Genomic DNA, 67,884 nt, shown 5'->3' with positions numbered 1-67,884 from the left:
TGTATGTTGGGCATCCCTTAGGAGATATTATTATTGATGATATCAGTGACTCTCACTTTTGTTAATGGAATCATGGAAACAATCTGCCAATGCAAACTCACTATAGTCCCAAGAAGATTTCATCAGGAAAAACAACTCACCTCTAATCACCTGTGTTCTTAAGCCATGAGTTTGAAGGTGCTTTATATCTAGCTAATATCATATCATTCACTTAAGGGAGCTTCATTTTTTTTACACTGAGGTCTGTGTTTCCATTTATACATGATATTTCTATTTTGCATAATTATTATTTTTATTTAGAGTTGGTGCATCTGCAGTCTTGGAAGAAGTTAGTGACTTTTTGCATCATTTTTTTGTAACTAAATTTACCCTTTACTTACTTGTGTGTACAGATGTTATGGCAGTAACTTCCTCAGGGGACTGGAAAGAGTTCTGCACTCCTGACCCCAGGTCCATTGTCTCTTGCACAATTTTTCCCTCCCTGCAAAAAGTCACGATGTAGCTCTCCACTTCACCAGCAGGAGTATCCAAATGCTGAGACACTGTCTTGCTGCTGACATCATAGACTGTAATCGTCACAGGAGGGCAGGGAGCTGTGGAAATAACAATAATAGTGTTGATGGTAATAATTTTACTTAATACTACATACAGACTTTAATGTCTTTCTGCTGAACAACAGATTGCATAAAAGCTGACCTTTACCACCTGCATCAGTCTGTTGACAGTCACCCTTGCCGTCAAACCATGGAGTTGATATAGTGTCCTCTACTTCCTCACAGTAAAGCTCGACAAATGAATCTTCATCACTGATTCCCTTGATAAATGAGAAAAATATACATTTGCAAATATGATGAGTCAACTCATACGCATTGTTTTCTATGACAGTATTTCCATTGTATCTTTATTTATCTTTCAGAGATGTACAAACTTGCTGTTTACCTCCATTGTGGCTTCACTCTGTCATCCCACTCCTGGTTCTGATTATTCAAACGTGTTCTCACTGAAAGTAATGAGAGACAAGTCTATAAGGCTTCATTCCCCAAGAATTATCAATACACCAGCCTATAGCCTACCTGGCTGCAGCATAGACCCCCCACCCCTCCCGCATCACATTACTGATTCTAAACACCCACATCCTGAGCTGATGAACCAGAAACAACCTAGCGCCCTTGTGGGTAACATCCCTAACTCAGCCGTTATCAAGTAGTGTGAAAGCCATCCAGAATCACAGGGGGGTAAGAAGTGAATGGTTTTACCAGGCCAATTTACTAATCACAATCAGACTTGAGTCTTTAATTCTTGGGTGTAGGCTTTGAAAATGTACAGGGTGATGCTGGGAATATTTTTCATTCATTTCTTTTTTCATTCTGCCTGAACCATAGAAACAGCTAGTATGTTGGCAGCTATAATACAGTACTGGTTTGGGGAAATACTCTGCAGATACAAAAGAAAGGTGAGATGATGTGACGTGTTACATTATTCATTTATTGCTCCCTTCTTTCAAAGGGCAGAGCTCCAACATTGTACAGCCATTGTGAGCATAAATACTTTGCTATATATTATCCTATTGTAAATGAATGTGTTCCAGCCACAATAATAACTGAAGCACAGTCATAATCATAGCTACAGTCTGTCTCAGTCAGATTGGACAACAGATGCTTGGAGCCGAATAAAACAGTGTAGAGAGCTAAGGTAAGAAGACCTGTTCTCTAGACCTGCAGCTCTGTTAGTTAGTTATGTATCTTGCTACAATGATAAAGACTTTTTAGTGCCACACTGTGTGATGTTGATGGGTGTTCCTATTATTCTGTCCACCCCATTCAAATAAATCAGGGTTAGCTAAACAACAGACACACCTGTACAATGCAGTACAGTTTAAGAGCAAATTTCAACAAACCCTCAACTCTAGATGAATCCTCCTAGTACTGCTGTATTAGATTGCATTAGCTTTAGCTAGGTGTTCCTAATGAACTGACAACTGAGTGTATATCATCATACATATCAGCCTTCCTCTGTGGTTCAGAAGAAATGCAGATGTTTTGCAAGATAACACAAAACTTATTGGAAGGGACAGCAAAAGTAGTTCATGAAAGAGAACCCACATCCTGTGAAGAAAAACGGCTGTTAAACCGAACATGAGCACTGATCAGAAACAGTAGGATGACAGCCAGTGCTCCTGTGGGAAAGTACCCTCAACTGTTAAGCACCCAAAAAAAGCTCTCCTTGCTGAGCCTGCTTCTGGTCGTATGTACTTCACAGTAATACCCAACAAAAACATAAAGCACAGAAATCATTACAATAATGATAATCATGTTTTCTTTTGCACCTCCAACAATATTATTATATCCTAAAATATGTCTTGCAGTTCTTAGGTCTAGTGGTGTGACATAAGTAAAATTGAAAATACAGTAAAATGTGTCCTTGTGGCAGGCTCAGGTGCTCAGTTGTAATAAGAGTTTCCAAAGCAGGCAATCACAGCCCTGCAGTATCACATTGCATTAGTCCAAATAGTAGCTATATTGTTCACTGACAAAACAAAAGCAAATAGAAAACCACCTTTGCAGAAAATACTCACTCACTCATTTATGCAGGATTCGAAGATGAAGAATTTGTCCTGTTGCTGTTGATCAAGCACCAGACCTCCCTGCATATGACAATGCAGTTCTGCAACGCAGTCCACTCCTTAAATACTGCTGGTGAAACCACTTTCACTTTTGATTTAATGATCATGTGGTTTCCCAGAAAACAAAATCTGATTCCAGTAAACTAACCAGTGAAACTTGATAAAAGGCACCTCAGGTGGTAGAGTGCATTAAGATGTTCTCTCTGTTGTGTTGCAGAATCAAGACAATTTAAGAAATCAATGAAGCATGGGAATCTCATAATGTTGATGACACATTTCACTATAAAAGTAAGCATCAAGGTAAACTCCAGGGTTAAATTCAAAGTTGAGTTTTCACACTGACATTTCAATTAAAGTTCATACACAAACATACATTTTACTAAGGTCAAGGCTGGTGTAAGAAAGAAGATCTGAACTCAAACAAATACTAAACAAAAGGTTAAGGTGATTTATTTAACTGGACTTCATGGACTGATTATGGGAATTTGGATTTAACTCGTGTGGACTTGAATATATGAACCAGATTTTAGAATGAGCCACCACAAATACATCCCAAGTAAACAAAATGAATTGATGAGCTTAAAACTGAAAACTGTTAAGCATACTTTCTGTTCCAAGACAACAAAAGACTGTATGTATCAGACTGTTATTCACAGTGTGTTACAGCCAAGACTGGTAGAAACTTTCACAACTTGACTCACATTAATATGCAAGGGCAATAATCTAAGATAGAAGAGTATGAGCAGCCATTTGCAGCTTTTATCACCTAGATAGCATTATCTTGTTTCTGAAAAGTTCCATTACATTGTATGTGGTCACACACTTAACCTCGTCTGTGGTTCACACGGTTGGGGCTGGACTCAGGTTTATTCTCATTTCAGCAGACCTGAAATCTGTGGTCAGTCTGTGATAAAATAAGATGACTTCATGCACGCAGTGAGGTTATCTAGATCCGTGTGAGGTCACATAATTTAACGCCCAACAATAGCAAACGTACACAAAGACAGTGACACATACTCACTCACATTAATCTTCAGCTTGGTCTCCTTTGTGAAGCTGCACCTGTTGTTTTGTTTAGACATTCTTTGCTGAATTCAAAAACTCAAAACTTGATCGCAAAATTTTACTGAAGAAATTTACTTGTGTAAAAATGTACTTGGATGTAAGTCACTTAAAATATTAAACATTAGTGTTACATTTTTAAAAGGAAGAAGAGGAGGGGTAAACATATGGTGATAACAATAACATATGATAAAACTATTGAATTAAAGAACATCTTTAGGCTACCAGGCGTATACAATAAATATAATATAATAAATTCCAGTCAGGCAATTTGCAGCCTGGGCATACAACTGATAATTACACATATACACTCTGTTTTAAGTTTATTTGGAACACCTAGCTAAAAGTAATGCAGTCTAATACAACAGGTTTTCAATTTTGATATTGTTACTTGTTGTAAAGAGTTGTTGATTCAACTGTGTGATCATTTTGGAGGATGTAGAGTGTGGAGCTGCTGTTGTATTACATTATACAGAGAGGTGTTCTTGTAATTTAGCCTACCTATATATCTATTTCAATTAAAGTTCATTGTAACACACACACAAACGTACATTTTACTAGGGTTTAAGCAGGTGCTGTAAGAAAGAAAATCTGAACTCAAACAAATACTAAACAAAGGGTTAAGCTGATTTATTTAACTGGACTTCATGGACTGATTATGGGAATTTGGATTTAACTCGTGTGGACTTGAATATATGAACCAGATTTTAGAATGAGCCACCACAAATACATCCCAAGTAAACAAAATGAATTGATGAGCTTAAAACTGAAAACTGTTAAGCATACTTTCTGTTCCAAGACAACAAAAGACTGTATGTATCAGACTGTTATTCATAGTGTGTTACAGCCGAGACTGGTAGAAACTTTCACATATGTGACTCACATTAATATGCAAGGGCAATAATCTAAGATAGAAGAGTATGAGCAGCCATTTGCAGATTTTAACACCTAGATAGCGTGAATCTTGTTTCTGAAAAGTTGGTCACACACTTAACCTCGTCTGTGGTTCGCGCGGTTGGGGCTGGAGTCAAGTTTATTCTCATTTCAGCAGACCTGAAATCTGTGGTCAGTCTGTGATAAAATAAGATGACTTCATGCACGCAGTGAGGTTATCTAGATCCGTGTGAGGTCACATAATTTAACGCCCAACAATAGCAAACGTACACAAAGACAGTGACACATACTCACTCACATTAATCTTCAGCTTGGTCTCCTTTGTGAAGCTGCACCTGTTGTTTTGTTTAGACATTCTTTGCTGAATTCAAAAACTCAAAACTTGATCGCAAAATTGTACTGAAGAAAATAAATTTTACTCAAGTAGAAGTTAATTTACTTGTGTAAAAATGTACTTGGATGTAAGTTACTTAAAATATTAAACATTACTGTGTTGCATTTTTAAAAGAAAGAAGAGGAGGGGTAAACATATGGTGATAACAAAGACATATGATAAAACTAATGAATTAAAGAACATCTTTAGGCTACCAGGCGTATACAAAAATATAGTATATATAATATGATAAATTCCAGTCAGGCAATTTGCAGCCTGTGCAAACAACTGATAATTACACATATACACTATGTTGGCAGTTTATTAGGATAACCTAGCTGAAAGTAATGCAGTCTAATACAACAGGTTTTCCATTTTGATATTGTTACTTGTTGTAAAGAGTTGTTGATTCAACTAGGGCTGTCCCAAACGATTATTCTTTAAACGATTAATCTAGCGATTATTTTTTCGATTATTCGACTAATCTAACGATTATTTTTTTCGTGCTAGAGTGATATGCCAGATGCACTTCACAGAATCTGCAGACTACCGCACTGTTGGTGTCAAGATTAAAGTATTCCCAAACTTTGGAGGACCGTGTGCGAGCCTTTTTTGCCGCGTGTTGATCCACACGCTCCGTCGTACTGCTGGTAGACGCCGCCATGTTGTTCAAATAGATTACACAGACGCAAATCATTCACGTAGTCAATGACTTCAATTACGTCACCGAGTTGTCCCAGCCCTTGCGCTGCGCTTGTATCCGGGTAAACCAAAGACGATGGATATAAACGGTCCCATTAGAAAGTTCCGGTTTTGTTCTATGAACATTTACCCTGTGTGGTTTTACACGACGCGTTGACACTAAAATTCAACGTCGAATAATTTTTATAATCGACAACGTCGATTACGTCGGATAATCGTCCCAGCCCTAGATTCAACTGTGTGATAATTTTGGAGCATGTAGAGTGTGGAGCTGCTGTTGTATTACATTATACAGACAGGTGTTCCTGTTATTTAGCCTACCTTTTATAAATGGGACAAAATTGTAGAAACACCAGGACACGGCAGGTGTCCATAGATTTTATGTAGCAATATTAAGCTACATAAATCAAACTGCTGCCGCTTCTTAAAGAATTGAAAGCAGAATAAAGCAGCAAAAAAGCAGAGATTAACAACAAACTCCACAGCAGCTGCAGCTGACAAACACAGACAAAACACTACATTGCTAGGCAACGCAGTTGTTGATGCTGTACAGTGTTACACACACCTGTCTGAACATCATTCAGCGTGTAATGCACCGCAAAGTTCTCCATTATCATCTTGAAATCTAACTTCTCTGCTAGTTCTCTTACATGGCAGGTTTGTTAGATTTGGGGCACTTGCCGTAGTACATTCTAAACAGCAGCTTCTGATTTGACTCTTTCCATTTGTGGCGTTCTCACACATTTAATCATAACTTCATCATATGGCATGTGTTTGTACTGTGCAAAGATTTCGACTTCTATTATAGCAAAGTAAAATACTTGAGTTAAGAAATACTTAAGTACAAGTAAAGTTACTGATTCTTAAAAATACTTGTATGTAATTTGTTGCTTCTACCCCTACATTCTGATCTAGGAAACATTAATGACATTCATAGCCAGACTGCTGATTTTGTTCCTTTATTGACTCAGTTAACAGAAGTAAGTAATGTATACATGTTGACAACACCAATATAGAATGAATGATATTTTAATTCCTTTGAAAGTGCAAATATTTGGCACCAGATACTTAAATGAAATAAAACCAAGAGAAGACAATCACATGCGATAAAGAAAAGACACAACATGTAAAAACACTCATGTAATGATTATATGTTAATCAGACTTAATTACATTATACAACACTGGAAATGTAAATATTTTGCATCAGATACTCCACAAAACAAACTGATCTTTTAAAATATATAAAATGATACATGTAAATATCTTAATATCTAATACGTCACTAAAAGTAAAAGCAAAAGTATCATTTAATTTGGTATGTTCCTCACATGTACATTGACTGAGAGAATCAAAAAGTGTTTAAACCTGAGCTCGTCAACATTAGAATAGTGTTAAAGCTGATTATGTTTATTTAACACATGACATCAATCTCAGATGAAGTCGAGCACTGACTGTAGTGTTTGTTTAAAATTTTGATATTCCCCCATTGAAAGTCTTACTTTTTTAATGTCTAATTAACAGGAAGATGAAAATGTCCATGAGAGAATAATATATGAATCAATGTAATGAGGAGAATGTGCACCTCTGTAAACACACAGCATGTAGTCCTCACTTGATGTAAAAAGACTCTCTGAGACTCTCCTCTGCCTGCTTATGTTTGAGATTTTTCCAAGTTTCAGGAATATCAGCAGGCTGTGCATCATATGCTTCAGCAAACTTACTGTTGAACCTTGCCAGTATGTATTTCCAGTAGTCTGATGCCTGAAGGCTTACATCTGGAAGAATTTTCCAGTCTGGGAAAATATCTGTGTATTTCTTGAAGGGGTGCCATTCATTGTTTGTAACATTACAGCGAAAATTGGCATCACTGATCACAGACGATGTGCATATGTCAGTTACAAGTTTTTTTGTCTGGTACCATCGATATCTACCAAGACCCTCTGGCCGATGCAGTGAAGCCCAGTGCTCAGCATGGGCTTTTCCTCCCGCATCACATGGAGCTTTGCAAAACGGACAGTGTTTACCACATCCAATCAGTTTGGTGAAAAGCTCATTCTGAGGCTTCACATGGAGATGCTTCAGTTTTATCTGGATGTTTGATTTTTTGAACTCTTCTTTAAGAGCTTGTCCCATCTCATTCACACACTCTGTGAACCAGTGAGCAAGCTGTTCCTGGTTTGCATTGTTCAGAATCATGAAAGCATTAAGAGCATCCTGGGAAATGACCAGTTTAGCTCCAAGTTCCTGACACACATGATGAACAAATGTCTTCAAGTTACTCTTTTTCATTTTTGCGTTGTTGATAGCATCATTTATGCTGTTGATACTTGACTGAATATGACGATCCTCAAACTCAGACATCTTAGAACCATTTGAGAAGTGAGTCACTATCTGGTCAAGTATCCACTTCTTCACATATTCCTCATATGAGCAAATGTAGCTCAAATACTTTTCAAAGTTATCCTTTGAAAGCAAATCCAGTAAAATTGAATACTGGATGGATATTCTTGTGCTGAACTGTTGTTGTGTCAGCATCTCATCAATGATATCAGGACCTAGGGAACGGTTGATGAAGTCCTCGACTGCAGGCTTCAAGCATCGGTTGGTGAATTCTTCTGCCTTCTTCTGGCACTGGTCTCGTTTATGAAACATCTTGGAAATCGGCAAAAAACTTTTCTTTGTTTTGACTCAGACATCTGTAAGGATCATTCACATGTAGGAAGTCTTCATGCATTTTCTGAAATTCTCTGGCTGCAACTCCACAGATGTGTTGTTTTAGAGAAACTTCAAACTCAATGCCTGTCTTTACATCCTGATCGTTTTGCAGCCTCTCGTCAATCATGTGTAGCATCTCCTGGATGTAAGTGTCAGAGTAATTGTTTTTCCTTTCGACTATTTCAGTCACAAACTGAATGCAACAAGCTATGATACTGTCAGCCATTTTTTGTACCATCATAATGTGATCTTGCCGGCTCATCCATTTGCTCACTCGGTGTTTAACTTGTTTGAAGAATCCCTCTTCTGTATATTTGAAAGGCATTTTGCCACAATCTTTCAGGCTTTTTTTACTCAACAATTCAGATGCATGACTCCCTTTGTGTGACAGATTTAATCTCAGGTAGTAGGATACATTGGTGAAGACATCTGTTGCCTTTTGTTCAGAAAAAGACAGTTTCTTTACTGTTTCATTCCACATCTTATTAAATTCCTTTTCCAGCTCTTGATCTCTCATCTGGACATTCTTCTTCCGACATTGATCAATCAGTGCGCACACTGCCTTTTCAATTTCTTTTGTGTGATTTTCCTTGATTATATCAAGTTCTCTCATTCCCTGTTTGATTTCTGCTGCTGCAGTGAGCTGATGAAACACAGAGTTCTCCATTTCTCGTCGAAGGCTCTTTGCACTGTTTGCAAAGTCCTCTTTGTATCCTTCTACTAAATAGATATGACCCTCTGTTTGCTTGAAGTACTTTGTCAAATTTTCGAGAAGCTCTGTCTCCCGCTTAGACAGCACTGTGGAGGCTTCACTTTTCAAACACATGACGAACTGTTTCATGTCAGCTATTTCACACTTTGCAGCAACTGTGCCGAAATTTGCAATTCTTGTTTCAGCATTTGTAACCCACTTGTACATGTCTTTTTTGAATTCCCATTCCCATTTGTTGAATTCTGTGCATAGCTTCATGTATGCATCAGCCACTAGACTGTTTCTGAAGCTGAAGATGAAGTTTTCATGCTTTACTGCAGTCCACAGGCTTGACATCCACTCTTTAATCGCCAAGATATCATTAGCAGATGAATCACATTTTCCCAGTAAATGGATGATGTTTTTCTTGAGCTCATATACAGCTTCGCTGTACCCTGCATTGACTGGTGCCATTGGTGGGTTTCCATTCCATAGTCCAGAAATGTACCAGTTCCCAGTATCTGGACTGTATTCCATCACATCCGTGAAGCTCTTGTTCTCCTCTTTCTTTTCCATTTTGGCAGCTGCCTGTGTCATCTCATTTAACTGTTGCAAGAGCAGTTTCCTGTCTCTTAAGTTATTATCATTGGCTGAAACATCTGATACATTCTGATGAACAAACTGACATTTAGGCTTTTTGCCCACCTCTTTCATCCTGAGAAAAGCGTGCACAACTATTTGCAGGATGTCCTTCATTTCTGTTGAATTCTCCATTGAAATATTAATGATGGTGATATCACTCAGCCCCACGACAAGTGTTGCAAGCTCATTGTCATGCTCATGGCTGTCATCCAGTTGTGCAAGCTCTGGTGACTTTAAGCCCTCAGTGTCAATGATCACCATGAAGTCACAGTTGAGCACTTTTTTGACATCTTCATTGATTCTGATGAGCAACATAAAAGCACCTCGAGTGCATCGACCACTGCTGACTGCAAACTGCACTCCAAACATGGTGTTAAGAAGAGTGGACTTTCCTGTGCTCTGAACTCCAAGAACTGTGACTACCAGTATCTTGTTCTTGGGAGACACCAAGTCATGGAGCTGAGAGAGCACATCACTCACCCATCTGAGAGGTATGTTGGAGGCATCTCCATCTACAAGCTCAAGGGGAAATCCATCCAGCAGCAATCCTGCACAGAGTTTGGGCAGATGCTGTAACTGTTGACGTGATGGGTCTGTTTCTGGAAGGGACACTGAAGCTTCATAGATCTGACCCATTTCACGGAAGAAGTGTTCAGTCCCCAGTGAGCTGTTGGAAAGTTCTCTGTCAATCTCTTTAAGCTCATCTTTGTTCTCAGAATTCTTGGATTTTTCTCTGTACTGTTCCCTGAGGTCCGATAGTCTTTCTCGAGACAGGTTGTCAAGATTCATTCGCATCCATTTCAGGAAATAACATCTCTCTGTCCCTGGGCTCGATATTGCATTGATGAAGCATGTTATTGCATTTGATATGTTATAAGAGTTTTGTCTGTCTCGAAGTTCTCTTTTCTGTACTTGAAGACCACTTCTGTAAGTTTCGATTGCCTCAGACCCAACTTTTCGAAGCCGAAATTCTTCCTTCTCTACACTCGTCAGTTCCTTCCATATTTGGCCTTGCAGGGGGAGCTGCTCTTGTTTGTATTTAAGGGTGTCTTGAATTTCTGCAGTGATGGCATCTGCATTTTTCTTGGCAGTCTGGCACTCTGGACAGTTTTCATCAACCAAGATTCCCAGTTCATGGGCAATGTCAGCCATCTGCTCTATGCACATCTTCATCTTTGAGTTATCAACTACATCCTTCACTGTTTTCCTCAAATTTTTGATGAAGTCTGCGTCATTTGTCTTCTTAGTCTTAATAATGATGTTCTTAGTCAAACCCTGATTGGTTGCAACTTCTTTTAAAGAATCCATACTGAAGTGCTTGCTTTGATGGTTACCCACCAAGAAGATCTGTGCCTTGTGGTGCTGGTTAGTAAGCAACTTGCAGTCAGTGTCCAAATTGTCAAAGAAGACAAAAACTGCAGCAGATGTCTGACACAAAAAAGAAAACTGTGTTTCAAATGAAGTAATGTCCCCACGAAGGTTAGCTACAGCTACTGGCTCACTGAAAATATCACTTTTTTTTCCACGAGGAAGGTACCAAGTAATTTCAGTCAGTCCATCAGATATTCTTCTTGGACTGTCGCCACACTCCATGTTACGGTGAACAAAGGTGTCATGGTACTGCTGAGAATTGCTCAGAAGCTTATTGAGAATCTCTGACTTGGACAAGGAGCATTCCCCCAGTCTCACAAAGGATATCATTGGAAGTTCAGAGAGAACAATTCTGTCTTCAATAAAACCCTTGGATTGTGAAAGTGACTGAGGTCTGTACTCTTTAACAATGTCTCTCAAGGCCCAAAGCATGAGTGTGCACTGTTGTGTGTCACAATTAGGGAGCAGCAGCGGCACAGAAAACTGACACATAGACATTTTGAGTGCCATCTCCTGCTGTACAAAAGCATCAGAACACAGAAAGAGAGCAGTGATGATGTCGAGGGGGTTTAGCATGTCACCTGAGTTTGGACTGTCAAGCAGATTATCAAAATGGAAATCTGTAATCTCTGATGCAGCATCACAGGCTGATTCACATTCTGATGTACACTTCACATTCCTGGCTGTCACATTAACCATCATTAGCTTCTTCAGAAAATACCATGGAAGATCTGATTGACACTTGGCAGTTACGTCAGTAATGGTCTTCTCATCAATCTGAAGTATTTTACTCAGGGACAGCTTCTCTGTCAAGTGCTGCACCATCCCAAGATCCTCCAAGAACCTCTCCAGGTGTGTCTCTGTGGATATGAAGATGCTTGTTACATCAGACCTTCTAAAACATGTTAGATCCATTTCATTAACACATAGTAGATTAATGCATGTATGTTCAAATTTCTGTACAATCAATTTTACATGCTTCTTTTGTATTCAAACTATAAAAAGCTACATTTGACACATTTTTAGTAACTGGACTTTTAGACATACAGCAATTTGTCATGATGAAATTCTATTATTTTGTCATTTAAATTGTTATGAATATTAAGGCCAATCATTGTCATTTATTGGGAAACATGTTTTGTTTTTTTCTTTGAACAACCCACAGAGGTATTTAATTTCCATTCTACACTGACAGAACCATTGTTTGGCTTTTTGATTGTCGATTTGGCCCAGTACATACTGCTTCTGGAGTTTTTTGGGTTTTGATAATGCCAAATATATTTGGATTATTACAGGCAGTGGCGCAGTATTTCACTATTATTTTAAGGATGCATTATCCAGAGAGTAATATGCACCTATAGGCGGGTTCACGGAGCATTTTTTGTGGTGTATTGTGTGTTGCACAATGTTAAGAGACACCCTTGATAAACAAGACTCTGCAGAGAAGTGGTCTCTCTTACTACCTGTTAAATCACCTAGATTTTTCCACAGTTCCATAATGAAACAAAGATTTATTCACAGTTCTCCGCATACAGAACCAATATAAAATATTTCTAATGTTGTGATTTGTGCTGTTACTTCTCTTACTTCGATAGTTATTTGACCCAATTCCTGTTAATGTTTCAAGTTTTAGTTGTGTTTTCTATCCCTTAGTGCTGTGTGTCTATATGTGTGTGTGTGTGTGTGTGTGTGCGCGCGCGCATGCTTTGTGTGCAAGGGAGAGAAGGGGTGGGGGGGTTCCTTTCATTTCATTTCTTCTATTCTATAAAGCACTTTGTATTACATTGTATATATGAAAAGAACTGTACAAATAAAGTCAGATTGAATGATAAAATTGCACAAAAAGGCAGGGAAAATATATGATTTGGAATTTTGTTCAAAAGATGTTTAAAAAGTAAAGATAAAGAAGATGATAATGTTTTAAAAAGATGTTTCCACACTTTGAAAACCCCTGCTCCGAATGAGCGTTGTTCATTGAACACCTTCATTTTTTGGTGAACATTGAGCTTAACGTATCTGCGTGCATCGAATGAATGTGAACATGAGTCGTTCACTTTTGCCAGAGTGAATGGTGCTTTAATGCACCAAAAAGCTGTTTTCAAACTGCCAAAAAATATCAGAATAACAACTGCTTTATGCCGGCACATGAGCATTTACATGCACTCCATTGTAGTCAGTATTCAGCGCTCGCTTCAGTTTGTCATTTGCTAAACTATAGTTTATAACATGTAAATGAAAAATTAAATATATACTTTCCTCCCAGAGGCATCCAGGATCAGATCTCTGTTCGTCCTGAATACATTCTCTTTCGTCCCTGGGACTACTGGACGACATTAGTCTCAAGCACTGGTGGTAACCTTCACTGTTTAAGTGAATGGACTGAGTATTCATATCATTGAATGTGGTGTATTATTGAGGCTTGGTTACTGTGATTATTTTGTTATTGCTAGTACAAGGAATAGTGAACGACAGTAAGGTTGAAACAAGTGTTCAGTGATAGTAATGAACATACTATTGTTTTAACATTTTTACCTAGTCATTGTGGATCCAAATAGAGAATTGAATATACATGTATAAATACAGGGTACCAGTTCATAGCTGTTCGTCTTGTGTGGTCATTGAATATTGCAAATAGCCTTTTCTTCCTCCTGTTCCAGTCTGGAATCTTCTGATTCTGGTCCAATGTAATCATAACTTCTACTATCAGACCTCACAGAACACGTTTTCGGCCTTAACTCACAATTTAACTGAAATGTCAAACCTCACTGTGACATCTTAATAGTCTGCAAAAATACCTCTGGCTATTATTCAATACTGTAATTCAGGAAGGGGAGATTGTGACCATATTTCGTGCTGGTTGGTGGAGGCATACAAAGTGGTAATTGTAATGTTTCCATGTAAAATGTGTATTTCTAGTTTGGCCTCATGATGGTGCTGTTATTTCACTGTTACTATGAATACATACAGATAATAATGAAGAGGTATGTGTATAATAAGTTTACCTGTCACAGTAACATTTTGTTGCAGCACCTGGGTTACAGGTTTTACGGCAGAGCAGCATTTTTGTTGGTGGATTGAGGGCTTTGATTACAGCAGCCGTGCAAATCAAGAGGCTACTGATGATGAGGTATTAGTTTTTGTGCCATTGATTCATCTGGTCATTTAAAACAAGAGGAGCATGAGTGTGACGAAGCTAGCTCAGAGGACGTGCACTCTGACTGGCACAATGATCAGGATACGCCCAAGCAGAGAAGTTAGGGCTAATGAGGGACTCTTACAGTAAACGCTTACAAATCCTCTTGGCTGAAAAACAAAAAGTGCACACAATCATGCTGTATTGATAAGAAGCGAGTGACTGTGTTTATATGACTGCTGTGTATTTGGGTTTTGGACTCTGAGAAGTTACAGTATGTGATGTTTAAGATAGTACAGTATAAATTTGAAATAAAACAACTTTTGTTGTTGACAATACTTCCTGGAAAGTTTAAAAGCAACATGATTTTAATCTACATTTCATAAATACTTGGTTGCTAAAGACCCAAGGTATGATTTGAAAAAAGGCCCATGCATTTGCATTTATGAGTTAAGTCTGCCACTCTTATACCCTTTTTTGTTGTCATTGCATTTGGCTAACATAACATTATAGTGCACATGATGATTTACAACACTGTATGTTGGGCATCCCTTAGGAGATATTATTATTGATGATATCAGTGACTCTCACTTTTGTTAATGGTATCATGGAAACAATCTGCCAATGCAAACTCACTATAGTCCCAAGAAGATTTCATCTGGAAAAACAACTCACCTCTAATCACCTGTGTTCTTAAGCCATGAGTTTGAAGGTGCTTTATATCTAGCTAATATCATATCATTCACTTAAGGGAGCTTCATTTTTTTTACACTGAGGTCTGTGTTTCCATTTATACATGATATTTCTATTTTGCATAATTATTATTTTTATTTAGAGTTGGTGCATCTGCAGTCTTGGAAGAAGTTAGTGACTTTTTGCATCATTTTTTTGTAACTAAATTTACCCTTTACTTACTTGTGTGTACAGATGTTATGGCAGTAACTTCCTCAGGGGACTGGAAAGAGTTCTGCACTCCTGACCCCAGGTCCATTGTCTCTTGCACAATTTTTCCCTCCCTGCAAAAAGTCACGATGTAGCTCTCCACTTCACCAGCAGGAGTATCCAAATGCTGAGACACTGTCTTGCTGCTGACATCATAGACTGTAATCGTCACAGGAGGGCAGGGAGCTGTGGAAATAACAATAATAGTGTTGATGGTAATAATTTTACTTAATACTACATACAGACTTTAATGTCTTTCTGCTGAACAACAGATTGCATAAAAGCTGACCTTTACCACCTGCATCAGAGGGCAGGGAGCTGTCGAAATAACAATAATAGTGTTGATGGTAATAATTTTACTTAATACTACATACAGACTTTAATGTCTTTCTGCTGAACAACAGATTGCATAAAAGCTGACCTTTACCACCTGCATCAGTCTGTTGACAGTCACCCTTGCCGTCAAACCATGGAGTTGATATAGTGTCCTCTACTTCCTCACAGTAAAGCTCGACAAATGAATCTTCATCACTGATTCCCTTGATAAATGAGAAAAATATACATTTGCAAATATGATGAGTCAACTCATACGCATTGTTTTCTATGACAGTATTTCCATTGTATCTTTATTTATCTTTCAGAGATGTACAAACTTGCTGTTTACCTCCATTGTGGCTTCACTCTGTCATCCCACTCCTGGTTCTGATTATTCAAACGTGTTCTCACTGAAAGTAATGAGAGACAAGTCTATAAGGCTTCATTCCCCAAGAATTATCAATACACCAGCCTATAGCCTACCTGGCTGCAGCATAGACCCCCCACCCCTCCCGCATCACATTACTGATTCTAAACACCCACATCCTGAGCTGATGAACCAGAAACAACCTAGCGCCCTTGTGGGTAACATCCCTAACTCAGCCGTTATCAAGTAGTGTGAAAGCCATCCAGAATCACAGGGGGGTAAGAAGTGAATGGTTTTACCAGGCCAATTTACTAATCACAATCAGACTTGAGTCTTTAATTCTTGGGTGTAGGCTTTGAAAATGTACAGGGTGATGCTGGGAATATTTTTCATTCATTTCTTTTTTCATTCTGCCTGAACCATAGAAACAGCTAGTATGTTGGCAGCTATAATACAGTACTGGTTTGGGGAAATACTCTGCAGATACAAAAGAAAGGTGAGATGATGTGACGTGTTACATTATTCATTTATTGCTCCCTTCTTTCAAAGGGCAGAGCTCCAACATTGTACAGCCATTGTGAGCATAAATACTTTGCTATATATTATCCTATTGTAAATGAATGTGTTCCAGCCACAATAATAACTGAAGCACAGTCATAATCATAGCTACAGTCTGTCTCAGTCAGATTGGACAACAGATGCTTGGAGCCGAATAAAACAGTGTAGAGAGCTAAGGTAAGAAGACCTGTTCTCTAGACCTGCAGCTCTGTTAGTTAGTTATGTATCTTGCTACAATGATAAAGACTTTTTAGTGCCACACTGTGTGATGTTGATGGGTGTTCCTATTATTCTGTCCACCCCATTCAAATAAATCAGGGTTAGCTAAACAACAGACACACCTGTACAATGCAGTACAGTTTAAGAGCAAATTTCAACAAACCCTCAACTCTAGATGAATCCTCCTAGTACTGCTGTATTAGATTGCATTAGCTTTAGCTAGGTGTTCCTAATGAACTGACAACTGAGTGTATATCATCATACATATCAGCCTTCCTCTGTGGTTCAGAAGAAATGCAGATGTTTTGCAAGATAACACAAAACTTATTGGAAGGGACAGCAAAAGTAGTTCATGAAAGAGAACCCACATCCTGTGAAGAAAAACGGCTGTTAAACCGAACATGAGCACTGATCAGAAACAGTAGGATGACAGCCAGTGCTCCTGTGGGAAAGTACCCTCAACTGTTAAGCACCCAAAAAAAGCTCTCCTTGCTGAGCCTGCTTCTGGTCGTATGTACTTCACAGTAATACCCAACAAAAACATAAAGCACAGAAATCATTACAATAATGATAATCATGTTTTCTTTTGCACCTCCAACAATATTATTATATCCTAAAATATGTCTTGCAGTTCTTAGGTCTAGTGGTGTGACATAAGTAAAATTGAAAATACAGTAAAATGTGTCCTTGTGGCAGGCTCAGGTGCTCAGTTGTAATAAGAGTTTCCAAAGCAGGCAATCACAGCCCTGCAGTATCACATTGCATTAGTAATCAGTTGTCCAAATAGTAGCTATATTGTTCACTGACAAAACAAAAGCAAATAGAAAACCACCTTTGCAGAAAATACTCACTCACTCATTTATGCAGGATTCGAAGATGAAGAATTTGTCCTGTTGCTGTTGATCAAGCACCAGACCTCCCTGCATATGACAATGCAGTTCTGCAACGCAGTCCACTCCTTAAATACTGCTGGTGAAACCACTTTCACTTTTGATTTAATGATCATGTGGTTTCCCAGAAAACAAAATCTGATTCCAGTAAACTAACCAGTGAAACTTGATAAAAGGCACCTCAGGTGGTAGAGTGCATTAAGATGTTCTCTCTGTTGTGTTGCAGAATCAAGACAATTTAAGAAATCAATGAAGCATGGGAATCTCATAATGTTGATGACACATTTCACTATAAAAGTAAGCATGTAAACTCCAGGGTTAAATTCAAAGTTGAGTTTTCACACTGACATTTCAATTAAAGTTCATACACAAACATACATTTTACTAAGGTCAAGGCTGGTGTAAGAAAGAAGATCTGAACTCAAACAAATACTAAACAAAAGGTTAAGGTGATTTATTTAACTGGACTTCATGGACTGATTATGGGAATTTGGATTTAACTCGTGTGGACTTGAATATATGAACCAGATTTTAGAATGAGCCACCACAAATACATCCCAAGTAAACAAAATGAATTGATGAGCTTAAAACTGAAAACTGTTAAGCATACTTTCTGTCCCAAGACAACAAAAGACTGTATGTATCAGACTGTTATTCATAGTGTGTTACAGCCGAGACTGGTAGAAACTTTCACATACTTGACTCACATCAATATGCAAGGGCAATAATCTAAGATAGAAGAGTATGAGCAGCCATTTGCAGCTTTTATCACCTAGATAGCATTATCTTGTTTCTGAAAAGTTCCATTACATTGTATGTGGTCACACACTTAACCTCGTCTGTGGTTCACACGGTTGGGGCTGGACTCAGGTTTATTCTCATTTCAGCAGACCTGAAATCTGTGGTCAGTCTGTGATAAAATAAGATGACTTCATGCACACAGTGAGGTTATGTAGATCCGTGTGAGGTCACATAATTTAACGCCCAACAATAGCAAACATACACAAAGACTGACACATACACTCACTCACATTAATCTTCAGCTTGGTCTCCTTTGTGAAGCTGCACCTGTTGTTTTGTTTTGACATTCTTTGCTGAATTCAAAAACTCAAAACTTGATCGCAAAATTTTACTGAAGAAATTTACTTGTGTAAAAATGTACTTGGATGTAAGTCACTTAAAATATTAAACATTAGTGTTACATTTTTAAAAGGAAGAAGAGGAGGGGTAAACATATGGTGATAACAATAACATATGATAAAACTATTGAATTAAAGAACATCTTTAGGCTACCAGGCGTATACAATAAATATAATATAATAAATTCCAGTCAGGCAATTTGCAGCCTGGGCATACAACTGATAATTACACATATACACTCTGTTTGAAGTTTATTTGGAACACCTAGCTAAAAGTAATGCAGTCTAATACAACAGGTTTTCAATTTTGATATTGTTACTTGTTGTAAAGAGTTGTTGATTCAACTGTGTGATCATTTTGGAGGATGTAGAGTGTGGAGCTGCTGTTGTATTACATTATACAGAGAGGTGTTCTTGTAATTTAGCCTACCTATATATCTATTTCAATTAAAGTTCATTGTAACACACACACAAACGTACATTTTACTAGGGTTTAAGCAGGTGCTGTAAGAAAGAAAATCTGAACTCAAACAAATACTAAACAAAGGGTTAAGCTGATTTATTTAACTGGACTTCATGGACTGATTATGGGAATTTGGATTTAACTCGTGTGGACTTGAATATATGAACCAGATTTTAGAATGAGCCACCACAAATACATCCCAAGTAAACANCGTACATTTTACTAGGGTTTAAGCAGGTGCTGTAAGAAAGAAAATCTGAACTCAAACAAATACTAAACAAAGGGTTAAGCTGATTTATTTAACTGGACTTCATGGACTGATTATGGGAATTTGGATTTAACTCGTGTGGACTTGAATATATGAACCAGATTTTAGAATGAGCCACCACAAATACATCCCAAGTAAACAAAATGAATTGATGAGCTTAAAACTGAAAACTGTTAAGCATACTTTCTGTTCCAAGACAACAAAAGACTGTATGTATCAGACTGTTATTCATAGTGTGTTACAGTCGAGACTGGTAGAAACTTTCACATATGTGACTCACATTAATATGCAAGGGCAATAATCTAAGATAGAAGAGTATGAGCAGCCATTTGCAGATTTTATCACCTAGATAGCGTGAATCTTGTTTCTGAAAAGTTGGTCACACACTTAACCTCGTCTGTGGTTCGCGCGGTTGGGGCTGGAGTCAAGTTTATTCTCATTTCAGCAGACCTGAAATCTGTGGTCAGTCTGTGATAAAATAAGATGACTTCATGCACGCAGTGAGGTTATCTAGATCCGTGTGAGGTCACATAATTTAACGCCCAACAATAGCAAACGTACACAAAGACAGTGACACATACTCACTCACATTAATCTTCAGCTTGGTCTCCTTTGTGAAGCTGCACCTGTTGTTTTGTTTAGACATTCTTTGCTGAATTCAAAAACTCAAAACTTGATCCCAAAATTGTACTGAAGAAAATAAATTTTACTCAAGTAGAAGTTAAATTACATGTGTAAAAATGTACTCCAATGTAAGTCACTTAAAATATTAAACATTTTACATTTTTAAAAGGAAAAAGAGGAGGGGTAAACATATGGTGATAACAATTACATACGATAAAACTATTGAATTAAAGAACATCTTTAGCCTACCAGGCGTATACAATAAACATATAATGTGCATACAACTGATAATTACACATATACACTCTGTTTGAAGTTTACTAGGGACACCTAGCTAAAACTAATGCAGTCTAACACAACAGGTTTTCAATTTTGATATTGTTAAAACAGAGATTAACAACAAACTCCACAGTGGCTGCAGCTGACAAACAGACAAAACACTACATTGCTAGGCAATGCAGTAGTTGTTGATGCTGTACAGTGTTGCACACACCTGTCTCAACGTCACTCTGCGTCTATTGGACCATAAAGGTCTCCATAATCATCTCGAAATCTTATCTAGGTCTCTTACATGGCAGGTGTGTTAGATTTGGGGCACTTGCCGTAGTGCATTCTAAACAGCAGCTTCTGATTTGAATCTTTCCATTTGTGATGTTCTCACACATTTAATCATAACTTCATCATACGGCTTCTGTTTCTACTGTGAAATGATTTCGACTTCAAATGTAGCAAAGTAAAATACTTGAGTTAAGAAATACTTAAGTACAAGTAAAGTTACTGATTCTTAAAAATACTTGTATGTAATTTGTTGCTTCTACCCCTACATTCTGATCTAGGAAACATTAATGACATTCATAGCCAGACTGCTGATTTTGTTCCTTTATTGACTCAGTTAACAGAAGTAAGTAATGTATACATGTTGACAACACCAATATAGAATGAATGATATTTTAATTCCTTTGAAAGTGCAAATATTTGGCACCAGATACTTAAATGAAATAAAAACAAGAGATTCTGAATTCAAAGTAAGACAATCACACGCTCATTAAAAGATAAAGAAAAATAATACTCAGGTAATGATTATATGTTAAAAAAAACTTAATTACATTTTACAACACTGGAAATGTAAATATTTTGCATCAGATACTCCACAAAAGTGGAAAGAAAAAGACAAAGTTTAATTTAATTTGTTAGGTTTCTTGGAATGTTTCGTACATGTCTTCCTCACATGTACATTGACTGAGAGAATCAAAAAGTGTTTAAAACTGAGCTCATTAACATTAGAATAGAGTTAAAGCTGATTATTTTTATTTAATATATGACATCAACCTTGGATGAAGGTGAGCACTGACTGCAGTGTTTCTCTTATATTTTTATATTGCCCCATCAAAAGTTTTAGTTTTTTAATGTTTAATTAACAGGAAGATGAAAATGTCCATGAGAGAATAATGAATGAATCAATGTAATGAGGAGAATGTGCACCTCTGTAAACACACAGCATGTAGTCTCTCACTTGATGTTAAATGACTCTCTGAGACTCTCCTCTGCCTGCTTACGTGTGATATTTTTCCAAGTTTTAGGAATATCAGCAGGCTGTGCATCATATGTATCTGCAAACTTACTGTTAAACCTTGCCAGTATGTATTTCCAGTAGTCTGATGCCTGAAGGCTTACATCTGGAGGAATTTTCCAGTCTGGAAAAATTTCTTTGTAATGCTTGTAAGGGTACCATTCATTGTTTGTAGCATTACATTGAAAATTGGCATCACTGATCACAAGGGAAGAGCATATGTCAATGACAAGTGTTTCTGTCTGGTACCATCGATATCTACCAAGACCCTCTGGCCGATGTAGTGAAGCCCAGTGCTCAGTATGGGCTTTTCCTCCCGCCTCACAGGGCACTGAACAGAATGGACACTGTTTACCACATCCCATCAGTCTGGTGAAAAGCTCATTCTGGGGATTCACATGAAGATGTTTTAGTATCATCTGGATATTTGTTTTTTTGAACTCTTCTTTGAGAGCTTGTCCCATCTCATTCACACACTCTGTGAACCAGTGAGCAAACTGTTCCTGGTTTGCTTTGTTCAGAATCATGAAAGCACCAAGAGCATCCTGGGAAATGACCAGCTTATCTCCAAGTTCCTGACACACATGATCAACAAATGTCTTCAAGTTGCCACTCTTTTTCATTTTTGCCTTGTTGATAGCATCATATATGCTCCTGATACTTGACTGAATATGACGAGCCTCAAACTCAGAAATCTTAGAACCATTTGAGAAGTGAGTCACTGTCTGGTCGAGTATCCACTTCTTCACATATTCCTCATATGAGCAAATGTAGCTCAAATACTTTTCAAAGTTATCCTTTGAAAGTAAATCCAGTAAAACTGAATACTGGAAGGATATTCTTGTGCTGAACTGTTGTTGTGTCAGCATCTCACCAATGATATCAGGACCTAGGGAACGGTTGATGAAGTCCTCAACTGCAGGCTTCAAGCATTGGTTGGTGAATTCTTCTGCCTTCTTCTGGCACTGGTCTCGTTTATGAAACACATCTTTAAAATCAGCACAAAACTTCCCTTTGTTTTGACTCAGACATCTGTAAGGATCATTCACATGTAGGAAATCTTCGTGCATTTTCTGAAATACTCTGGCTGCAACTCCACAGATGTGTTGTTTTAGAGAAACTTCGAACTCAATGCCTGTCTTTACATCCTGATTGTTTTGCAGCCTCTCATCAATCATGTGTAGCATCTCCTGGATGTAAGTGTCAGAGTAATTGTTTTTTCTATTGACTTTTTGAGTCAAAAACTGAAAACAAACAGCGATGATACTGTCAGCCATTTTTTGTACCATCATGATGTGATCTTGCCCGCTCATCCATTTGCTCACTTGGTGTTTAACTTGTTTGCAGAATCCCTCCTCTGTATATTTGAAAGGCATTTTGCCACAATCTCTCAGGCTTTTTTTACTCAACAACTCACATGCATGGCTCCCCTTGTGTGATAGATTTATTCTCAGATAGTGGGATACACTGGTGACGACATCTGTTGCCTTTTGTTCAGAAAAAGACAGTTTCTTCACTGTTTCATTCCACATCTTCTCAAATTCCTTGTCCAGCTCTTGATCTCTCATCTGGACATTCTTCTTCCGACATTGATCAATCAGTGCGCACACTGCCTTTTCAATTTCTTTTGTGTGATTTTCCTTGATTATATCAAGTTCTCTCATTCCCTGTTTGATTTCTGCTGCTGCAGTGAGCTGATGAAACACAGAGTTCTCCATTTCTCGTCGAAGGCTCTTTGCACTGTTTGCAAAGTCCTCTTTGTATCCTTCTACTAGATAGACATGACCCTCTTTTTGCTTGAAGTACTTCGTCAAATTTTCAAGAAGCTTTGTCTCCCACTTAGACAGCACTGTGGAGGCTTCACTTCTCAAAGACATGAGAAGATCTTTCATGTCAGCTATTTCAGACTTTGAAGCAATTGTTCTGAAATTTGAAATTCTTGTTTCAGCATTTGTAACCCACTTGTACATGTCTTTTTTGAATTCCCATTCCCATTTGTTGGATTCTGTGCATAGCCTCATGTATGCATCAGCCACTAGACTGTTTCTGAAGCTGAAGATGAAGTTTTCATGCTTTACTGCAGTCCACAGGCTTGACATCCACTCTTTAATCGCCAAGATATCATTAGCAGATGAATCACATTTTCCAAGTAGATGGATGATGTTTTTCTTGAGCTCATATACAGCTTCGCTGTACCCTGCATTGACCGGTGCCATTGGTGGGTTTCCATTCCAGAGTCCAGGAATGTACCAGTTCCCAGTATCTGGACTGTACTCCATCACATCTGTGAAGCTCTTGTTCTCCTCTTTCTTTTCCATTTTGGCGGCTGCTTGCGTCATCTCATTTAACTGTTGCAAGAGCAGTTTCCTGTCTCTTAAGTTCTTGTCATGGGCTGAAACATCTGATACATTCTGATGAACAAACTGACATTTCGGCTTTTTGCCCACCTCTTTCATCCTGAGAAAAGCGTGCACAACTATTTGCAGGATGTCCTTCATTTCTGTTGAATTCTCCATTGCAATATTAATGATGGTGATATCACTCAGCCCCACGACAAGTGTTGCAAGCTCATTGTCATGCTCATGGCTGTCATCCAGTTGTGCAAGCTCTGGTGACTTTAAGCCCTCAGTGTCAATGATCACCATGAAGTCACAGTTGAGCACTTTTTTGACATCTTCATTGATTCTGATGAGCAACATAAAAGCACCTCGAGTGCATCGACCACTGCTGACTGCAAACTGCACTCCAAACATGGTGTTAAGAAGAGTGGACTTTCCTGTGCTCTGAACTCCAAGAACTGTGACTACCAGTATCTTGTTCTTGGGAGACACCAAGTCATGGAGCTGAGAGAGAACATCACTCACCCATTTGAGAGGTATGTTGGAGGCATCTCCATCTACAAGCTCAAGGGGAAATCCATCCAGCAGCAATCCTGCACAGAGTTTGGGCAGATGTTGCAACTGTTGACGTGATGGGTCTGTTTCTGGAAGGGAAACTGAAGCTTCATACATCTGACCCATTTCACGGAAGAAGTGTTCTGTCCCCAGTGAGCTGTTGGAAAGTTCTCTGTCAATGTCTTTAATTTCAATTTTGTTCTCAGAATTCTTGCATTTCTTTTTGTACTGTTCCCTGAGGTCCGATAGTTTTTCTCGAGACAGGTTATCAAGATTTATTCGCATCCACTTCAGGAAATAACATCTCTCTTTCCCTGGGCTTGATATTGCATTGATGAAGCATGTCATTGCAATTGATATGTCATAAGAGTTCTGTTTCTTCCGAAGTTTTTGTTTCTGTACCTGAAGATCACTTTTGTACATTTCTATGTTTTCAGACCCAACTTTTCGAAGCCGAAATTCTTCCTTTTCTAAACTCGTAAGGTCCTTCCATATTTGGCCTTGCAGGGGAAGCTGCTCTTCTTTGTATTTAAGGGTGTTTTGAATATCTGCAGTGATGGCATCTGCATTTTTCTTGGCAGTCTGGCACTCTGGACAGTCTTCATCAACCAAGATTCCCAGTTCATGGGCAATGTCAGCCATCTGCTCTATGCACATCTTCATCTTTGAGTTATCAACAACATCCTTCACTGTTTTCCTCAAATTTTTGACAAAGTCTGCATCATTTGTCTGCTTAGTCTTAATAAGGATGTTGTTGTTGGTCAAGCCCAACTTAATTGCAACTTTTTTTAGAGAATTTAAATTGAAGTGCTTGCTTTGATGGTTACCCACCAAGAAGATCTGTGCCTTGTGGTGCTGGTTAGTAAGCAACTTGCAGTCAGTGTCCAAATTGTCAAAGAAGACAAAAACTGCAGCAGATGTCTGACACAAAAAAGAAAACTGTGTTTCAAATGAAGTAATGTCCCCACGAAGGTTAGCTACAGCTACTGGCTCACTGAAAATATCAATGTTTTTGTTTCCACAAGGAAGGTACCAAGTAATTTCAGTCAGTCCATCAGATATTCTTCTTGGACTGTCGCCACACTCCATATCGTGGTGAACAAAGGTGTCATGGTACTGCTGAGAATTGCTCAGAAGCTTATTGAGAATCTCTGACTTGGACAAGGAGCATTCCCCCAGTCTCACAAAGGATATCATTGGAAGTTCAGAGAGAACAATTCTGTCTTCAGTAAAACCCTTGGATTGTGAAAGTGACTGAGGTCTGTATTCTTTAACAATGTCTCTCAAGGCCCAAAGCATGAGTGTGCACTGTTGTGTGTCACAATTAGGGAGCAGCAGCGGCACAGAAAACTGACACATAGACATTTTGAGTGCCATCTCCTGCTGTACAAAAGCATCAGAACACAGAAAGAGAGCAGTAATGATGTCAAGGGGGTTCAGCATGTCACCTGAGTCTGGACTGTTGAGCAGATTATCAAAATTTAAGCTTGTATTCCCTGCCACAGCATTACTGTCAGATTCACATTCTGATGTACACTTCACATTCCTGGCTGTCACATTAACCATCATTAGCTTCTTCAGAAAATACCATGGAAGATCTGATTGACACTTGGCAGGTTCATCAGTAATGGTCTTCTCATCAATCTGAAGTATTTTGCTCAGTGATAACTTCTCTGTGTAGTGTTTCTCCAACCCCAGGTCTTCGAGTAAGCTCTCCAGGGGTGTCTCTGTGGACATGAAGATGCTTGTTATTTCAAACCAATCATAGGTGTTTTAAGGATAGCAGATCAGGTTGACAAGATATGTCAGTAGTGAGTTGATGTAAAGCGATTTTATTATCCTTCAAAAATACAATGAAATCCTGAACTCTTTTACTTTACTCATTGTAATAATTGTATAGATTCTACTTAATTATTGCTTTTGAAGTCAGTAATCAAAAATATAATTTAAAAAAATCAATGTTGTTGATTTCGTATCATTATAGCAAAAGAAAAAAATAATAAATAATTTGATGATCAAGGTATTTAAGTCGATACAAAAAACAATTACCAATGCAAATACAACTATAATGACAACATAGGCAGCTGGCTGCTTTCTAATCCACAATATCTCATAGAAAATTAGAGTGAAAATTTAAAATTTAATTTGAAAATGAGAATAAAAAGTACATTTCCAGTTAGTTGGTTAGCTGGAAAGCTGCCCCAGAAGTAATCCCTGTTCAAAATGGCAGTGTTTCTTTAAAGGATTCACATGCTGGTGTTATCGATTGTTCTCGCCTATTTATTGAAGCTTGAAGTTAGAGAAAGGTACACAGTGAATTAGCTGAGATGAACCCACATGTATTAAATATAACACTGCAAATTCTCCTCAATCACGTGTGTAACCAAGCAAACAACACTAAGAGTTAAAGGCTGTTTCCAAAACTGTTTCTATTTACCATTATGTCCAGTATTTTTACCTTTCACCATTTTTTTTCTGAATAACTACTGAATTTTTTTGTGCAAAATTTATGAATCAGTGCACTGAACAATACTACAAATGATTTAAAGAAACAGTGTACATTGGTTTATATATCTTTCTGATAGTAACCCCATAATGCAATGTGCAGCACTTTATAAATGCAAACAGTATGGTGACAAACCTTTCAGATTTTATGATTGATTAATTTAAGCTTTGATTTATTTAAGAAAATTGTGAGCTTATGACAGCAATGACTGAGCCTCTCCATTACACTGCATGCCACAGCATTGCCCAGACCAGGCACCACGAAGATAGTGGATTGAAAATGGAGGAAACTCTTTTTTTTTTGTTGGAGATTGTAACTTATTGATTGTAACAACTATGCAAATGCAAAATGAATGCATCATGCTGCTCAAGAAGAGATTTGGGGATATGTGGCTGATAAGGTGAGAAGTTAAGGGACAGATTTCAGTGGCAGTATTTGAACAAAGAGGAGGTGGCTGAGTAATTTGTGCACATCATGTCAGAAGGTCTACAGGCAGATTTGTTCAGAAAGTCAGCAGGGCAGTATTGACAGAAATGCATTTCTAGGTCTATACGATGATGTCAGGATGGCTCAGCACCCAGCTGAAATTAAGAAATTATCAGCTACATGCTAGGCATAATGAGATATAACTAATAATACTTATTTTGTAAACTGTAAGGCAATCCCTCCCTACCGTTTGTAACTGTATGGATTGACTTATGAGAAACTGGAAATACTGGCCAACATTTTTCCCCGTCTGTCCACTAGGTGTCTTCAGTGACTTGCCGTTGGATATTTGGCTGCCATGACCTTTACAAATGTGAACATTCGCCAACAGTCCTGTCCTGCATGTGCTAGTTGTTGAGTTGTTTCTCTGTTCGGCTGCAGTTATGCTGTCAGCTTTCCAAATATTTGAAGTAAAGTCTCCTGTTGGTGTCAGCTACTGCTGCATCTGCCTCCCTTCTGTCTGTACTTGGATCCTATCCACTAGTCCTGTTAGAACACTAATTATCATCACTAAGTATCATTTTACCTAAGTTTGTGTTTGATTTACCCACATTATTCCTACTTTACTTACTCTTCTTTTTTAGCCCTTCAAAGAGTGAAAATGTGTCTGCATTTGTACTCTGGGAAGAAATTGGTGACCTTATGGCTCCTTTTTCCCACAATTTGATTTGATCTGATTTGAATCGATTTTCTTTTACTTACTTGTATGGACAGACTTGTTGCTGGCATGGCAGGTTGTTATCTTCACGGTAGAGTTTGGCACTGTGTAAATAAGAAAAATGATAATGGTAACATTGTGAATGATTCAGCTTTAACTACTAACAGTGCACAGCAAACAGTGCCTTTTGTTCTGAACAATAGATTGCATGAAGCTGATCTTTACCACAGTCACCCTCGCTGTCAAGCCCTGGTGTTGATGTGTCGGCACAGTAGAGGTCAACAAATGACTCATCACTGCTTCCCTTGATAAATGAGAAAACATACATTTTCAAATATAATGAATCAACTCATTATCCCTTAGACATTATCTTGTAGGACAGTCAATCCATTGTATCTTTATTAACTGTTTACCTCCATTGTGGCTTCACTCTCAGTCATCCCACATTTGGTCCTGATTATTTAAACAACTTCTCACTGAAAGTAATGAGAGACAAGTCTATAAGGCTTCATTCCCCAAGCATTAAAAATATCCCAGCCAACAGCCTACATGACTGCAGAATGGACCAACAGGGGTGTGTGCTGATCACAGTAATAATTTATATAGACCAGTATCTAAAATGTGTGTGTTCGGTTTAAAAAATGTTTTCCTTCTAGGGTGACTATTAACAAAGACCCCCACCTCCACCCCTCCTGCATCACCTAACTGAATCAGTCATTAAACCAAACATGAGCAGAAACAACCCAGCTTGGGAAACCCCTGAACTGTTATCATGCAGTGGTCTCAACTAAGAGATATATGAAATATGTTTAGTGAATACCTAAAAATGTTGTTTTAGTTTTTCAGGTCCTCCCATCAGGCACATAATGGAAACTGACAAAACTGACAAAACAATAACATATAGCAACCTACCTTTTGCAGAGGAGATTCATCCATGGCAATACTGCATTCTTTTAGCCATTCAGTTATGCAGGATATATAGATTTTGTATTTGTCCTGTTTCTGTCAATGAAGCACCACCCTTCTCTGTGTTCGACTATACAGTGCTGCAGTGCAGACCCCTCTTTTTATTCTGCTGGTGAAGTAACTTTCACTTTTGGTTTTTGTGATCATGTGGTTTCCCGGAAAGTAACATTTCTGTTACAGTACTTCCAAGAAAGAAACTTGATGAAGGTCACCTCAGATGGTGCAGTGCAGTAAGATGTTTTTCCCTGTTGTATTGCTGAATTAAGACAGTTTAAGAAATCAATGTTGAAACCATGGGAATCATACAATGCTGATTATAAGCCTGTATTTTCACCGTAAAATTAAGCATTACTTCAAACTTCAGGTTTAATTCAAGGTTCAATATTCACACTGTTTTATGAAAAAATTGCAACCATTTGCTATAAGTAAGACAGCAGTGTTAGAAAGAAAATGTGTGCTGTGCAGCTGAACTTTCATAGGCTTATTCTGAACGATTGTGCAACAATATATCGATAGAAAATCCTAAGTGGAATTAAACATTTTTTCTTTATTACCAAAAAATGTCAACTATTAGCTGTGAAATGATGACATGCCTTTGCAAGTAACTTCAAATCATTCTTTTTGAAATGACACAGGATATTTACAAATGTATATGAATCTTAAATATTGGACTTTTTACCAGGGATGTTTCATCGTTTTAAACTGTTAACAGTTAACAGGGTTCTTACACCCATGAAAACCAAGACATATTTTGACTAAAAAAGACACAAACTGTTTGACAAGTCTGGAAAGATTACATATTGGTCTTGCTAATACAGGGACGATCCATGTGAGAGTATTTTTTAGTACTTTTCAAGATTGCTATTGTGGGATTGTATGGATGGTTGATTTTTAATTTTATAAGCCACAAGAAAATGCCCTGAAACTTGTAAACCAAATGCAAATGTTTCTAAAAAAAAATATCAGGGTCAAGCCAAAAATTGCGTGCCTTTGCTGCTGCGTTGAAATGAAGGCGGCGTCGCCATGTTTTTCTGCACCAAAACATTTGTAGAGTGATTTATTATATGTATCATAGTGTCGTTTAACTCTCGAACTAATGTAAGGCGGGGACATACGTCCGCTAACAGCTGTGGACTTTTTTCCGGTCGTGCGGATGCGCACGCCGTACAATGCCAGTAATATATTACTTCCGGAGCACGCAGAAAATAAACAGCCCGTTTGGCTAAAGCGAATGTCGTCCTTACAGACAAGCATGAACCCCAGATATTAGCAATGAGATAAGGCAGCTTTGACACTTGAATCCATCCTCCGAAGGTAAGTGAGCTCATCATAAACCCTACACCACTCAAAGTATTGACGCTTCATCGTAAAATTACACGGTTAACTAGTTAACTGAGCCACTGTTGCTGGGCTCAATAGCGTTTGCTAAGGTTTGACTAGCCTCACTTGTGATCAGCGGGGTACTCTGAGGTTTAACCATATAGCCTATCTCTGTTGATTTAAGCGCTGGTTTTCCTCCAGACAGACACTGTATCCTTCTTGTAAGGCAGGAGACATCTGTGAGATCACTAATATACATTTGAAGATGTTACAGCAGCGCTGCATCACCCAGTGGCACAAGTGAGGCTAACGTTACTGTTAGCCTAGCCCGTGTCTCTACAGCTCTGAGACATAAGGCAACAGGAGGAGCCACTGTTAGTCTGAAGCTGACACCTGCTGCTGATGCCCTTAATGTTATAAAGAAAGTAAAGAATATACATCTTAAAAATGCCATTAGTAGTGTTAGGCTTGTTATTTGCTCATACATTTGACTTCTTGAGTGATCCATTAATTGCTAGGTCTATGAAATGCTAAAAAAAAGTCAAAAATAGCCACAATTTCCTAAAGCCCAAGGTGATGTCTTCAAATGTATTGTTTTGTCCAACCATCATCCAAACTCAAAGATAGTTGGTTTTTAATGAAATAAAACAAAAGAAGTAAGTCATCACATCACAGGTGGAATTGAGGAATATTCAACATTTTAAACTCAAAATTGTTACTTTATTTCTGTTAAGTTAATTGACTTACCATTGCTGTTTTACTGTAGTAATCACAGAAGAGTTACTGCAGCATGTTTATGATGTGGAGCTCAAAGAATAGCCAGGTTATAAAAAATTAATCAGCAACCAATCTTTCACGCATAAAATGCCAAACATTGCCTAGTTTAAAGTTTCTCAGTGTTGCTTTTCCTTGTCTTATGTGATCATATACTTTGGGGTAATATTTTGGGGTTTATGTTCAGATATAGATGTTTCTTCAGATTTTGGGAAATTGTGATTTTGTTTACAATTACTTACATTTTATCGAACAAACAATTATTTAAAAAAATAAATAAAAGAAAATCAGCAAATTTACAGATCATAAAAAATATTAGTTGGAGCTCCAAATAGAATGATTGTTTACTCAAAGGTGTCATGTACTTGTTTTAAATTTCATCAGTTTCTATTTATTTTATTTCCACAGATTCATCATTTGGCCCCAGCATCAGCATCCACTGACACTCAGAAAAACATGACAGAGCTACGCAACCCAGGGATGTCCTCAATCCCTCAGACAGCCCCAGTGCACAGCGACTCGACCTCCCAGGCTGTAGAGATGGACCCAGTGGAGTATACCCTTAGGAAGCGCCTCCCCCGGAAGCTCCCAAAGAGACGGAACGACGTCTATGTCAACATGAAGACTGATTTCCGGGCTCAGCTAGCACGTTGTCAGAAGCTTTTGGAAGGTGGGGGTCACAGGGAGATCTGTGTCCACGGCCTGGGCCTTGCCATCAACAGGGCTATCAATATTGCCCTTCAGCTGCAGGCCAGCAGCCAGGGGGCGCTGCAACTGGCAGCCAACACCTCTACAGTGGAGCTGGTGGATGACCTGGAGCCTGAAGATCCCGATGAGGCCGGGGAGCCCATGACGCGTACACGTAACAACTCGGCAATTCATATTAAGGTTTTCTACCCTGACCCTCAGTGACCTGAATAGAGGTATGCTCAGTGTGTCAGACAGTCCTATTTGTTTCCTCATAAATTAGTAGATCAGAAAACATTCTCTGTTGGGACAGTTTGTGTGGGGACCTATGACGGCAGCAAAGGACTGCAGAATGGCAGACAAGTATACAGTGTGTCTGTATCAGTGAATTATGTCATAATGGACAGCTTTAGTTGACTGGATATACTGTGCTGTTACTTTTGTCATGTATTGTGTCCTGCCTTTAAGTTTGCATGTCTTGAAGCAACAGTGGTGTTTTCCTGGTGAAACCTTGATGTAATTTAATATTTGAAGACATGGCTGTGCCAAATGTACAAGTGTCTTTAATTTTAAGAGACCCAAGAGTCTGTGTGAGTTTTTAGTTTCACGTCTGTGTTTTCAAAGATACAAAAAAGCAAAAGAAAGAGGAAATCCAAAGTTTATATTTCAAGCAGGTGTTGCTGAAGATGTCCACTAGATGTCAGTAGTCGGCTACACATAGGCATGCCAGGATGTTATCCCTCTGCAAGCTAAGCTGTATGGCACCATGTCACAATCCATTCTCAAAACTGGTTATGAGGGTTCAGCTGAGGGTCATATCATTGAACAGCTGCTGTTTTTTGTTTTGTTTTTTTTTTCTAAAATGGATGTAGTAGACTGTTTTCAGGAAGATGACGTATTTGATTTCTGGATAAAAATAAAAATTTCTGGATATTATACATACTGAATGTATATTTCTTTAACTATCAACTCTGGATCATGGGCAGGAAACTCAGATCAGGATGTATTGAGGCCTCTTTCATTTTTGACTTTTCACAGTGGTATGGATACCCTATTACAATCTCACATTGCTCCAGTTTCTAGGTGAAATAAGTTTTGTTCAGCATCTGTCAAAGCTTGATTGTTAACTCCACTGACCTGACCAAGACAAAGGTAATGAATGAAATGGACAGACTTCCCCTTGTTGTGTTTCCATCTATCCTTTCTTTATCCAAGAATAATATTTTGTATTTAAATAGCAAATTATACAGTGATGGGACAAAACACAAAAACAACAGGAAAGAAAACATGTACAAACATCCTTAAAAACATCTTGCACTTACACAACAAGATATAAAAATACGGAAAAAAAACAAGGAAGAACATTTAACTAATCTGAAATAGTTGAGCTTCCATTTTATAGAAAGCCTCAAGTTCCCAGGACTGACTGATTGCCTGTCTGCCGTTTGATGACGAACAATAGAGGGAGGGAGGAGACAGTGTTAGTGTCTGATACTGGAAAACTATTTGCAATTACAGCCTCACAGGATGTTAATTGTAAAAGCCAAACATAATTTTTCCGGACAGTCTAGCTATCAGTGTGTAGAGACTGGTTGAGTGTCGGTTAGGCAGCAACAAAAACACAGATAATGACAAAACAGCTTCACAGTTCTCATGTAACCCTCCTCCTCACTGACCTCTTGCTCCCTCGTTCACTGTAACTGAACCTCTGCATCAACCTTTTAGTCATTTGTTCTGTTATATGGATGGGACATGGAGCAGTGTGACACTGTAACAGCTAATCAGGTACATACAGTCTTTAAAAAAAAAAAAAAAAAAAAAAAAAAAAAAAAAAGGAAGTCAGCAGCGTGCCATTGCAAATGATGTTAACAAACACCTTTGCAAATGTATTCAATGAGAACATGGCAAGAAAAGCCCAACTAAAATCTTAAAGATCCAACGCTAAAAAAAACAAATACTTGAGCTTTAAAGTAGAAAATCTGTATAAATAGCAATTACATAACTTTTAAAAATATATTAGAATAAAAAAACCAATGAGACTAATGTTTCTGTGAGGCATAGTTGGAAAATGTTAAAGGCTTGAGGCCTCTTTCATTTTTGACTTGTCGCAGTGGTATTTGAAATGAATACCCTGTTGCAACCTCACATTCCTCCAATTTCCAGATGAAATCAATATTTTCTGGGTGTTTCACTCTAAAGAGATGAGTTTAGGGGTCAAACTCACTGGAAACAAACACATGCACACTACATGCAGATTTAAACTTGCAGTCACACAAACTCACACAAACAAAAGTACATCCACACACAAAGTGCAAGAGAGTGCCAGTAGAACAGCTTTTGGAGCAGTGCTTCCCAAGGGCCTCATTTTGGTCAGTGTGTGCTTCACCATGTCCAAGTGTCACATCTACACTCCAAGGTGCAATCATCTCCTGTCCATTCACAGCCAAGCTCGGACTGTCCTTTCCTTTCAGCTTCCTCCGCGTATGTGAGGATGGCTGTATCTTTCTTTCCACACCGCTTCCACCAGTCAGGGTGCAGGTCAACAGTGTCAAGTCCCTCTTCTTGCCTTTGGAAACACAAATTAGCTTTGCCTGGAGTAGGGAGATCAGCCGATCAGCTGACATCTTGCTGACAAGCCTGTGCATCCGAAAGGAGGAGGCGCACTTTGCCTCGCAAGAAATTGACATAGACTTGAAGCAAATCTGCTGCTGAGGACACCGTCCATGTTCCCTCAAGGCCAGCTGCACTTCCTGGTGGGGTATATTCCTGAAAGAGAATACAAAGGAGTGTGTTGCTCCTGCATTAATGTGGAAAATTTATATTTTTCAGGAGGAAGTTTTCCTCCTCTTTTGATGAAATCTCAAAACCCTTCATATGCTACATTTTCTCCTGCAGGAGTAAGCAAAGCAAGAAACATTTGCATTTGGTTTACAAGTTTCGGGGCATTTTCTTGAGGCTTATAAAAATTAAAAATCAACCATCCATACAATCCCACAATAGCAATCTTATCTTGAAAAGTACTAGAAAATACTCTCACATGGATCGTCCCTGTATTAGCAAGACCAATATGTAATCTTTCCAGACTTGTCAAACAGTTTGTGTCTTTTTAGTCAAAATCTGTCTTGGTTTTCATGGGTGTAAGAACCCTGTTAACTGTTAACAGTTTAAAACGATGAAACATTTATTTCAAAGAACCCTGTGCCTGGACACAGACTGCTCATTCATATTCAATTTGACTGTTCACAAGCCCTCGGCTGTGTTGTCATAACTTCAGCAACCTAAGAAGCTTGTACAGCAGCTTCAGTGCCCACAGCCCAGTCACGAAAGGCTTACAGTTACACTTAGAGAATGTCCCATGACACCCCTCAGTTCTCTATTACCAGAGAAAACACCGTTATTTCGGTACAGGAAATAATGTGGCACATCCGAAGCACATCTATTGTGGGTGATCAGAAAGAATCAAACAGCAAACTTCTTTGAAAATATGGACCTGTGTTGGGCACTTAAAGGTACTGGTTATCAGCACTGCTTTTATTCTGAAGCACATGTATTGCTGCAGCACTTCCTGAACAGAAATCCAATCTTTTCTTATCACTAAAAAGCTAGTACATGCCACCTAATTTAAGCTGAGACAGATGAACCACTTAGAGAGGTGGCTGATAACGCCTACAAAAGATAAGCAATGGAAGAGTGGGGTGTGTTTTCCCAGGGAAACATCTTTGACAAGAGGGGCTAGCCCGACTGAAAAGACTATCTAAACCAAATAACTGGAAAAAGCATGTACCTAACAAACATTCATCGCTCAAAAGGATTTAAAAAGGTTTAAACTATTTCTTTTGCAGGGTGCCATTCTATACGAATATATATTTTTAATTATCATTAGGCTCTTATCATACTATTAAAGTGACAAAAGGCTTCAAGTAAGCACTGCTGCTGACGCATTGTTTCTGAGTTTGTACCTCTGAACCTGCTGTTACTCACCTGGATGTTGAGACTACGCAGCACTGCATTGATGCTGTGCAGGTTTCTAATGGAGTTATCTATGTGACTGTGCAGTGCTGTGTTGGTGGCCGAGGACCGTAGCAAGCTGAGGGCCTGTTGTAAAAGCCATAAGCCAGCCTGCACCTCCTGGGCTTGCTCCAGTGCCTGACCAAAGAATGAAGAGAGGGCAAGAGTTGAAGGGTCTCAGTATGGGAGCGATAAGGAAACAAAGGAAGCAGGTAATCAGCTTTCTCATTACAAATTAACAAAAGTAACAGGTCCACAAAAAGTTAAAAGATCACACATTAAAGACAGCAAATTTCTATGGAGTTGCATGACACTTTATGGCTGATTTAAACATGTCACCTGTTTTAAGACTCAGTGGTTACTTACATTTTTCTTCTCCCAGACATCAAAGTCGACTCTGGTTTGAGGAACAGTGACAGAATCTGACAGGCTGCATCCATCTCTACATGACTTCTAAGAAAACAAGAGAGTAATAATACTGATAAATGTTCAGTGTGGGGGATTCCAGGGGCCGCCGTATTGCTCCAGCAGCCTTCACCTGCTCTTATGTCTTAGTGCATGCATACATTTTCCTCTCACCATAGCGACTTCTGCGTCTCGTGCTTCTTTAATGAAATGGTTCAGGACCCTCAGGTCACAGATTGGCCTCAGTGGGGACGGTAGGCCTGGCCGGGTCCACTCCAACACTATCAACAGCAAGGCAAGCAGTCCTGCCGTCACAGATACACAGACACAGTCACTCAAAGGCTGCTGGGCATTGAAACTGAATGAAAACAAGCTCATTTGTGCTAATAAGTAAACAGCAGCCGTGAGACAACATTTCAGACCCCTTTGATCTCCATGTATTTATGTGGACTCACGTTTAAGTCATGATAGTAGACTGACACAGTCTGCTAAAAGGAAGCAAGACATTTCTTATATTTTCCACACCATGCTTCATGATTGGGACATGCACCCATGGCTCTAGTCTGTTACAGTATCCTTCATACAAGTGTCACATTTAACTTTTGTCTCCTTTGTCCATAGAAAGCCGCTTGAGTGGCTTCGCATGGATTTTATTGGACAGGATCCCAAAACAGAACAGAGGTAAGGAAAAGTTTTACAGTTACAATAATACACAGACCAGCTATGGTACATCTGAACTATGCGACATTACAGCATCTGCTTTGGTCCAAGCCAGTTACTCATGTGGCAGGTGACAGCCATGATTTAAAGATGTATACCCGCATTGCTAAACCTGACCATGACCAGCTCACCCCTTCAGAAATGAATACTACCATTATATAAATGGGATTCATTTCAACTCCACCACCGTTTCAGTACAGTTTAAAACCAGAGAATATCCAGCAACCAAAAAAAAAAAAAACTACTATGCATTCATTTTCACAGGATAGTGATGAATGTGGGAACAATACAAAGCAATTCACTCATCATTTGCTCTCTTTTTATCACATTTTATATATATGAGAACCTCAAGACCTTAGGAACAACACTTTCTTTTGTAATGCATCTGACCTGTAGGAACCACCCTCATCTCCTGACGTTAGCCATTATATATATGTGTGTGTGTGTGTGTGTGTGTGTGTGTGTGTGTGTGTGTGTGTGTGTGTGAAAACACGTCTGGTGACTCTTCCATGCCTCTTTTTGCCAAGAGCTTCAGGGGTAATGACATATGATTTTTATTTTTTAAAATGTATTTATCTGAAAATACTAAATTCCCACGATTGCTGCCCTGTACCATCTTCAGAGCCAGAGTTTATCTGGTAACATAAAAGTATGAATGAGATTATTGATCCTAACAAAACTACGTTTTTTGTTCACCCACTGTAAATTCAAAGGTCAGAACAATACTCTTTGAGTAGCTAGGGATACTGCACCTTGGTAGAATTAATTACTATTATCTGGATAAATTCACTTGTCAAGACATAAGAGTGGATTTTACATTAGAAAATTAAAGGTGTCACAGACCTGCCAATATAAATATATACAAGCTGTATACCGGCTGATGATTTTTAGGGCTGTTTCATGTAAAGTCATCATGATAGCATGATTCAGCATGATTAGGCACTATCTCATTCATTTTGTTTCATTCTTACACATAAAACCTTGTGTTATCCTGGATTCTGAATAGAAACCTGCAACTATCATGACAATGCAGAAATGTCTGTGTCCGTGTTTAACCCTTATTACAATAGGGCTGTTCTATAATTGGACCATTAGTCAGCCTTATTCAGAAATCTAGACATTACTTCTAACCTTTCCTCAGGCAGCATAAAAGAAACTTTTAACTTTCGAACACAGCACATCTGAACTCCCAGGATATACTCGGCAATGAGAGATGTTCTGCTGTTGTGGGTCATGTGGGCATCCAGCCTCGTTCCCCTGTGCCACATGCTGAATGCACCCTTTCACAGCAGCCTGGATGTGTGACGCAAACGACTGATAGAAAACACAGATGATCTTCCCAGGCAGACAGGTCAGATACAGGCTAGATTAAATTCCCAGACTCCTACATAACCAGCACAAATGGAGCCAACCTGCAAGAAAAGGTTAGACTCAGTTTGCAGGTTTGCAGGGATAAGAAGAAATAATGTCTAGAATTATAATACCGTTACTAGAAGTACAGTAGTAGTGGTCCTTTAAGAGCTCAATAGTATAATCAGCTTAAACTCCATGCCCTCTTTTCTGCACAGTAGTGACTCATACCTCTCCCCGTGTTTCACACAAACATTCTGTAAATTCTGTGTGTACATAGCAGTAGTGGTGCACAGTGTTCCACAACTTCCCAAGCTACTAGCTGCTCCATGCCCATTAGTAACAGTGTTGCAGCCTCCGTGGTCCCCCGAGCAAGCACTTGTAATCCCTGCAGATTTATAGTGAATGGGGGTGCAACACACACACCCCAATATATGCACACAACCGGTATCATCAGGTGTGTAACATTCACTAGCACTTATGGACGTGTATTTTCAAACAGTCTCATTGAAAATGACTATTTGCCCATAATGAATGCGAGACGTAAGCACGGCAGGAAATGACTAGTGAATGGGACAAATTATGAAGCATTTCACTCAGAGAATCCTACGACATGGCCTTGTTTTCATCCTGTTGGCTGCTAAGTGGCCATTCCACTTAAGCAAGACACTGTAATTTATCTTCTAGTGAACAAATGTACAAAAGTCCACCAGTAAATTTACCAGACTTTAAATCTTTGGACATACGGTCCTTTTCAGACCTCCTATGATACTCAACAGTATATACAAGCTGTGGAGGTCTTTCTACATCATCGTTCCAGAGCAAAACTTCAGATCAACATTGTTCACTTCTGAACCATGAACACCTAAATAATCTTTAACATATAGAAGTTTCAAAGGCAAAGTGATGTCTGCACAGACAGAGTAATGGCCTCTTTTCCACACACTTTGCACTTTGATATTTGTCAATTTCCAAAACGCGGCCACTTTGTGAAATAAGTGTGTGACTCAGCTTAAGGATTATCGGTGACCTTTTCACCTCCGCCATTGCCTACGTGAGAATGCGTCAATCTAAACTGCGTATGCGCGTGGACACACACACACACACACACACACACACACATGCTTTCTCACACATACACACACATACACACACCCTCTTGCTCTACATTCTCACCACGGTGGTGGAATTTGCAGTCCAGGACTGTGGCCAAACTTAAAAGTTAACAGCTTTGTCTGCTAACATCAGCTGCCAAAACCATGTTGCTATTTTGAATTGGAAGCAGTGGTCCACAAGTGGCAGTGCTTTGGATAATGGCAAGCTTCTATCCAGGTATGTGACAGATGGTTTGGAAAGGTGAGCAGATGCTCACGTGAGACGATGCCTTTGACATGTGCTATTTTAACTAACTCATGTCAAGCGTGCACAGAAAGAGCTCGGCCATTTAGACCCACTTGCTCGGTTTGGTACTGATGGTTAAATGGCACAGAGGGCTGATAAGGAGATACTATTTTAAGTACATCTCAGTGAGGTGGTCGATGAATGCTCTGCGACCTCCTCTCTATTTTGAACGGGTCTTCCCCATGACAAAGTGCAGAGTTGTAAATAAGTAGCTATCAGGTGACACAGGTGTGACACAATTTCCTGTTCGGCTCCGCTGGAATTCCATATAGCTGTCAGCCTTTAATAACCTTTTGCTCTTTTCTGCTGACATAAGTATGTGATGACTGTGCCAAAAACTGCACATTCAGCTTTCGCATTCAGTACCCTCCACTCTGCTGTGTCATGCTGGAGAAGAATGACTGGAGATATACTGTATTTTCTCAGTGAACTAGACAGAAAAACAAACTGATCATCAGTTCTCTGAAACTCCTCAGGAGACCATTTTATCTTCAGGGCCTTACAGTAACAGGAAATAATGCATCTGCAGCATGTGTGGGGAATTAACCCCGCAACCCCAACAAAAATACAGTGCCTTGCTCTAGTCGGTAAGGTTCAGGACCAATATGATGCCATGCGTCAACTTCATCAGCAGCTTTAAAAAGATTGTTTTCATAAGACTCAAGTGTCTCTTCTCCCCATTATTAAGTTTGTTCAGGGTCTTCATTTAGGAGTGATTTTTTAAAAGCTCAAATGATGAATGGCTACAGAGAAGATTATAGTTTTGCAGCACAGTCTAATGTATAGCAGTTTTCTAGGAAGTGGCATTACACAATCTATTTACATGAACTGTGTTAAATATACAATCCCACAGCATGCAGAAATAAGTCTTAGAACAAGTAGGATGTGGTGTTTGGCAGAAATCAGGACAACTTAGGCCAAAGTATTCAAAGAAACCCAGACCTCCAGAGACGCCTCAAGTACTCTCAAGACTGAGTATTCACCCATACACACGTAGAATATGTGAATACTTAATAGCTGCAAGCTACATCCATACATCTATGAACGTGTCCTAAAGCACTAAGCATACAGACTGGTGCAGCACTGAGGTAATGACACAAAGTAACGCAGCAGACTGGATAATGTTACAAGCGCTCTTACCTCTACCCGTTTTCTGCAACATTCGCAAACAGGTGCCGCATCTTTTAAAAACATTGTGAAAGAATTAAAGATTTGCACAAGCTTCGCGGCTCAAGTTAAAGGCACCAGTCAAATCCAATAAGTCCAACATACAGCCAAGAGCGCGGGACTCAGCGCTAGTCCGACCAGCGTGTAGGTCCGTGTCAAAAAAGCTCTGTGCTGCTGGTGAGAGCAGTCACCTACCAGGCTTTGCATCACCGCTGTGCTTTGGCAAAACCTTTTATTTACCTCCCCTAAGGATATAGCGATAACGTGATAGCCCGCAAGGACGAGGACGCGCCTTTTACGCACCACAGTCAGCGATTAAACATCAACCCATGCATGAAGTCGCCCTTTGCGTAAAGCGTGAAAATAGACTAACGACTAAAGCCAGAGTACAGAGAAAAAAATCATGAAGGCATGTCCATAACTCACTGGGAAACTCCATAGCGGTATCCGCATAGCCCTTCACAGGGTCCTCGCGGTTTGGCCCATAGGTCCGTCTATTGCCCATTAATTGGAAACGAAGCTCTTTTGTGGATCTCTTGCACTTATCCGGTAGGTGTTTCTAAAAACTGATCCTGTTTGATTTTTTTATTGATGACTTTGAAAATAAAGTGGCATTGTTTCTATGATGACAATCTAAACTACCTCCTCCCTTAAGGCAAAATTGTTTTCTTTCATTGTTATCCAAATAATAGCCGATCCCTGTTTATAAAACATTTGGCCTAAAAAGTAAATAATGTCTCAAAAAAAGCCTTGCGGAGACTTCCCATCCATTGTTCGGATGATTTTCAGAGACGGTCATTAGAGTAGGCCCAGTATATTTAAATACACTTAAAAAACTGATAGTATAAATATTGATAATAACAAGTAATTTAGTCCTGATTGTCAAAATCATAACATTCTTACAATAAGACCATCACTGTCATCTGCCATGGCGCATTCAGTGACCACAGAGGTCTAACGATGTGACACAAAAATAATATAAATCGACCATATTATTGCACTTTTCAACGATCTGAGACATGACAATGAGATTACATTAACAAAACCTGTGCACATCCATTATCATGTGTTATTGTATTGTGTGCATACTGTAACTGCAGAGATACCACCTTGCAGGTGCAGTCAGAGGACAATACAGCACATGAGGCACAGGTATAATTTTAAACACCCCTGCCCCCTTTCCCACAGTGAAACGCATCCTCAGATGTTTACAGCGTGTGATCATCCAAAACTTCCACCTGAATATCTGCACCCTGGCACTCATGTGTCAAGGTCATTGAAACATGATTTGCTATGAGCAAGATATATTAAGTTTATTATTATACAGCAGACAGCCTAGTATTGTATGTTGTGAGCAAAGGAAAATCATGTTAAACTACAAAATAAACAAAATAAGGATGAGGGAACGGGGAATCAGAGATTGACACTGAAGTAAAAGCTGATTGATTATTTAATGTATTTCCAATTTTAACAATCAAACAGTGTAGAAAGGCTTAGCTATTAAAAAAATCTAATGTTATCTATTGGTGTGCAGCTCCAAACAACAAACCACAAGATGAAAAGAGACAGTCAGCCAGCCACATCAGTTTACCTAGTTCAGATTTTTTCTTGCCCTCTGTTAATGTTCTGTTCTTATTGTTATCATTTGTGTTGTGAACTGTAAAAGAGGAGCAGGCTAAACTTGAACTTATACACAAGTTATACTGTACATGGTCAGTGATATAATGACTTTACGTAAAGACGGGACAAATTAAAGGAAACACCTGAATGAATGATTGAAGAAACATAAATGAATGCAGGTGCGTTTATGCAGGGCATGAGGGTTCACGACCAGTCAAATGAGTATGAAAATGATGGGATTCATATGCTGTGGAGCAACATGTTAGTGCTCTCCATCTCCACCATCAACAAAACACCAAATAAGGGGATCCCATTCTTTCTTCTTTTGAAGAATGGTGTTCAGGAAGTGAACCCTAATGTAGAGAAAAGACTTAATTTTCTTATCAATCACATGCTGTATGTGAAAACTCAGGTATTTGTTTGTGACAGAACAAATACCTGAATAATTTAAATACCACTTAAAGCACTTCAAGTATTGAACACCTGAACAGAGATTTTCGAATGTGAGTTTTGCAAAGTCAGACTTTCCTAATTGAGCCTTTGGGAGTGTTTGCAGTGTTGTTTATACCATCAAAGCATTTTTACTGTCATGCCACAAAAAAATATTTTTTTGTGTTTTCCCACCACTGCAAGTCTTACACTTCATGTAAGTACAAAAGACACGACTTTAAAGAGAGAGGAACCCTGCTCTGTTAACTGACTTATGTTCACTCTGATAACTAGTCTTAACCAAGTCATTCGAGTCCACGAACCAGAACTGCATGACAGAAAAGAAGTGGAACAGCAAGAAATATGAGAGAACAGGAGTTAGACAAGAGCTAGACTGATGCAGATAATCAACAGAGAACACAGTGGGGCAGATTAGTACTGATGCTGCTGCTGAATACGATAACACATGACCTCTTGTGATCAGGAGGTCTCAGAATAAACTGTAATGTAACCTGAAGAGAAAATGGGCTGCTAAATATGCAAAAATCAAAGTGAACAATGAATGGTTTAACTGCAGTGTGTTTTCAAATCCGATTTTCACACAGATTTTTTAAAATCTCACTTTAACTTTCCAGGTTCTGCACATCATTGGAGTCATTATGGAGAGTAAACACTTCTCTGCTCCTCTCATGACCTCTTCTGAGACATCCTGATCATTATCAGTCATGCTTGATATACGGTATATTGGTCAGATGAAGCTGAATTGTCCCTCTGTCCAGTGTTAAGGAACAAATTAATCCCAGATAATGTCAGATGTCCTCTGACAACCTCTAGTGGATGCCTGGCCCGATGACCAATAGACACCGGCTCTGATAAAGCTTCTACTGTGATAAGGTGACTGAGAAACTCACCAGCTTCTCTCACAAAAGACATCTGTCAACAAGGTATTAGTGCTCTCAATATACAGTACAGCTTCTCAAGTTATGACGATGTTGATCTGAAACATCAGACTTATATCCAAAATACACTGGATATATAAATACAACTAATTACAAATTGATTGAAAGAGTCCCCACCCCCTCATGTAGAATACTACTTTCAGTAAAAACGACAGTCAGTGAACTTGATATGAGGAAATGACTGATCCTGACCCAGGTACATGGAGTAACTGATAATGACTTATCTGTGCCATCATCAAAACACACTATCTGCTACAGGAGAATGCTACAGGCAGGTTTCAAGGAATCTGTCCATGTACAGCATGAGTGTTTTTTATCATAATATGGCTTTCATGTCATACATTTAAACAAATAGGCCAAGCCAGGGTGGTATTACTGATTCAGTGCACAATACTGAATATTTGTAGACTTATGGATGTTAAATATGTAATGTAACGTAAATTATAAATATCCAATTAGGACTACTCATTAGTTCGGTGCACGAGTGTTAATAGATGTCATAAAGCAATTCTTCTCTCTGCACAGACGTGTGTTATGTCCCATGTCCTCATCCTGAACCTTGACCCAGAGTAAAGGAAATATATTGAAATTTCCTGGAAGTCTCCAGTGTGTGTCACCGGAGGAGGGGGTGTCTTCCACTGGCTACAGGAAGTGAAAGTATGTTTGCATATGCATTATCAGGGGCCAACATGCAATGTGAAGTGATACACATAGCTTCTCTCGCACAAATACTCGGAAACGCTGATAAAATTCACCAAGCTTGCACGTTAGCATGTTTACTATTTCATAAGCCTATGTAAGGTGCATGTACAGCACGCACACGTTAATGTGTACACAAGCGCAGGTGCAAATAAAAGGGCAAGAATGTCAATATAGAAAATTACTGAAAAAAACTGAATTGCAAAAAGAAATGATGAGCAGTATTATATTGTGACTAATGCCAATATCAAAAATACAGGATTATTCTAAGTGATATTTACATTAATGCATTACCTTTTAATCAAGAGCTAAGACAGAGTCTCTAACAAGGTTTCTGGATTTTTACTTTTACTTGTTCCCTTTTTCAAGTGTGACGCCAAATCCAAAAATGTTATGCACAAGTGGAGTGCTATTAAGCATTTTATATAAATTGATTACACACATACATGTCTTAAATATTCTACTCATAACTGATGGTCATTTTAAAGACAATCTTTTCTAGGTTTAAATATTTATGTCTATACTTCTTCTGATATGAGTCAGCTTTAATACTACTTAGTTACCAGAGTACTAAGCCAAAAGCCAATGTTGACAGATTGTTGCACTGTTTGCTCAGAGGGCTGTTTGCTTATGTCTGAGCCAACATGAGAGAGAGAGAGGAGAGGGAGACAAGGTACGTGCTGCGAGCCATGCTTCATGACCAGGGCAGGGGATTGGGGCGGGAGGTGAGGGATGTGTGGAGAGTGCGGGGGCAGGGGGGGTCCAGTCACAGTGACTCCTTGGTTGGAATGGGACACAGTTATTGAATTTAAGATGATTTGAAAGAGGAGGGGTGATGTAAAGTTGGGGATAAACCCAAATGCTCTTTCCCTGTACCACAGTAGTTAATAAACAAAGACGGGCATGGGTGATGCGTGGAACCTAATGAGGGGGAGGCTTTATCGCACTATATAAGAGGCAGTGAAAGTGCAGAGATGTCACGTTGGAGTATGTGTTTTTGTGTTTGTGCTTTTCGCTTTCTCATCCGGGTTTTGGGCTCGCAGCCAGCTGAGTCTACTCCTCTGGCGCGACACAAGACAGGAAGCTGACATAAAAGAATGAGGGGACCGACTGTAATGGACGCAGGAGCCAAGGCAGGAGCCAAGACAGTAGCCACTGACGAGGTCGGAAGTTATTGTTTCAGCTTACAGGCATCCACAGTGACAAGATACTTATCACTCTATTGAACTTATGGTGATCCCATGGTGATAGCCACAAGTGTGGAGAGCATTCCAGGACAGGAACCTCATAACTGGAGTTTCTCCCTGAGCAAATGCTTTCATGTGGCCCATGAGTAAAGAATTTAACCCCCTAAAAACTTTATTGAGCTACTTGCTGGCCAACAAACCAACACTGTGGTTACAAAACAAGACAATAGGCAACTGTATAGACCACTCAGAGAATTGTTTCAACTTCTCTGGATAAAATTGGATTAACAAGACTAAAGGTCTGTCCCATTACCCACACTTGCCATATTGAGCACTGAAGTGCTGATTCACGTGCCGTCAAGTAGTTGGCAAGTGTGTCAGAACCAGACTAAAAGTCTACAGCGGCGCTATCAGCTCTGTGAGGCTGTACTTTGGCACTGCTTTGCTTTGAGCTACATGCCTTTGCCAGACCGCTAAGGTGCTCATAATTAAAATGCAAACATGCTGCTGTTTAGAGCGAATAATGGTTACCGTGTTCGCAAGCTAACATTTGCTAATTGGCAATTAACACCACGTACACCAAAGGCTGATGGGAACATCATTAGTTTTGCAGTCATAAACAACTTGAAATATTGACCTGATTGTGTGGTAGAGGAAAATTTTAAGGATGACAAAAAATATTAAAAATCCTCTTGTACCAACTTTCAAGGACATGACTTGATGATGACTTGAGCTCACTCAAAACCACAACCATTAACTTCCTGGTGGCCCATGGGGGAAAGGTCAAGGGAATCACCAAAGTGTACATTGTGTAAGGACCATAAATGTCTGATTTGATCTGCTGGTGGTGCTAGATGAAAAGTTAGGGCGTCACCAAATTCATTAGTATTCATCTTGTGGGTTGTCACTAAAACAATGTCAGTCTGCTGGTGGCACTAGAGAAAACTTCAGGGGATTACCAAAATCAGTAGCTTTCATCCTTTACAAAAAAGTCCCTGGCAATCCATTCAATAGTTGAGAGTACAGTCAGTGGACCGAGTGACCGACATTGTATCTGTAGAGTCACGACAGGAGAATGGCTGAAAACTATTAAATCAGTTCCTTGCTCCGGGGTTTCCATCACTTTCTCTCAAGACGTAGAGTATTTCTGTTTGTCAGTCAAATAATTCATTAATCAAACATTTCTGGCCTCTTGTTTAAATGAGTCCCTATTTTACCTATTGTTACTGACACTCAGCATCCTTGCATTTCTAGTTCATTTACAGCTGGTGAAAAGGACTTAACTATACCTGCCTTAAATACTGTAACATCTAGCCCTCTATCACCAACAATGTCACATCCTTAACCATGCTCCCCCTTTTTCACCTTTAACACTCAAACCTGTGTCCCTTGTGTCTTTTCTTTTTGTGCATTTTTCCTCCCGTCTGGTATTCTTCCTGTTGCCAAGCTGCCTTGTGTGGTATTTTTTCTGGCCTAGCTGCCCCTAGCCTCACACCTTCTGTTATTCTGTTATCCAATGGGCCTCTCATCACTTGTCATATCCACTTCATGCCCACCCACCCCCCTTACCGCCGCCACTCTTGGCTGTCCTGTCTGCTATTTCTCTGACTTGCGAGCCCTGACTGTATGCCGTGTACTACTTGAGACTGCAGGTTTTACATTCCAACTCAACCTTTCACCTCAATTGTATTCAGAACTATGTGGGTATAAATATATATTGAGAGTCTATCCTTAGACGTGCACCCATTCATTCTGACTGTCTTAGTTTGTGTGGTTGGGTTATTTACACTTTCACATTTAAGAAAAGACAGACAACTTACTGGTAACACAAGCCTGATAGACAATAGGACAATTGTCTTACATTAAGTGATAATCTGATTACTTCAGTATGTGTGTGCTTTTGAAATTTACAGCCATAGTAAGTGGAGTAAAAACACTAGAGCATTATTCTAGGCTCAACGTCTCCCTTGTGCCTTTCTCTAATTTACCTTTCTCCATTTGCACAAGAGAAAATAAATACTGTATATTCCAATGTAACTTCACTGTTTTAAGTCAGCCCATGTCTTGTATTGCATTGAACTAAAATGCCACTTGCTTTCTTATCTAATCCAGCTTGGCTTTTTTTCTCTTGCTGTATCAGCTCCACACAACTGCCTGGCTGCGCTGCGAAGGAACATACTTGCCATTAGGTATGTTATCAACAAAATTGTTGGGACTTCTGCCCGGAATAGGGACACTGTGGTCCAGTTGCCTTTGACTTTGCACTTCTAGGTATGCCAGGATAACCTGGATGACCGAGAATTCTCACGGAGTTCAGCTCATAGTGGCAAAGTTTGGCACAATTCAAGTGTCACGTGTGACGAATGGCATACTTTTTGCAACTCTGTCTGCTAGGAATTATGTTTTTATACAACTCATTTATTTCGACAAACATGTAATTGACAAAATGTAATTGCCTGAGTGAAGGAAGAGTTACATGTATACAGTATACTGCACAGGACTAGTGGGTGGATGGTAGGGATACAAACCCAGGACTTTGACACCAGAGACAGGGACTCACATCCTGAGTGCAACATGTTTGATTTAGGCAACAAAAGTACTTGTTTTAGTTAATTGTTAATAAACACAGACCTCATTTGACTGTTTCAATATTTAACCAATACTGTGATCTTTCCCAAACCTGGACAAAGTGCTGTTAACGCCTAAACATAACCATAAAATGATTCTGTTGCAAGAGAGGATATTGTAGGGAAAACAAATGAAATACATTGTAAGTGTTATGCAGATTAATTCTGTATCAACACTGTGCTATGTAATGGGTACCTTAATTGACATTATCCCCTCATTATGCTGATAAAAAAAAAAACATGATTCAGGCAACATCCCGTTGGCTGTGGAAGGGCTGAGATATCTCACAGTCATATTCACTAGCAAGGATTATCCAACTAACTGCCAACTGGAATCACTTGTGACAAATAATAAAGAATGGACCTCAACAAGACCTTGGTTTCCCTTTCTATGCTGAGAGGCGCCAACTAAGGTAGACATCAAACAACAAACAAAACATTATCTGATGGGCCATGCCAAGACCAACACTTGCATCACATACTCCACTGTAATACATTAGTCAGGACATTTGATACAACAACACAGGAAAGCATTACGGTGGAGGAAAACGTGCCAAATGTCTAAAATATGATTAATAAACTATTAATAATAAACATTTCAACTGGCCACTCATGGAAGTCACTAAGGCCAAACCACTACTGAATCTGGATGGCTGAAACTAAAATTCGTATACGGGGTTTTATCTGCAGGAAAAAGCTCATGCCTGTCACACTGTGACTAATTATTCAAAACAGATGCACACAATCTAAAACTGTGTAAAAAATTCCATCTGAAATATGTGGGATGAACTTAGTATGCAAATAAATTCAATTTAGTGTTTAGCATAATCAAAACATGATGGCACGATAAGACATTTGCCATGAAACCTATTCAAGTTTCCCACTTACGTCTAAGTGAAACACACTGTCAGGTCTCGTGCTATATAAAATGCTGAAGCTAACACTAATTTGATAACAGTATTTAAACAGAGCCAATGCATCCTAAAGTCTTACAATGCACCGATCTGATTTTATCAGCTTCTAAACATAACTAGAGTCACATCACTGTTCAAACCACACACTTACAGTATCATGCACCAAAGCCAAACACCACAGAAGTTAATGTAACTGCTCAGTTTCAACTATTCCATCCACAAAATTCCAAGAGAAAAATGTTGTTCTTTGATGATCTGTGGCGCAATTTTAAGAAAATCATTTTGGATGAGAGAAAGGTCAGCATATTATAGGTCCTCGTCAAAATACAATAGTTAATTACATTAATACAATGGCTTGTTTTCAGGGATAAAGATCAAGAATAACTGTGGTCTTGATGTAATGGAATAAGACACTGCGCCATGAAATCAACCAGGTTTCCCATTTGGTCTGTCACATTTCCTCTCACGGGACTAGACAAGTGTTTCTACTGCAGACAGGGGACGCAAAGCACATAGAGTGCATGGCTGTGAAGCTGTCCCATTCTTACCCCAATGTCTGTTTATTCTAGTATGCTTGTTGCCTCTGAGATATTTTAAGTTCCATTGTAGTTCTTTGACCTCTTTGTGGAAATTCCTCACGGGTTTGTTTTCATGGCTATCGATTTTAATGGTGGAATGAACGACCCATTCTTCAGTCAGGATGAAACCACTACTTGTCTGCCTCAGATGAGACACACAGTTGTAAACAGGATTTCTATCAAGTCACCTCATAAGTGCTGCGCTAACTAAAGAAAAACAGGTTCAAGCCCCTACTGTACATGGATAATAGTAACTTCAACAAATCATTTAAAGTAATGTTTACAGTATAATATAAAAAAAATACATATTATCACTTTGAAAATGGGTCTTTGTTATGGGTCTGTGTTTAGTTCATATCTCCTCAAAATATGCATGATTTGGTATAGGAGCATCCTCAGTCAAAAAAGGAACAGCACTGGCATACATAGCGCTGGGATACACATGAAGTGTTATACTACACACAGACATAGTTACATGTAGTTTACATAAACACTATTAGGTAGCATTTAACTGACACTGAGATGATGAAGGCATCCTCCGCCAGCGAGAAAAATGGCTCTCCTCCTTAAATGGGTTTTCTCAGATCCATTGCTCCGTTTAGATTATGGCAGTTTTATCTCCTCTGCCAACATTTTGTCAGCAGTGGTGCATGGGGGAGCTTTTGTGATGGCTATGGTAAAACACTGCTGTAAACGGCCTCCAGGGTTCAAAGTAATCAAAAAATAAATCCCCACATGAAGGGGCTTTAAATGCATTTTGTAGGTGACTCCAAGTATAAATCAGTAGAGCCAGTGCTGTGGCGTGCTATTCATGGCTTTAAACTGAACTTATTTCTCTGAAGAATCTAAATTTCAACTTTCACAAGGAGTCACAAGAAAAGCAATGTGATGGATGCTTTATTGTTAAACTGCAGTCCACTGTACCCACTTATTTGTAAAGTTGGAAAAAGGCTCTTTAGTGACCGATTGACAGACGGCCTGTCCAATGAGAGCGTGGCAGGGTGTGAAGTGGCCCGACTGTTGTGTCAGCCTCGTGCTTCTTTTCTGTCAAACATATGTATACAAAACTGTTTTAGTTAAGTTCCTATGGTCTTCCTATCATTTGCAAACTGGAAAAAAAAAAACTCAAAAAAGTGTAAAGGCTGAGGAACCTGTATCTAGTTGAGGTGTGTGTGCATTGTGGCCACTGTTCTCCATCGTTAAGCAGTCATCGGAGTCGCAGCATTCACACAGGGCACTGTCTCCTTCTGTGGCACGCCAGCTGAATAACAGAGAAACCTGATCCTGATAATACACCTCAGCTCTGATGCCTACACTAATAAAATACAATTTACATCAGTGGACTTTAAACTTAACTGCAGCCTAACCTGAATGTAGTCCCATGGAAGAAGCAGGCTTTATAATGGTGGCTATGTGAGTTTTGTTTCAGAACTGCCCTAAGGTGGCAGCTGATGAACATCTAGAGGAAGAAAGCTAAATTAATAAAGTACATTTGATTCAGTATTCATTTCAGCAATATCATGAATATGTTGTGTTGTTACCTGTTCCTCAGACTCCTGCTTGAAGTGGAAGGCTTGGAAACTGAAGCACAGTCTGTTATCCTGCTCCCTATGGAGGAATTTAGATGAAGATCCAGGTAATACACTGTCCACAAGACATCTGTAATGGAGAAGAAACACATGCTCCATGAACTCAAATTTAGACATGATGAGATTTTGTTGTGATGTGTGTTTTATGTGTTGAACTATCCATAGATGAGCATTACTTTATTAAGCTAATTATTTTTTAGTCAAAAGGATAAACTGACCCATTCTTGGTGATAAACTTGTAGCTTGGCAAGGACAGTGGGTCTGGCTTTAGTGTAGCAACACAGTAGTCCACATATACAGTGAGAGGAGGGTGCAGCGGGGCCTCCACACTGGCCTCCAAAAACACTGCTTCCCCCTGCTGGTACACCGAGGAACTATGCAGAGAGGTGTAATCATCTGTGCAAGAACAGGCATTTTTTTCAGTTCCAATTTCATATTAATTAGAAAAAAACTTTTCACTGATGAGTCTAGATTAAGTAAATTGGTTGTTTCACCTGCCATGGTACGGAGGGAGAAGTGCAGAAGGCCAAAGACACTGATAGTGGATGTCATGGGTAGCCAGGTCGGGGTTAATGGTTCTGCATTCACTGTCTGCTTTCTGTGCTTACACAAAAATAAGGTACAGGTCATACAATTGCAAAATGTTGATTATTTCAATCCTTGACTTTGCTAAATTAAATAGGACAGAGCATAAATTTTAATCTAGAAAAGTTTACTGCACATACATGAGAGTTCATATAAAAAGGCATCAGCCTTACCTCTTATAATGGCACTCAACAGGTATGACAGTAGTTCCTCCTCTAACGATTACACTGCCGGAAGAGGTAGGAACCAGAGCAGGAAACAGTAACAGCTGGTTGGAATACACCAACCACTCACCATGAACCTGGATAGTAGCAATAATAAAAGAAATGACAAGAAGAATATCAATTCAAATATATATATGAATATATGAATTCAGTTTCCCCACACACCTGACTACTAGGTGTGCATTACACTACACTTCCTTGGATGATTGTGAGATTGCATAAAGATAAAATTAACTAGACTGAGGCTCAAGCATAATTTCAATGAAGTCAAGCCACTCCAGTATAGGCCTTTTTTATGGCAGGTATTTTGACATGTCACAGTAGGAAAAGGACAGACACAACTGTAAATGTTGCGGTTTACTGGACACTAATTACGCAGCCAAATTTGTGCTTCATTATTAGCTATGCTTTTCATGTCTGACAGTTTTTTTGAATAGAGTATGTTATTATCTGAGGTTTCCCTTGCTGACCACTCCCCCTTTTCTTACACTGGACTCTGTCCCACAGTCATGCAGCCCTGCAGAGATGACTATTGCACGGTCAGACATTTGTCCCTTTGGTCGGCACGACCACTCCTGTGTTGAGTTCGGTCCAAGTCGAACATGTTCGGGTTTGAACGGAATCCGTCTCTCCTCGAAAAACTGTCGCTTTACGGTTATTTTCAGTTGGACTTCTCCGCATTCTATTTCAGGGCCGATACTTTCCCGAGCTTCTTCAGCAAAAGAAACTCCGCACAAAGATAGTACAACCATGAAAAGGGAGACGAGTCCTGTGTATTTTACCAGGAGGGCCATGCTTCAAGGAGTAAACAAGCTATAGCGACTGATTAATTAGTTGGTGTTGTTATACCCAGGTGTGTCGAGATGTGTAGTGTTCTCCTGCACTGGACAGATCTTATGCTGCCTTCAAAGACTGAAAAAAACATTGTAAGACACAGAACAAAACAAACCAGCATAAGCTACGACTTTCACAGGAGATATGATGTACAAAACAAAAATCAGAAAATTGTTGATTAAAGGAAAACTTGGTGCTGCTCATTACTGCTACTTTGTCCCACTTTATCTCGACAATTAAATAACTAACATGTAATTGAAGTTTTTTTTCAGATAAAAAAACGTAGAAAAGATTCAATTAATGTAACAAAATGAACTTCCAAACAAATAAACCGACGATAAGTTATGTTTGCAAGAAAGAAAGGGAGCGAGCGAGCGAAACGCTCTTGAAGGCATCACTGTCAGTGCGGTATAAAGACGGAACTCAAATATTATTGCGAGTGCACCGTAGGGACAGTTATTACAGTTACACCAGGCGACTGTCGGATGAATAACTAGTGTAACGTAGAATTAGGAATGTTTGAATTTGCATTAGGTTTTATATGAGATGTGTACTCGGTAGCGACCAAATGTAAATATGAATGAACAGGTTGTAGCAGCGGGATCTGAGGATATTGACTGGGGAGTCAGTGGAGCTGAAGAGGGGAGGATTAAGAAGTACAACCCCTTATCAAAGAATGTCCACACCAGTCTTCCCAGTCCACTTCCAGATCCTGTGAAATGTACTCTGGTAAAAGGAGACTACCTCTACTTCCATTATGGCTGTGATGGACAAGATGACAGAGGCTGGGGATGTGGCTACCGCACCATCGAGACAATGGCTTCATGGATCTGCCATAACTGCTCTCCACCTAAGTACCAAACCAGACCCCCACCAAGCCTCCCAGAAATTCAGCAAGCCTTGGTTGCAATGGGGGACAAGCCAGGCTCCTTCTCGGGTTCCAGAGAGTGGATAGGAACCTTTGAAGCCTCTCTGGTGCTTGACTATTTCTATGATGTGCCCTGTAAATTGGTACATATTAGAGGTGGAGCAGCAGAGCTTGAGCATGTTGCAGTGGAAGAGCTCCATCAGCACTTTGAGAAGCATGGGTCTCCAGTCATGATGGGAGGGGACAGGGACAATTCATCTAAGGGGATATTAGGGGTGTGCACCGGGGACAAGGGGAGCAACCTGCTGGTCGTTGACCCTCACTACTATGGATGTCAGCTGGAGAAGACAGAGTTGCAGAGGCGAGGCTGGGTGGCGTGGAAAAGAGTATCGTCTCTGGATCAGACTTCTTTTTATAATCTGGTATGCCTCAGACTGCCAAAAAAGTGATATAAACTAAGTGGCAGACTTATACCTGTTTAAGACTGACAAATTATGGACTATAGTAAAGATGACCTTTGTTTTGTACTGTCAGTATGTATTTTTAAAAGGAGCTATACTGCCATCCTGTGGATGAAATTAATAATTACAAATTACTTGAAGAACAAACCAATAAAACAACCTGATGATCAGTCTCTTCACTATTGTTCAATTAAAATTCTGTTGAATCTAAAATCTTCTTTGACATCCCCTTAATTGTTTCTTTTGTTGCTTCAAAACTAAATGCTTCAGTTTATATTCATTTGTATTACATCACATTCTTTGTGTGAAGATGCAAATGAAGCCAAATAACAAAAATTGTGGATTAGGATTTTAAGAGATTGGTAGTGAGAGTGATTGTAGCATTATATGCTCTATATATCGTGAATATTATTTATAAGCAATGTAATGTAAAAATGCAAAAGATTCTCTGGTTCCAGCTTCTCAAATGTGAAGATTTAAAGTATTTATTTTCCTTATGTAATGGTAAACTGAATATCGTTCTCATTTTTCAATTATTATTTTCATATGCATGCATCACCTTTGGTTTCTGGGACATTGTGATGGACATTTGTTTTACTCCCTGACTTTTACAGACCAATTTATGATGAAAATAATCTGCAGATTTATCAATAATGAAATAAATCATTATATGGACATTTGGACTTAATGAGACGCAGACTCCGCAATTCTTAATTTATTGCTCACAATATATAATTTGACAACCCATCTCAGTTCTATGTATATTTTTTAGCTGCGATAATCCCAAACCTCTCTACAGTCAAGTGCTACATTTCTAATACACTCAAATCTTTGATTATAAGAGAGATCACACCCATTTTATTTTAGTTATCTGGCACACAGTCATTATAGAAAATCTGGAAGTTCTTATCCACATCCATCCTCCCCTTGAGGAACTTCTCCAGGTTCTTGAGAGGAACTTCGACCATATGGTTGTTGATGCGATCATTCAGCCCATAAGCTCCGAACACAGGGAACTTGTAGCGTATAAAGTATGGTGCATTTTGGTCAAACTCAGTGCAGCAGTAGGCCGACCACATGTATTCCGGTACAGCCACCCGGTCCAGGTTGTTGCGACGGATCGTATGCCCAGAGGTGGTGACCCCAGTGATCACAAAGGCTTTGCCTCGGCAGTAGTTGTTGAGGCGCTTGCGGATGAGGTCCTGGTGTTCTGCCCAGGGACCCAAGTTGAACTCTCTGATCTGAGGTACCACATTCGTCAAGCTGTAGGTGGAGGCTTTATCTAGAGGGTCAGCCTGATGCTCATCAGGATTAAGTTGGCCACGTTCGTATTGAACCACATCAGCGTAGTCCTCTAGAACTGCTTGGGTGTCCTCAAAGTTCATATGCATGCCTGAAGATTGTGGGAAGGGCTCCATGTTACTGCTGCCTTTATCTGAGGCCAACTGTAGAGAGACAAAGAAGAAATATTTTTATTTAGTTGACAGTTTTATCTGTTTTGAAAAGTTGAAGCAGAAACTCATTGTTTATTCATCATTCAGATTATTTTTCACATTCAGACAATTTGCCATATTCACAAGAAACATCCAATTCCATAGCGACACACAAGAACATAAATGGTAAAAACACTATCTCATTCAAATACCATTCATAGCCAATAAAGCAGCTTATCTCAAGCTTACTTTGTTGCCTGTAGCAACAGTAGTATTATTGCCCCAGCTCTTTAAACTGCTTGTTAGATATGAATATAAGTATTTAGTATACTGTAGATCTACATGCACAGGCAAAGCACAGTATACAATTGATTTGGATTATAATGGAGACTGAAAACCAAAATAATAAATCTAAACTAACATTTCGACTTTGATTCATTTAGAAAGAACACTCACCTGGGGCTCAAACATCCAAGGGAAGTCCACCCTCTTCTCCCCATCTGACTTCTTGAATGTATAGGCAGAATAGATGGGGATGTGTCTATGGGGGTCGTACAGGGTGACATAGTGGGGCTGATCCCCATACCTCTGGCAGATCTTCTTAAAGGAGGTGCCAAGGTAGCCTCGAGGTGGAGTACCCATGTACAGAGAGTCCTTACAGCGTTCCTCATGGTTAAAGTCCCCCACCACTCCTGCCTGGGCCCCCTGTAGCAACACACAGATCAGCATAGAAATGGCAGCTGCCTGGAGTAAGACACAGTTTGCAGATGTAGGTGTCATCATGGCAGCTCTTTTTTCCCCTCAATCTTTGAAATTCTCTGTCCTTTCAGACGTGTCTACTCCTCTACTCTCACACCACTGTGAATCCACTATTGTCTAACAAGTACAGCCTCTGCCCCAGCTCTATCAGACTAAGCATTTCCCTTCTTGCCTCATCTGTACCTCAAGCAAACTGGTCTCCCATTGTAAAGTATTTTCCATATATTCAAAGTGCTACGAGTGTCGTAGCAGTAATTCAAAAGCGCTGAATGTTATCAATCATTAAGAGCATTTTATTACTGTGAACTGCAGAGGAAAAAAATGACTGACTTGATACTCTCTCATGAAAGATGAGACCTGAGACCTTCAAGTTGTGTACATGTAGCTTAAGTAATGATGTTTTTTAGTTTTTAATTTTGTGTTGAGGCAGACGGCTATAAGAGTGAGAATAAAATAAAGTTAAAAAATCCAGGTCAGGAAGAACCTGAATGTACTGTGATATCAATTTACGTGTCACAGAGGAGAGGGAGATCACATCCCCTGGATTAACACTACAGTTTTTTCACACAAATGCACAGCAGCCATCTGTTTTAGCTGTGGCTTTGAAGAGAAAAAACAAGCAAATGTATAGAATTTCTACAGACCACTCTCTCCACCCAGTCTGAATACCAATGGTCTATAGTTTATATGTCATAAGGACTACAACAGCAGTAACTTCAAAAGCTTTACCCCATGAAATGTTGCGAATGTTGGTGGGAGCAGTTATACTGCTGGTGCTGTAATACTTTGAGACTGTTTCATGTAGGCCAGTATGAAAAAGATCAAAATATAAGGTGAGAAGTATGAAATTGATCCTAAGAGTGGATTTACATCCCTCATTTTAAAGCAGTTTTCAGCAGTTTTCATTTAAATGTGTTACTTTCATGACTAATGAGCAATGGGTAGAATATCACAAACATGTTTGTGTCAAAATGAAACCTCAAAGACAGTTTAATGATACTTTGCAAATGTTTATTTCTGCAAATTAGATAAAGCATGTAATTGTTCTTACATTTTCAGTGAGCCTAATGTTCAGTTATTTCTAAATCAACAGTGAACAGTGTTAACAGTTGTGTATTGTTTCTTGTGATACACACTTAGAGACTGAATTGTTACTACTGATACAAAGTCCATGGTTTCTGTGATTTATGCTATAGACCTTTGTCACAGAAGATATTTTGATCTTTCACAGGAAGAAAAGCACAGGAATAAATGATAAAATGAATCATGGTTGAATTCTTCAGTTTCAGGGTCCTGGTGTTGTGCATGCTGGCTCTCTGTCATGGCTTACTGGGACACTTGAACATAGCCGTAGGTAATGCTTTTAGTAAAACCCATGCTTTTCATACTTGACATGTCAAACTCTACTGTGATAAAGGTCTATTGAACAAGAAGAAACAGAACGTGATCAGGATTATTAAGGTACAATGGCTCATAGCTTCCTTATCACTAAATATTTGCTTATTTGATTTTAATTGATGCAGGTGGGACACAGTCACTGACAAAGATCTGAAAGTTCTGGTCTACAAAGGTGGTCTTCTTGAGGAACTCCTTCAGCTTCTGGACAGAGATTTCCACCACCTCGTTGTTGTCCTCCTCATTGAGGCCATAGTGAGCAAAAGAGGGGAACTTATAGCGCTCGTCGTAAGGGGCGTTGTGGTCGAAGTCAACGCAGCAATAAGCTGACCACAAGTACATGGGCACTGCAATGCGATTGATGTTTTGCCGGCGGATCATCTTCCCTGAGGTGGTGATACCTGTGACAATGTAAGCTGTTCCATGGCAGTAGTTGTTAAGCCGTTTGCGGATGATGTGTTCCTGTTTGTTCCAGACCCTGTTGTTGAAGTCGGGCACAATGGGCACGACATTAGTGAGGGTGTAGGTGGAGGCCTTGTCTTCAGGCTCGTCCTGATGCTCATCTGGGTTGAGGGTACCCCGTTCGTAGATGATGGCATTTGTATAGTCATCCAGAACAGCTTGGGTGTCTTCAAAGTTCATGTGCATGTAACCACGTGGGAAGGGCTGCATCTCATCTGTATCAGACAATGTGGATAGCTGTGTGGGCAGACAGACAGAGCCAGTGCACATGAGAGGATAGAACAGTAGAATAGAAATGCAAGTTTTTGCACAGGAATACTTACATAATCTCAGTACAGAAACAAAATAGCATGCTTTTCATGTCATCATTTTTTTTTTTTACCACCTCATGTCCAACCTTTTAGTTTTCTTTACCTGAGGTTCATACATCCAAGGCACATCCACGCATTTCTCCCCATCTGAGCGTTTGAAGGTGTAGGCAGAGTAGACAGGTATACGGTCCACAGTGTTGTACAGTGTCACATATCGTGGCTTCTTGTTGTAACGTTGACAAATGAACTGGAGGGAGTGGTGCTGCAGCCCTGTCGGTGGTGTTCCCATGTAGAGGAATTCTCTGCACTCTGGAGACAGCTCTTTTTCCACTCTCCCTCTTACTGCTGATGCTATTATGTTGATAAGCAGGAAAGCCGTCTGCACCCAAAACGCCATGGTTAGGACGTCTCTGTCTCTGTCTGTCGGTCACTTTGACGAGATGATATGTCGGATATCCTTCTGTGAGCTGCTACAAATGATTGAATAAGTCTTTGTAACTGCCCGTGGAGCTCAGTAAAAGGCTAACACAGGTTTCCCACTCTGCTCTCTGTAATCAGGACTCAGTATGCAAAACAATGCACTTCTTACACCACAGCAGATCCACCCACAGTTTTAAGAACAGCTACTGTGTATAGCAATGTAGTCTAGCAGTCCTCGGATATGCAGCATTTTATGTACAATTCTAGTCAATTTTCAAGAGATTACCTGTATGTCATGTTGAACTAATACCAGCATCTTGGATTTAAATGTGATATACAGTAGCTTCAATGAATTGGTGGAATAAGCAGATACAGGATATACTGATATCAGTGAGCAATGTGGTTAATGTTAAATCCATGTTTGAATTAACTTGGGAAGAATTTAAAGGAGAATACAGGGGCATTTTCTGTTCAAGTGTTACAAGGGCAGTATGCATAAAAAGTCGTCAGTTTTTATTTATATACAGTAGCGCCACAACAGAAGTTATCTCAAGGCACTTTTCAAATACCCTACTCTTTATAATATTGGTTACAGAGAGCCAACAACTCACACCATGAGCAAGCACTTTGCAAGAGTGGCAAGGAAAAACTTCTTTTCAAGAGACAGAAACCTGGAGCAGTACCGGACTCAGGGTGGGCGACCGTCTGCCTCGCCCAATTGGATTGAGAAAGAGAGAGAGAGAAAGAGAGAGAGAGAGAGAGAGAGCGACAACAACCATCAACTACAAACAGACTGACTGCCTTTATTGAATTTGAGACAGTGGGGACAGACAGAAGAAAAAGATGGAGGATATTCAACATGGCCATATTCAAAATGGAGATTGCAGTTTTATGGTATTTGTCCTTGAAGTCTAGATGCCACCACTCTGCCCCATAAAGCTCCAAAGTGTGAGCAAATATATAAGGCAATTAAAAAGGTATAGAGAAATCAAAAATGGGTCATCAGTTGGGTGAACAAAGGTTTTTAGGTGTAGCCAATCAGCTTGACTCATTGTATTTAAACCAGTGACTACACATGTGCTGCCTTGGCAGTAGTTATTGAGCTGTAACCAAATGTTTTGCAAATTTGGCATCTTGTGATTTACTGAAACTTAGTATTGATGGATACACTGGTCCGCATGCAGATGGAGGCCTTATCCCTTAAGCTGCACTGGTGCTGGTCACAGTTTAGCTGGTCCCACAAAGCATTTGACTAAACTACAACAGTGTTTTATTATTCAAACAGTGAAGCCATTATATGGCTGTTAATTTACCCACAGAGGGATATGAAATTCTCCTCACCAGTGTCTGAAGACTCTCATGTGTTTGAGCTGTTGTTGTAAATGAACTCTTCCCCATAAAGTGTAATACAACTACAGGGAACTCTGGAGAAACTAAATGAATTACAGAGACATAATTTTACGGATTACTTATGAACACAAAGACAGGTTTAAAAGTGCAGGAGACACCATAACAAGAAATTTACATGAGACTCCATAGACTACATTTTGAACCACAAATTCATACTGTGCATGTAACACAACAGTCATTCATGTTTGCTTACAGACATGTTATTGATCTGACATTGTCCATAATCAGTCATCTTTATTTACAGTATGAGTAAAGTTAGAAAACCCACAGCAAAAGTTCTAAGTAATAGGCTTCATGAAGTTAGAAGCACTCAAACTGTTTTCACTATATTTCAACTCTCTCCAGTATGTGAAGGGTCAGAATATGGTGACAAAGAAAAGATAGTTTGTTATGTGGTGTCAATGCCACTATATGAGCCAAGTCAGTGTAAACAAAGTGTAAGTGTAATGAGCCAAGTAAATGTTTTCACTGCTTCTCTGGACACCTTCTTCCAGCCTGTTTGTGCTGCATGGTTTTGTAAATTTTAGAATCTCTTTCACACACAGTATTGTGTTAGAAATATCTGATAGATTACTATTTTCTTTTTAAAATTCAAAAAATTAAAATTTAAAAATTTAATTTGTTCAGCATTGTCATATACAGTAGACCGTGATGGGAATATTTCTTTGACGTAGTAAGCCAGAGCCAAAATGAGGTAGAGTACTTCAGGAACATGGTTTAAATTCGGTTTGAACACCTGGACCATGAAATCCAGATAACCAGGTTCTATCTGATTTACATGGTACAAGTTTCTGCTCTTTGTAAAACATGTGACATGAATGTATGAATTACTGTAGCTTAACTCAACAGTACGAGGTGGGACAAAACAAATTCGTCTCGTACTTAGATGCTGGATTTAACGGGCGCTGTTTTGACTGGAGATCCCAAATTTTAAACAGAAAGTTTGCATAACAAATCAGGGTGAATCACTCCTTATGTAACACATTAAAGTTTATTTAATTTAGGCCTGTTATTTGGAATACAGTTAAGTCTTGTCCATGCTGTTAATGTAGTTGTTCATTCAGACTGAAACACTGCTCAGGTCTCTCCTCTTCTTCTTGAAGAGGTTTTCAGACACACAGCCCTTATAGAAAATAGTCATGTCACTATCTGTGTATGTCTGGCTCTTCAGGAAGCTCTCCAGAGTCTTCAGAGGGACCTCCACCACACTGTGGCCAGTCTGTTCATTCAGTGCATAGCCCCCATAACTAGGGAACATAAACCTCACCTCATACGGTGAGTTGCGGTCAAACCGTGGGCAGCAGTACGCCAGCCATAAGTGTTTTGGGATTGCTAGGCGGTCCCTGTTATCTCGCTGGATGTTCGCCCCTGAAAGAGTCACCCCTGTCACCATGAAAGATTTGCCATGGCAGAAGTTATTGAGGCGCTGGCGAATGGTGTCCAAGTATGGGTTCCAGGAGGTATCCAGGAAGTCTGTGATTAATGGGACTACATTGGTCAGGGTATAGGTGGAGGATTTGTCATCTGGCTCAGCTTGGTGCAAGTCAGGATTCAGAGGGCCACGTCTGTAGTCTACAGCATCTGTGTAGTCTCCCAACACAGCCTGGCTGTCCTCAATCAGAGGGGGCGTGTCTTCAGCAAGGGGAAGTGTTCTCATGTTTCCACCCTCGTCATCAGAGAGCAACTGTAGGGAAAAGCAGAGAAAAGAAGGAAGTATTATTCAGTTTGAAAGTGATTGTAAACTCAAACGTCATGACTGAACACGGAGCCAATACAGAAAAACTCGAAGATGCAGGACCATTGATGGTTGAGTCCAACTGTATAAGCTTCAATTTAAAAAGGACCCAGTTCTCTCTCATAACATAACGTCAGTAATGTTTTTCCAGAAAAGTTATGATCTACAGCTAATTTTACTTCCTCTTGCTCGGCAGTGGTGTTGATGGCTGTGATTTTAGAAATAGTTGTCCAGTTAATGTTTTTAAAGCTGTTTGGGTGATTGACATGTGACTCAGCCTATCAGGTGGTCCTGTGTGAGCTCTATACAGGCTTTGTCTTCTGTACTAAACTCCATGTCCAATAACTATAAAAAGAACCCAAGCTTCAAAACATCCCCTAACAACCTACTGGCAGAGGTGGGAGGAAGTCACACATGTGCAAGTCACGAGCAAGTCTCAAGTCTTAACCTTCAAGTCTCAAGCAAGTCCCAAGTTACTGTGGTGAGATTCAAGCAAGTGGAGTCCCTGCTTTAAGTCAAGCAAGACAAGTCAGGTTATTGTTCAGATGAAGCAAATCACAAGTCAAGTTATATGATATAATATGATATTTAATAAAAAAAATGTTTAAGTCCTATCGAGTCATCTGTTTCAAGTCCACATCAAGTCTCAAGTCATGAATACCAAATCAAAGTCAAGTCTTTTATCAGCGTTGATCAAGCAAGACTGAAGTCTTCAAATTTGTGACTAAAGTCGGACTTAAGTCAAGTCATGTGACTATTTCTATTTCTTTCTTTTTTTTTTCTTTTTTTTGCGTTTGTCCTCAGACAGTGAGACACTTAAGTAGAAAAAACAAGGAAAACAAACAAAGCAGTGTTACTCTCTGTACCTGAGGCTCATACATCCAGGGGGTGTCCATCCTCCTCTTCCCATCAGACTTCTTAAAGATGTAGGCTGAGTACAGAGGGAGGCGGCGACTGCTGTCATACAGTGTGGCGTAGCACAGTTTGTCTGCGTACTTCTGGCAGATCCTCCTCAGGCCGGTTCCTCTGATCCCTGCAGGTGGTGTCTGCATGTAGAAAAAATGGCTGCAGTCTCTGAAGCTGTTTGACACAGTGGCGCTCACCAGGGGGGACGCAATCATCAGGGAGAAGGATAGGATGCAGGTGCAGAACAGATGCATCCTCGCTCGGCTGGAGTAGAGGGAAAAGTAATGGTAAACCAGGTTATTTTGTCCTAATAGGGATTTGACATGTCCCACCGGGCACCATTATGAAATTCCACATGGTGGTGGTGAGGAATTTTCTGTCATCCTGTATTGGTGTTGCTCTTGTAATCTAATAAAGTATAAGGACTGTTGGACAGAGACTCAGTATGCAAAGCAGCAGCAGCTCAGAGTGAATCCATTGGCTGGATAGTTGACTTATCTGGTTCTACACTACCTGTGCAGCCATGCATCTCTGCACAGGCTTCTGGCAGGCTCTGTTCACGTTCTAACGTATGCCATGAATTCACTCTTTTCATTATCTTTTCCTTATTTTATGATCTATATGAAACCACAAACAGCAAAAATCCCTTTGCTATCTGTGTCACCCTGGATGAACAACATGTTTATCATTATTGTTATAGTGTTATTTTCAGTGTTGATGAAAGCAATGAAACTTGCAAAATGAGCAGTTATGTTGAATTTAAAAGCTTCCCACAGCTTTAATGTGCCAACTTAATTTAAGAATGAGATTTCCATGAGCCTACATTTGTTGTAAGTGTTGCATGACACATTTGAGCTGATCATGCCTTTTGCAGCCTCACTCATGTAGTGTGAACTGTGTGTCTGACCAGATAGTTCCTCCTCCAAACACACCCATATGCATTGATTGAGCAACCCAGATACAGAGATGGTTCTTCATGCAGTGATGTGGTTGGAGGTCAAACTGAAAATACCAAAACAAACCAAACTACTGTATTCTTGTACCTTTTGTTAACAGCATCTCAGGCAGTGGTGTCTGCAGTATGGCTGCTGCTGGCTGTGTGCCCCTCTCCTGCACTACAGGTCACACAGAAGAGTGCAAAAATGCAAGGATGGCATCTGGACCGTTCTAAGTAGTAGCATAAGTAGGCACATGTAATCGATGTGCACACCTGGCAACAGAAAAAAAACTCCTGCACCCTTTTCAAGAACATCTTGATGGAGGGGGCGACGCTCCAGAGGCTGCCTGTGGTAGTGGTGTTCTACAAATTAGATCCATCATTTAAATAGATTGAGAGTGCATACCTTTCCCATACCAAGCAATTAGTACAGTTAAGAAAATAGCAACGTAAGCTGTTGATGATTTGGATTTAGATAAATGACATTAAAGGCCCTGAAAACACATTTTCTCAATCAGCTTCATACTGTAAGTGATTATACATAAAAACACAATAGTCATAATATGCAATGATTAGTCATGAATATTTAATGTTATAGAGAAGTACTAAAGATTTAAAGCCAAGTTTTCGCAGGCTTTTAACTGTAAACTTCCAGCCTAGATTTAATTCCTTATGAGACTGTCCAATAATGAAATCATGCAGAAATTATGCTAATATCATAATATTTATTTCCTTTGGCTGTAATGTGCGTAATACTTTCTCTGTGAGACTGTTTTCTTTCCGCTTCAGTTACAGTGTAAAAAAAAAAAACACCCCTCGACCCCGAGTTTGTTCAGTCTATTATGAACCTACCACCGCAGTACAACAACCAGACCAAGCCAGACTACATTCAATTCCTGGTCACGTTTAGTGCACAAAGTTGAAGGGACTAAAAAAGGCTACTGAAGACTGTATTCTGCAAAATGCAGTGCTCCAACAAATGCACTCAGGGTTCCACTCCCAGCTCCCATGATCCATGCACATGTGTGTGTTGACCCACCAGAAACATCACCGGTGGCTTGGCCCACCTCACTGTCACTGTCAAAAGTGCAAGTGGCACCCCACAGGGCTTTCCTGATAGGCAACAAGACCTTCCAGACCAAGGTCATCTACAACAACAACAAACCTCAAAAGAACAAAGACTTTTACCTGTCTGCAGTCGAGCTGTCCCTGAAGACAGAACTGAAGCTTGAGGTGTGGGATGAAGATAATCACTGGTTTGGACTGAACTAATCACCTCTTGGGGTCTTGCACTAGCTCAGTCAGAGCTGGTTCTTTTCGCACGAATCATAGCAACTTGTACTTCTCCTACAACGCTGAGTGCACCCCAGGGCTGAGAGGTACCACTTGTTCAGAGTACAACCTGTTCAGGATGAAGGCTGGTCTCCTTGACCTCTTTTCATCCTGCAACAGGCTGAATGTCAACCAGGACCTGCTGGATCACTTGAGCATGGCCCCACTGAGGATGATGCCCCGATCTTTATCATGAAACACAGGATAGAAAGAAAATCGATTCAACCTGCCTCTTCTCAGTCACTTGCTTAAACAACTACAAACTGTTTTGACCATAATTAGTTGCATTAATTCTACAATATTTCTTAACAGTTTCCTTTAGTGCGCAGTGAGCTATAGTAACATTAAATTTAGTATTTCACAGTTTGATAGACCTGGAGTGACCTGTGGCTAACCTCACAGATATTGTGAAGATATAACTGATACTAAATTGAAAATGAAATTAAGAATCATTAGGATTTTAAAACTTCTCAAATGTGGAAAGCTACCAAACATCTAACTTATGGTTTTTGCTCAGCTTTTTTTGTAAATACTGCAGCAAGCTTTCTTTTTTTATAAGTAATTAATTTTTAAAAATGCTGATTAACACTTTATTGTTACATTAACAATATGAGGTGACTTTAAATTGTTGATATATCATCCTCTACTTTGGTTTTTCTTGTCTTTTCTCTTTGTTGTCTCAACATAACTAGGAAATAATGGTTATTCATACATATATATTCAACTTCAACCCTTTTGTGCATGGGATATAAATGCTTTGATGATGCTTTATGACAAAACTGTTTTAGGCACATACAAACATTTCAGTGGTAGTTTCCAGTAGTTATTCATCAATCTAAGATACAGCTGTTGATTAGATACACAAATAAAGTGATTATGAGTATTGTAAGTAACTACCACTCCAGATCCATGTATACTGAAGAAATGGAGATATTATTATTATTACAATTTTTACAGATATCATCACTGATATTATTGGTCTGTTTAGTTCTACTGTTTATAATATCTGTATTTATAATATGCATTTACCTTTGGAACAATACCTGTATCATGATATACAATCCAAAATAACTGCCCTGCAACAAATGCAACATTTGTGAATGTTTTGTCCACCACAATAACATTCATGTGGGTGGACAAAACATCAGAAACCCCTCCATAGCTGGATTAAACTCTATTTGGACACAGGACCCTTCTGCAACACAGGACCTCTGGTTGACATGTCCCTCAAGGGCATGCACTATATCATTAAACAGGGTTCTAATTTGTTCGTCTTATCTACTAATTTTAATTGGAAATCTACTTTAAATGTATTTTAAATGCCATGCTAGTTATGATCCATTTGCCTCATTCATGTTTAAATATATAATGTACGCAACGTTAGTTTCTTCAGTTTTGCCTCTTGTATTCAGCTAGTTGAGCACATGCACGTTCAAACATGTATTTGTGCCTCTTCAAACGAAATGAAAAACTATAATTATTAATGATGTTACATTTTCAGCTTTAATTTCCACTTAGTTGAATAGCAGCACATAGTAAACACCCGCAACAATGAAATGTTTTTTTAATATATATCCATAGTATATATAGTATTGATTAGTATATCAATACTAATTTAGTCTTCACGCATGTTTACAATATGTGAGGGCCCCATTTCAAAGGAGTATGTTAAGTGGTAATCACACATCCTATTTGCTCATGCCAGTTATTCAACAGTGCCCTCTACTGACTAAACCCTGCTAGTGGCTTCCACAAACGTATTGCACATGCTCTGCAAGTCATTCAGTTCACTTTCAAGGGTATAGATGGCGAAAAACTCATAATTTCTGAAGCATCTGAAGCTTGAACCTACAGACTGCAAAGTTTATGAAAACAGCTTTGAGGGAAATAAGTTTCTACGTAATGTGACAACACGTTGCTGCCCCGCGAGTTTGTATTAAGCCATCTGTTTTCCGTGTGCGCTTTTAACACCATTGCACGCTGGAGTTGCCTTAACGCTACAGCTTACTGGATAATTAAACCCATCCAGCTAAGACGACGTGTGTTTGAAAATACCGTTGCAAAGTGTAAAGTGGACACCATTAGTGTCCAGGCTGGTAAATAGGGGTGTGTTTGCCCTGCTACAACATTGGTTAGCCGCTTGTCAATGTCCAGTCACGTGGTGTCACACGGACGGCCATGTTTCCGAAACACAAACAACAAGAAGAGCAGCGACTGGGAGCCAGCAGACACATACTGATACGCAGCAGCGACCGTTGGAGGAGAGGGAAAAATAATAAATAGAATACAGAGCACGACTTTCTGA

General features: G+C 39.4%; 9 protein-coding genes across 10 annotated transcripts; 2 read left to right on the top strand and 7 right to left on the bottom strand.

Annotated features, from left to right (window-relative positions):
- Positions 1-7,264: 7,264 nt before the first annotated feature.
- On the bottom strand, positions 7,265-17,532 carry LOC111231343 (interferon-induced very large GTPase 1-like). Its single transcript, XM_022758402.1, is given in 6 exon segments — positions 7,265-8,306; positions 8,308-11,935; positions 15,124-15,336; positions 15,572-15,689; positions 15,815-15,875; positions 17,461-17,532. Coding segments are annotated over 5 exon segments (5,007 nt in total). The 5' UTR covers positions 15,821-15,875; positions 17,461-17,532.
- Positions 17,533-21,109: 3,577 nt separating this feature from the next.
- Positions 21,110-29,123, bottom strand: LOC111231350 (up-regulator of cell proliferation-like). The gene is made up of 5 exons (XM_022758409.1): positions 29,020-29,123; positions 28,521-28,583; positions 28,333-28,411; positions 28,152-28,211; positions 21,110-26,184 (listed from the first exon to the last, which is right to left on the bottom strand). The coding sequence occupies exons 2-5, from the start codon at positions 28,545-28,547 to the stop codon at positions 21,503-21,505; spliced, it is 4,848 nt and encodes a 1,615-aa protein (XP_022614130.1). The 5' UTR covers positions 28,548-28,583; positions 29,020-29,123; the 3' UTR covers positions 21,110-21,502.
- Positions 29,124-30,247: 1,124 nt separating this feature from the next.
- pop7 (POP7 homolog, ribonuclease P/MRP subunit) lies at positions 30,248-32,792 on the top strand. The gene is made up of 2 exons (XM_022758400.1): positions 30,248-30,387; positions 31,576-32,792. Exon 2 carries the CDS (start codon positions 31,624-31,626, stop codon positions 32,077-32,079), a length of 456 nt encoding a protein of 151 aa, XP_022614121.1. The 5' UTR covers positions 30,248-30,387; positions 31,576-31,623; the 3' UTR covers positions 32,080-32,792.
- Positions 32,793-32,829: 37 nt separating this feature from the next.
- Positions 32,830-41,410, bottom strand: epo (erythropoietin). 2 transcript variants are annotated; one of them, XM_022758397.1, is made up of 5 exons: positions 41,332-41,410; positions 36,442-36,572; positions 36,229-36,315; positions 35,836-36,000; positions 32,830-34,620 (listed from the first exon to the last, which is right to left on the bottom strand). In XM_022758397.1, exons 1-5 carry the CDS (start codon positions 41,408-41,410, stop codon positions 34,468-34,470), a joined length of 615 nt encoding a protein of 204 aa, XP_022614118.1. In that variant the 3' UTR covers positions 32,830-34,467. The 2 variants fall into 2 exon arrangements, with proteins under 2 accessions (XP_022614118.1, XP_022614120.1); XM_022758399.1 differs by lacking the exon at positions 41,332-41,410 and adding an exon at positions 40,879-41,284.
- A 9,463-nt stretch (positions 41,411-50,873) lies between these two features.
- Positions 50,874-53,105, bottom strand: LOC111231339 (zona pellucida sperm-binding protein 3-like). The gene is made up of 8 exons (XM_022758396.1): positions 52,805-53,105; positions 52,266-52,393; positions 52,002-52,105; positions 51,726-51,903; positions 51,460-51,577; positions 51,286-51,377; positions 51,070-51,179; positions 50,874-50,962 (listed from the first exon to the last, which is right to left on the bottom strand). The coding sequence occupies exons 1-8, from the start codon at positions 53,066-53,068 to the stop codon at positions 50,874-50,876; spliced, it is 1,083 nt and encodes a 360-aa protein (XP_022614117.1). The 5' UTR covers positions 53,069-53,105.
- Positions 53,106-53,629: 524 nt separating this feature from the next.
- On the top strand, positions 53,630-55,132 carry ufsp1 (UFM1 specific peptidase 1 (inactive)). The gene is given in 2 exon segments (XM_022758390.1): positions 53,630-54,438; positions 54,441-55,132. Coding segments are annotated over 2 exon segments (744 nt in total). The 5' UTR covers positions 53,630-53,726; the 3' UTR covers positions 54,473-55,132.
- Positions 55,133-55,205: 73 nt separating this feature from the next.
- Positions 55,206-56,773, bottom strand: LOC111231331 (endonuclease domain-containing 1 protein-like). The gene is made up of 2 exons (XM_022758389.1): positions 56,369-56,773; positions 55,206-55,924 (listed from the first exon to the last, which is right to left on the bottom strand). Exons 1-2 carry the CDS (start codon positions 56,693-56,695, stop codon positions 55,343-55,345), a joined length of 909 nt encoding a protein of 302 aa, XP_022614110.1. The 5' UTR covers positions 56,696-56,773; the 3' UTR covers positions 55,206-55,342.
- A 952-nt stretch (positions 56,774-57,725) lies between these two features.
- On the bottom strand, positions 57,726-59,338 carry LOC111231348 (endonuclease domain-containing 1 protein-like). The gene is made up of 2 exons (XM_022758407.1): positions 58,943-59,338; positions 57,726-58,765 (listed from the first exon to the last, which is right to left on the bottom strand). Exons 1-2 carry the CDS (start codon positions 59,234-59,236, stop codon positions 58,172-58,174), a joined length of 888 nt encoding a protein of 295 aa, XP_022614128.1. The 5' UTR covers positions 59,237-59,338; the 3' UTR covers positions 57,726-58,171.
- Positions 59,339-61,687: 2,349 nt separating this feature from the next.
- On the bottom strand, positions 61,688-63,564 carry LOC111231311 (endonuclease domain-containing 1 protein-like). Its single transcript, XM_022758364.1, has 2 exons — positions 63,271-63,564; positions 61,688-62,353 (listed from the first exon to the last, which is right to left on the bottom strand). The coding sequence occupies exons 1-2, from the start codon at positions 63,562-63,564 to the stop codon at positions 61,730-61,732; spliced, it is 918 nt and encodes a 305-aa protein (XP_022614085.1). The 3' UTR covers positions 61,688-61,729.
- Between the last annotated feature and the right edge of the window lie 4,320 nt (positions 63,565-67,884).

This window comes from Seriola dumerili, unplaced genomic scaffold (genome assembly GCF_002260705.1).
Source record: "Seriola dumerili isolate Sdu_G_001 unplaced genomic scaffold, Sdu_1.0 BDQW01000295.1, whole genome shotgun sequence".
NCBI lineage: Eukaryota > Metazoa > Chordata > Actinopteri > Carangiformes > Carangidae > Seriola > Seriola dumerili.
Note: the sequence above shows the minus strand (reverse complement) of the source record. Positions and strands in the feature narration are given on the sequence as shown.

Excerpts from the sequence above, each read along its gene's own strand:
- LOC111231350 (XM_022758409.1), bottom strand. The coding sequence starts at position 28,547 with ATGACTGAGAGTGAAGCCACAATGGAG. Across the intron at positions 28,412-28,520 it reads AGAGTGAAGCCACAATGGAG|GGAAGCAGTGATGAGTCATT; the intron begins GTAAACAGTTAA and ends TCATTTATCAAG. Across the intron at positions 28,212-28,332 it reads TGACAGCGAGGGTGACTGTG|TGCCAAACTCTACCGTGAAG; the intron begins GTAAAGATCAGC and ends TTATTTACACAG.
- pop7 (XM_022758400.1), top strand. The coding sequence starts at position 31,624 with ATGACAGAGCTACGCAACCCAGGGATGTCCTCAATCCCTCAGACAGCC.
- epo (XM_022758397.1), bottom strand. The coding sequence starts at position 41,410 with ATGGGCAATAGACGGACCTATGGGCCAAACCGCGAGGACCCTGTGAAG. Across the intron at positions 36,573-41,331 it reads TACCGCTATGGAGTTTCCCA|GACTGCTTGCCTTGCTGTTG; the intron begins GTGAGTTATGGA and ends CTGTGACGGCAG. Across the intron at positions 36,001-36,228 it reads ATGTCTGGGAGAAGAAAAAT|GCACTGGAGCAAGCCCAGGA; the intron begins GTAAGTAACCAC and ends TTCTTTGGTCAG.
- LOC111231339 (XM_022758396.1), bottom strand. The coding sequence starts at position 53,068 with ATGGTTGTACTATCTTTGTGCGGAGTTTCTTTTGCTGAAGAAGCTCGG. Across the intron at positions 52,394-52,804 it reads ACTGTGGGACAGAGTCCAGT|GTTCATGGTGAGTGGTTGGT; the intron begins GTAAGAAAAGGG and ends GCTACTATCCAG. Across the intron at positions 51,378-51,459 it reads AGCAGGAGTCTGAGGAACAG|ATGTTCATCAGCTGCCACCT; the intron begins GTAACAACACAA and ends TTCTTCCTCTAG.
- LOC111231331 (XM_022758389.1), bottom strand. The coding sequence starts at position 56,695 with ATGATGACACCTACATCTGCAAACTGTGTCTTACTCCAGGCAGCTGCC. Across the intron at positions 55,925-56,368 it reads CTTGGATGTTTGAGCCCCAG|TTGGCCTCAGATAAAGGCAG; the intron begins GTGAGTGTTCTT and ends GTCTCTCTACAG.
- LOC111231348 (XM_022758407.1), bottom strand. The coding sequence starts at position 59,236 with ATGGCGTTTTGGGTGCAGACGGCTTTCCTGCTTATCAACATAATAGCA. Across the intron at positions 58,766-58,942 it reads CTTGGATGTATGAACCTCAG|CTATCCACATTGTCTGATAC; the intron begins GTAAAGAAAACT and ends CTGCCCACACAG.
- LOC111231311 (XM_022758364.1), bottom strand. The coding sequence starts at position 63,564 with ATGCATCTGTTCTGCACCTGCATCCTATCCTTCTCCCTGATGATTGCG. Across the intron at positions 62,354-63,270 it reads CCTGGATGTATGAGCCTCAG|TTGCTCTCTGATGACGAGGG; the intron begins GTACAGAGAGTA and ends TTTTCCCTACAG.